This window comes from Leptinotarsa decemlineata, unplaced genomic scaffold (assembly GCF_025532065.1).
Source record: "Leptinotarsa decemlineata unplaced genomic scaffold, Ldec_3_MD MMD2_tig00005002_RagTag_RagTag, whole genome shotgun sequence".
Classification (NCBI taxonomy): domain Eukaryota; kingdom Metazoa; phylum Arthropoda; class Insecta; order Coleoptera; family Chrysomelidae; genus Leptinotarsa; species Leptinotarsa decemlineata.
The window spans coordinates 1,208,301-1,280,389 of NW_027412614.1; the positions used below are offsets into that span (position 1 = coordinate 1,208,301).

General features: G+C 36.2%; 2 protein-coding genes across 5 annotated transcripts; one reads left to right on the plus strand and one right to left on the minus strand.

The window, feature by feature from the left end:
- Positions 1–35,610: 35,610 nt before the first annotated feature.
- LOC141484173 (uncharacterized) lies at positions 35,611–37,655 on the minus strand. Its single transcript, XM_074179269.1, has 3 exons — positions 36,592–37,655; positions 36,244–36,405; positions 35,611–36,122 (listed from the first exon to the last, which is right to left on the minus strand). The coding sequence occupies exons 1-3, from the start codon at positions 36,596–36,598 to the stop codon at positions 35,611–35,613; spliced, it is 681 nt and encodes a 226-aa protein (XP_074035370.1). The 5' UTR covers positions 36,599–37,655.
- Positions 37,656–45,350: 7,695 nt separating this feature from the next.
- LOC141484214 (uncharacterized) lies at positions 45,351–59,333 on the plus strand. Of its 4 annotated transcripts, none has more exons than XR_012466530.1 (4): positions 45,351–45,950; positions 51,035–53,207; positions 53,652–53,789; positions 54,003–59,333. XR_012466530.1 is itself a non-coding variant. In XM_074179297.1 (4 exons), the coding sequence occupies exons 2-4, from the start codon at positions 52,091–52,093 to the stop codon at positions 54,230–54,232; spliced, it is 1,485 nt and encodes a 494-aa protein (XP_074035398.1). In that variant the 5' UTR covers positions 45,357–45,950; positions 51,035–52,090; the 3' UTR covers positions 54,233–59,333. The 4 variants fall into 4 exon arrangements, 3 of the variants coding, with proteins under 3 accessions (XP_074035399.1, XP_074035398.1, XP_074035397.1); XM_074179297.1 differs by having other exon boundaries at positions 45,357–45,950; XM_074179296.1 differs by lacking the exon at positions 45,351–45,950 and having other exon boundaries at positions 50,851–53,207.
- Positions 59,334–72,089: the final 12,756 nt, after the last annotated feature.

Genomic DNA, 72,089 nt, shown 5'->3' on the forward strand with positions numbered 1-72,089 from the left:
AATTTAGCCGAAAGTGTTGGAGCTGATTGCTTTGGCAAAAAGTTAGTTTTTAAATCTTTTAATAAATTTGCGGCGGTGGTATAATTGTTTTTCATTCGGATTTTATCTCTGTGAGATATGCAAGCTTTAAGAACATAATTTATTAAAGATTGTTTGCCTAACGTGTCTAACGTAGGTTCATATAATTCAATTCCCTCTATTAACTGATACACGCCTTCAGTTGTGCCATTTAATTTTGGCAGTAAGTTAGCTGCTGTTTTGAAATCAAATTTGTCTCCACTCATGATTATCTCTGTAATCAAACTTGTATCTATATTAGTGCTAATATCTATTTTCCTAACTGAACTGATCCTATCATCCAAAATATTTTTTACTCTAGTAGATACTTTCTCTAATCTATGTAAATATAATTCTACTTGAGCAATTTCATCCTTAGTTGGCCCGCTATTATTAAACTTATGAACTAATTCATTAATAAGTGAATTAATATTTTCTAACCTCTGATACCGTCTCTGCGTAGCTGCTTCACTTTTCGTAAGAATCTTTGCGAAGATTTTCTTCAAATTTCATCAATTGTTCTTCAGCTCCTGTGAACTCCTTCAGAATATCCCTGCTGCTCATGAGCCCTGGATACTAGCGTATTCTAATATTCTCTTTTTCAGTTGGAATTAATACCTTCTCGAGACCTTCGAAGTTCGCTTAACGCGATTTGTCGTTCCATTGATTTTTTCATACCATCTCGCATTTTCCCCATATAAAATAAATAATAACAATTGCGATGAATATTAAAATTGGAATTATCATTCCGTCGGTGTGTGTAAATTCGGTGGAACTGGATTGATTTGCATTATTTGATCCCGTGCCAGTAGCTTGTATCTGCAGTCTTTCTTCGTTTGTAACTTTTGATCCACACATTTTTAACTATTTGGTTTTTTCTCTTCACACTGGTTGGACTGGACTGGCAGGATCGCCATGAAATGTTGGGTTTTCCAGGTAGTTTAATTGAAGCCAGTCATTACCAAGAGTTTCGTTTTTATTCGTATCAAAGTTAACATCTTACATCGAAGACTATATGCACACTAATCAATCATCAGAATCGGGGTTATACAGAATTGGTTGCTCATCACTTATTATCTAATTGTTATATATTTGAACTCCAAACAGTTCAATGTACTGAAATGTTGCAGTAATACATAATTAGGTCGAGGTGAGTTTAATGAACCTGCAACGTTTCTATACGTAGAATTGTGGAAAAGACAATTGAATATAATACGAATTTGGTAAACTATTTGAAATGTAAAATATGTGACTTAAATCTTTATCACACATTACCATTGTAGTGGTAGGTATATTGATTTTGTGTTGTGAATATACTACAATGAAATCGCTATATTATACTGTTTGTGTACATACACAGCGGTTTCAAATATAAATAGAATGGTAAATTCAAAACGCTGAAGGTTTTGAAGTGGTATTTACACAATGTTCTATTAAAAATACCTGAGGTAGCGTATGATGCGCTTTTGTGCAATAACCAAGTCAGATGATGAACTGGATAATCGTCAAAACTGCACTCCGTATCGCAGTCTTCAGTATATCTGAGGGTAATATAATTTCATCAGTTGATCATTACTAAGGATTGATATCGGATTCCTGATCAGATAAGAGAAATAATTGAGTTTAGATATCAGCAGTTGGCATGTTTATATGATATAAGAGCTTGTCGCGAGTTTTTTTTATATATTTTTCTAGAATAACTCATGTCAAAATCAAGTTACATATTGTATTCCCATTTATACATATGTAATGGGATGTGTATGATGTAATAAATTGATGGGTTTTATTCAATTTAAAGTTCACGTTTTTCTTTTTAGAGCTGTTGAATGAAAACGTGTAATTTTTTATTTTGGTGTGTAATTTGGTATGTTCATTCATTTAACTCATGGTCGGTCCCTACAAACATTTTTTCGAACTTCTCTATACTATCCCTCCCTTATCCCGAATTATTAATTCTTAAAATTGGTTTTGTGGCCATCTCGTATTCCGCTTTTCTTAATTTTCTCCTTAAACTATTTATTTGATATCAATATCACGAGGGTGCATAAAAAATCTAGTCTTGGGTGATACGGTCGGTGGTCCATGTTAGATGTATCTCAGATAGATGCAAACTGAACGTATCTGCAAAATTTCAAGTCAATCGGTTGAGGAAGTGTTTCAAAAATTCAGTTACAAGATATTGCATTCCATGTTATGTGTGAAACTGTCAAATAAACGTTAAAATCAATTATCAATTCATTGTAGAGTTCCTGATGAAGAGCCAATAAAGACTCGAAAGCTAGAACAGAAACAAGTGTTCACTTATTTTACCATCCCCATATATATATATATATATATATATATATATATATATATATATATATATATATTACAGTTACACCTCTCGAAGCGAAGCAGTAACTCGTCTTGATAATGCCATCTGAGATGATGGCGAAACGTCGACTATCGAATAGTACAGAACGGATGAACACCCGGAAGAACAACACATATATATATATATATATATATATATATATATATATATATATATATATATATATATTATATATTATATATATCTGCGGGTCTTACCTGCTTTTATAGGTAATTCCCGCTGGAAGTCCTTTGTGTTCTATTTCTAGGCTGGTAAACAGGAAATGCTGAGTCTTTGCTGATTTCAAGGTTCTTCTATAACTGTTTCATATAACAGCTCCCCTTTTTATGAAAAAGTTGATGCTATACCTTGCAGCAACTTTTCAGGCATAATTATTCTTGTTAGAATTTGAGTTGAGTTCGATTTCTTCTTCGACGGGTTCTCCGATATGATAGCTAGGTCTTCTTCTATGGAAGAATCTGGTTATAGCTCTGAATTTACTTCGCGTACTTGGTGCTGGAGGTGGTGGTCCATCATTTCTTGATGTTATAATACCAATTCTTATATTTCTATTATTTTTACATTTACAAAAACAATATAACATAATCAAAGAGCAATTGTTACATAGGTAAACCATGAAATATGTTTTGAGACGAAAGGTTCAGTAATCAATTTATCTAATTGATCAGAATATTCATTTAATTTGAATTGAGCTGTATTTAAATCATCAGCATTTATTTTATTTAACTTCAGAGGTTTCACTTTTGGAAAATTTTGTTTTTCAGGTAGTCCTGAACAACATTGATATGGAATTTTTATTTCATTCATTTTATATGTAATATTTTTACTTGAATAGAATAGCTTTTTGGCATTTACTCTTGTGCTGCCAATGAATGCATTACAATTTTCATTCATTTTCAAAATTGAATTTATTTCTATAATATTCTTTTTTGATTCTTTGTTACACGTTACAGTAATTGGTAATGGGTCTGAAATTAGAATTATCCATCTATTAAATTCTATTTCATAGGCATTATATTCTTTTACAAAAAGAAGTCTCATTTTACAAACTTTTGGTAGTTGTAACAAATGTCTGAATATTTGAGCTTCACAAATAGCAGTGTTATCAATAGGATAAGGCAAAAGTCTTTTCACAAATTTTTCCTCTATAAAATAAGGGTTTACAATTTTCAAAATTGGGTATGATCACGTATGATAATGATTCATCATCTTTTCCTATGTACTTTATATTAGTAGGTAGGATATGATGTAATCCGGTTCTATTATCCAATATAGGAATTAGGTAAAGTCGGTACACTCTGTATATTTCAGGTTCAACAAGGGGTATTTTCAAAACATATACAATTTTTGATTCTGTTTGAAAAGCTACAAGTTGTATTATTTCAAGGTATTTAGCTACTGAACTTATTTTTGGTTGTAGGGGTAAATAATTATTTTGTAATAGCATTGAGATTTCTTGAAGAGAATCTACTAAATCTTTTGGTTTTATAATCGATGGATGTATAATACGTAATTTAGCAAAAGTGATTGATTCTAAGATTTCGTTTAGATAATCTTCTATGAAAAGATAACTTTCTAAGAGTGATTCACATATTTCAATTGTTTTGTGCTTTGCTGTAATTAGTTGTAATTTATCAGACAACTCGTATATAGATTTTTCTATCTTTTTGATATCTTCATTAAAAGTAGCTTCATCAACTTGTAATTTTTGAATAGTCTCATTAAAGTTTCTTATCACTGAGGTTGTAACTGAAATTTGGTTTTTTAATAAATTCTCGATTTGATGTTCATCTTTGTATAATTGGTTTATTGAGTTTGTAAAATATTCTCCGTCTGAGGAATCAAGGTTTCCAGATATAGCTTTCCAAATGCTTCCCACACCGTTTATTAGTCCACGTTTTCGTCTCTGTTTTTCAGGCGAAAAATCTTCTGTATCCATTTTTATTTGGAAATATTTAGATTCAAGCGAATTTGAAATTTGGTTGAGTACGGTAGTATGCGCTTTAATATCAGTATAAAAAGAAATCATCATTTGATTGTTGGTTTCAAATACTATCATTATCATTTCATTTAAAATATTTTGATTATGATCTAGAGCTTTTCTTACGAGGCTTAAATCTTTGTATACCAGTAGTGTCCAATGGTCATTTGATATTTTTGAATGTCCTTCATCATGATAATACACTCCAATAGTGTTATTTATTGCTTGTAGTATATATTGTGATGCACACAGGGGTAGAATGATGAGTAGTAGTAGTTGTGATTGCATCTGTAAGAAATTAATCGTGATAGGGTTTCAAAATTTATTTTACTTTCTTGATTCGTTTCAAGGTTTTTGAGAAGGGCTGAGTTTTTATATAATCCAAGGATTTCAAAAGGACCATTAAATTTGTTTTGTAATTTTGTACCTATTTAACTCTCTTTGACATATACTTTCTCTCCTATTTTGAATTCATAGTGAGTTTGACAGTAGTTGTTTACAGCTGATTCTCGGCCTCCCCCCACCACTATGACGTATTAATTGCTTTTTTATTGGTTGTTGTTTGGTGAAGTCAAGGTGATGTGACCTTGAAGGGTGTAGTGCATGGATCGTTCAGAATTTTTTTTCCGGTTCTAATCCTCCCCCCACCAATATGACGTGTTATTTGCTTTTTTGTTGTGCAGTGAAGTCAAGGCGTTGTGACCTTGAAGTGTCTGGTGCATGGATCGTTCAGATTTTTTTTTCATATGAGATTTTGTGTGTGTATGTGTGTGTGTAGGAGAATGCACGGTACAGGGTTTCATCATGTGCTTGTTTGTCTATGTACAAACATACGTCTGCATACTTCGAAGATCCTCCAAGTAATAAATGCTCCATCGGTGTGAGGGCACCAAGTTAGTAGTGGAGTGACGTCACAGCAATAACCGTTCAACGGCTAGAGAGCGTATTGTTCACTCCACGAAGTGTGGCAGAGTAATGCGTATTCATCGGTCTGTCATCACCTCTCCCGAAGCGATGAAGGTTGTGACGTAACGCATCGCTCTAGCCCCGCTATCGATGGTGACACCACGGCAGCCGAGGACCGTCTGCCTAACGTCTACCCTCTCCGAGACCGCAACGACCACTGCTTGCTCGTACCGGCAACTGTTATCGCATCAAGTTGGGTGTGCTTGGCTGTGACGTCAGGCATCTCCAGTGGATAGCAACTAGCAATGTGAACCTTTCACGGTTTCATGGTGGGGGTGAATCGCACTGTTTGATAAAAAAGAAATGCCTGGCACACTATGGAATCAGTTGACGAATATATCTGCAGCAGTTAGCAATTGGTAGAGTGTTATTCAGTTCGTAATAGAAGGAAGACGGTGAGTGTATTTGTCTGTTGGAAATTGTTTATATTTTCATATATATTTTCATCATGTCCGTTTCAAAAGTAGACTTAAATAAAATTAATAATTTGATTGTACAGGAGGTTGAAATACTAGAGCAAAAGGCCTTATCATCATTGCCAATTGATGAAGTGTACATAATTAAAAATATGTCAACTTATTCTACACGATTTGGTAAATCAATTTTATTAACTTTGCAAGATGTGAGCAATGATAAATTATTTAAAACATGGCTACCAAAACGTATTTCGTTGCAATTCAGTGATGACGATATATCTTGTATCAACTCATCAGGTGGTAAATATACGATGATGTATTTAGGACAGAGCCAACAAAGTTTTGCTGGCATGAAAACGCGATCTCTAGTCAAATTCAATATAATTGAATAATAATAGTAATAATTTATAGTGAATTTCTTTAGGTCATAGCTTACAAAGTTTTTTGGTGTGAAAACGCTAACTCTAGTCAAATTCAATATGATTGAATAATAATAGTAATTATAATGAATTTCTTATTGTTTTATAATATTCATATATTAGATGATAATAATTATATGGAAATATAAACATTACTAACTTAGTTGAATACACTCACTTTGTAACTACAAGTAAAATGGGAATGTGAGTATTATATCACTGAAAAATTGGAGGTTGCTTATTGTTTTTTTTTATTCGATTTCAGTTCCACCATTTAAAGATGTGGATGCAGTACGCAAGTCAAGATTGGGTCGATGTTGTAGATCTCAAATCATTGGTTCAACATTTGTCGTCTAAATTGAAGGTGTTGGGTGATGGAGCCGAACATGCAAGCAATTATGATATGAGTGTATGCTTTGATGAAAAACAAATCGAATTATGCCTTCGTGATGCTGAGAACTATTGGAGTGGTGCAGAAGTTTGTAACAAATTTTTGGATAATGAATTGGAATTGTGGCAACTTTGTGAGGTTATGATTGAACTGAACCTAAGAAGATTCCTGTATAGCCTCCAACCATACTTGCCAGAATGGATTATTCATCACTTTGGATTGAATGATGAAAATCGAGAGGAAATTGAAGATGGTCGCGAAAATGATGATTATGAGGAAGAAGTTATTTTAGATAGTCTGTATGTTCCTGTAAATCATAAATAATGTCAAATAAAAAACTTTGTATTATTTTCATGTTTTATTTATTCAAATCTCATGAAATGCAATAGAAAATGATTACAAAACAATAAATATGATATAAAATACAATACATGATATAAGTCAGTTACAAATAAAAAAAAGATCATAAAACAGTACATGATAGAGTGAAAAAAAAAGTGTCAATATCTGCTATGAACTGAACCATCCAATGCATTGTATGTTAAAACTGTATCATGCAAAATTAATGCATATACTTTAGTGTTGTCTGGAAACTTGGTCTTCCTCGTCTCAAACTCAATCTTTATATCAATAGTTGATGATTTTGTTGCATTCGGTTGATGAGAACAATCGATGACGAATAGTGGATTCTCTCTAAATTGTCCAATGTCCATCAGAGGTTCACTCATATCTTTATCATAATAACTTCGCTGAAAACTCTCAAAAGCATAATAAGCAGGAGCATCAAGTTTTTTATCGAAATTCAAATTCCAACGCTCATATGGATAAACTTCTGAATTCAAGTATACTCGAATACTATTGATATCAGCAGTTGTGAATTTTGTAATATCCTGTGTTCTATCTTCAGATGTGGTAGTACTTTGGAATGCGATGATGACAAAACGAGGAGTTTTCAATGCGTTAGTTGTTTTGATGGCCCATATGTCTGAAGAAGTCCCACGTAATGATGGTAGTTCATAGAGGTCCCACATACGATACGCCAACTTGATTTTGGCATTCAGACCGCTTTTGTTTATTCTACTCAAAAGTTTGAGCTTGTGTTTATCATCTGGTACAATATGTCTTATTTTCCATTCGATTTTATTTATTTCCAAATCAGCATCAACCTCACCTATATATGAGTTTTTGAATGATGATAATCAAAATCAATTCCTGTTTGGCATTCAAGATACTTTTGTTGTAATCTTCAGCAAAACCCATCAAATATTTCAGTGGTAGTTTTCCACTAAAAACATGACTGTTTGTATCCAAGATATTTTGCTTCAATTGTAAAAGTCCCCAACCAGATGTCAATAATATGTTAGCATGAGATTGTCCAAATGATATCATGGTTTTCATTGTAGATGTTATCCCAGGTTTTCTAACAACAGCCACTTGTTCACCACCCATTTCATAACGAATTTCGTCGAAGAGAAATGCAATTGCATTATTCGAGAGATAGCATGTTTTCGCTACATCTTTGGGGGTGAATTTACCTTCTATGTAAATGAAGCTCTCGGCAATATCTAGTATAACATCTTGATTATTGATTGCAATTCTGATTTCATCCGAATTCCTGAATAGCGGTGATCCATAGGGCTTATATGTGTGCTCATGTAAACTTATGAGAGAATGATCGAGCACTGGTTCATTGAATATATTCAACTTTTCATTGTTTGTTTCGAGCACCATTGTTATTTTCTCACTTTCAATCCAATCGATTTCAAAAATTTAAGATCACTCACAGACAGAGCGTTATGTGCTAACTGTTTAGCATACACTTGTGGAATGAGCTTCTTTTTATGCACACCTTTCTTTTTGATAGTGCAACTCGTTTGGGATTGTTCAATGCGATTTTGTCTATTATAAATGAAACCCATAACAACAGTTATTCGATTTTCTTCAATTCCAAAATAATAAAAATCTCTTCTTCACTTCCAAAATCGATAAGGTTATTTTTTTCATGCAAAACACGCACTGTAATGTTGTGAATCAATTGACGACCTTCTGGACTGACAGGCATATATATAATACTGTGTGGTTCTTTAGTAAGATTGTAGCCAGGTTCAACATCAATATCGAATGAGAAAAGAATGTGGGATTCTTCACCATTTATATATGAACCAGATATTATATTGCAATCTAAGCGGATAAGTCTCACAGTTGTAATGTTTATTGGTAATGATGATTCATGTATCTGATTTGGTGGAAATATTCCATGAGCGAACCCCATCATTTCTGCTATAGAATTTGGATGTGTCAGATCAATTTCATATTTGGATCACATTTCACATTTGAATGTATTATTATTGGCGTGTAGATAGAAAATATCATCTGCAACGACATCATTTGGTTTTTTATCATGAAACAATCTGAACATGATATGTTTGTGTATGATAGCATTGATCTCTTCTATTTCGTAAGCACCACATGGAATTTCAATTGTCAACTTTTGGGGTATCGATGAGTTGTCATTACTGATTCTAAAACTAAGTTATTAGCTTCTGTTATATTATTGATTGTATTGCATCCATAGAATCCCAAAAGTCCTAATCCATAACGACTGTTCCTATCCAATTCAATTGGTGGAAAAAAATCCGCACTCAAGACACTTGTCCCAACAGCTTGTAGCTCGAACTTTCGTGACATGACTGATGAATATTTTGAAATACATTTCAATTTATTATTGTACACAGCAACAGCACATTTGAGACAATTTACACTTTTTGGAATGTGTTCTATTGTAATAAGTATCATTTTTATTGATGCCAATATTCACATCCTCTATATTACAAATACAACACATAGATTTTCGAGGTATAGGACCATCATTAACATCCGAATCTGAATTTTGATCGTGGTGGTGCTCATAACAATATCTATGTTTCATTATATCGATGTCATCTTGCAGATGCTTAGGCAACTTTTCCCAAACATATGCAATCTCATGTACAACACATGCAAGTATCACTTCCTTAGGCATATTTGCAAGCATCACTCTATCCATTTTTTTCAAGGTACCATATTTTGAAAACATTCTAAGTGAAAACCCCATTCCCTTGATAGCATCCCGATCCAGTTTTGGTGTTGTATCCATTTTTATTTGGAAAATTATTTAGAGAGAAACTGCAAGCACAAGTGACCACAGAGAACTGTATTAAATTTCTGTTGTCGATCATAGTTATATTTGATTTTTACATTCGAACATTTTCGAAAGAATCGAGTCAATTCCAATGGTGGGGGTAGATCTCCAAAACTATCGAAATATGCGACTTCTTTCCCACATTTTTTATATGCCACCCAATGTGTTCCTGGTCCATTTATTCCATCTAAATCAACAATAACTGTCTCGTTTTGTTTTGGACCTGATGATGGTAATCTATCACGCATAAAAACACCACGAAAATGTGGAATTTTCATTTTTTGTGCATAATAACTGAGATCGAGATCAGTAAGAGGCCTCTGAGGTAGGGATTCAATTAGTTTTTTGTTTTGTTTGTGGCTTTGTATGGTTTTAAATATAGTCCTAAACCTTTACGGTATGGTTTTAGATATATTCCACTTCCGCGTTTGCCTAATGCTACAGCCTCCATGGTTTTATTGTGACGATTGGCTTCCATTAAAGCCGCTCTGCTGGCTTTTGCCGAATTCACGGCCTTGGTAATACCAGCAGCGGCTCCCGCCAAACTTCCTAGTGCGGATAGTCCAGCAAAAATTGGTATCAATGGTAAAAGTCCACCGATCTTGGGAACAGGAATTATGCGTGGTGTGCGGATTTTCTTCTTTCCACCGGCAGCTTTGAGGTATTTACGTGCTGCCTGCAATGCCACAGTGATCGCTTTTTTGCTATTATTCGTCACAAATTGATTCCCACCAGCTTTCTTCAATACATTTCGCAATTTATGGACTATCCCAGCACCAAATGCAACTTTTCTAATTTTATTTTTCTTCGTTTGTTTCCTCTTACATTTTTTCTTATTGGTACTACAACCCATGCCCATATGTCTTTTCGATTTCATAATGTTGGTGACAAGTAATGCAGCTGCTCTTTCCCCAATACTCGCGTCCTTCAATTTAACCCTATCCCAAGCGCTGTATTCAAGTTCTTTGTCGGCTAAATGTCTTGCTGCAAGATCGGATGGATGCTTAGAATATTGAATATCGTGTTTTTTGCATTTAATATCTAATTTATTGATTCCAGGATCGTTACGAGCTAAACGTTGTTTCAATTTTGTACCCGGTCCACAGTATTGATAACCTCCGGGTAGATGTAATTCGAAAGGAAGTTTGTTTATTAAATCATTAACAAAACCACAACCTCTTTTAATTTTACGATCACTTTCAATACGTCCGTATCGTTTGATGGTACACATATAAATGAATAAGCTAATAACATTTATATAGTCTCCAACCACGGCACGATGCGCATTGTAAAACAGAAAGAAAAGTTTGCTGTAGATAATCTAGATGAGAAATTTGGGTGTGGATTGAATGGACAAAGGGTATTCAGACATGGTCCACTACTTCCATCTTCAGTTCGAGGACTCATTATAGGACCTTCAAATTGTGGAAAGACGAATGCAATGATATCACTATTAACACATCCACAAGGACTGAGATTTAGAAATGTGTATCTCTATTCGAAATCATCATCATCAATCAACCTAATTATCAGTACTTGCGAAGTGTTTTGGAACCTATAAGAGGATTAGGTTTTTATACATTCAGCAATAATGCAGAAATAGTGGAACCCTCCGACGCTAAGCCTAATTCTGTTTTCATTTTCGATGATGTGATATGTGAAAAGCAAGATATTATTAGATCATATTTCTGTATGGGACGTCATAAGGATGTTGATTGTTTTTATCTAGCACAGACATATTCACAGGTACCCAAACAGTTAGTGCGTGACAATACCAATTTCATTATAATGTTCAAACAAGATGAGACGAATTTACATCACATTTATTCAGATCATGTTTCACCCGATGTAACATTCAAACAATTCCAATTGATGTGTGTAAAATGCTGGGAGGACCAATATGGATTTCTAGTCATTGATAAGGATAGAAAAATAGATGAAGGTAGATATCGCAAAGGATTCGATAGTTTTATATACCCATGATCTTGTTTTTTACACTTATTCGATCACTGAATATTGTAGAGGTCACTTCATCAGCGAATTAGGCTATAATTTAAAAAAGGGCATTATGAATACAAAAAAAGATTCTGAAAATAAAAACAATGAAATGAATTTGAAACGTCAACTAGTAGAGACAACAGAAGCTACTTCAAATTATCCCATGAGTACTCCAATAGGAAGAAAACAATCTTTTGCTAGTGTATCATCTGTGAATAGTGACACGAGCACACTTCAAGACGATATGAGAACAACTCTATTCGAAACACCATCATCGTCCCACATCGATTCCTCGGATCCTGACACCTCACCTGATATGAATGAAAGTGGTGAAGATGTTTTGATGAAACATTTGAATAATGTAAAATCTAGAAATTCAGCATATGATGGAACATTTGGCATACGTATGGATCCTATTACACAAAAGCTGAAAATGGGAAGTCTAGTGGTGCATTTCAAAGATGGAAACATTTCATTTTGGGATGCTAATAAAGTGAAAAAATATGAATGCGCAGGTAGTCCAGAATTGTATGATATGATCTTTTTGAAGAATCCACGAGATGTTGATAATAAAGAAACTCGTCAGGTATATTCCAAAATATTGAAAATAACGAATGCTCCATATAAACAATATCATCTGAAGAATGGTTTTAAAAATACAAATTCTAAAAAATTTCGTGAAGTTATCAAACCTCTATTAGACTCACGACAATATCCAATAAGAAGTAGAAGTAAAATTGGTGGAGCACTCAAACGAGTGAAAATGGAGAAAATATATAATTCTAAACCTGTGAATTATGTGTACTGGAATTCACCGAAAGAGTTAGTTGCTCGCCTACGACTATTGGTAGCTTCAAAGTCAGCTGGTCATACAGGACATGACAATGAAATAATTTCTATAATTGAAGAATTACATATTCACATGTAATGATCACTGTCACATCATCATTCAATGCAGTAACATTATCACCTTTTCTCTTTAATCATATTGAAATAGAATGACTAATGAAATAAGTGATGTCAAACGACAAGTTGTTAATGAATTACATAAACCTGCAAGACGTAATTTTCGTAGAAGAATAACCATCATCAAAGGTTTTGCAGATCTATGGCAAATAGATTTAGCTGAACTGCAACCTTATGCAAAAAGTAATGAAGGATACCGATATATACTTGTAGTGATAGATTGTTACTCCAAATATCTGTGGACTGTACCAGTTAAAGATAAAACAGGTAGTACAGTAACTAATGCAATGAAACATGTACTGAAAGAAGCCAAATACTCCCCCAAACACATACAAAGCGGTCAAGGGGAATTTTTCAATAAAAGCTTCTCATCTCTCATGCGAGAATATAATATCAATCATTATTCAACATTTAGCACAAAGAAGGCAGCTATAGCAGAAAGAGTGATTCGTACAATAAAGGGGTGGCTCTACAAGGAATTTTCGATGAGAGGTCACCACAAATGGCTTGATATTCTTCCAACTATAACTAGTAGATATAACAATAAAGTTCATCGTACAATAGGTATGGCACCCATTAATGTTGATCCATCAACAAGATTGATATTCAAAGGTATCAATGGAGTTGGAGAAAAACAAAGTAAACCCAAATTCCGATTGAATGATATTGTACGAATAAGTAAATACAAAAATATTTTTGAAAAGTCTTACACTGCGAACTTTACCACGGAACTCTTCAAGATTGTTAAAATCAATAAAACCTTTCCCACAACCTATAATCTTGAAGATATGAATGAACAACCTATTAGAGGATGTTTTTACGAAGAAGAGTTATTGCGAACCGAAAATCCTGACGTATATCTGATCGAGAAAGTGCTGAAGAAAAGGAAAAATAAATGTAAAGTGGTTAGGACTTCCTAGTGAACAGAATTCTTGGATTGATGAATCAAATATGCTTCAAATGTAATGTTAAAGTTCATTATTGTTTTCATTTCAATTATATGTAAGTGAATTGAAAAAATATTGCAGCGGTAAACATTGCCCCAACCATTCGCAATGTTCTGTGTATACCAAACCAAATTAATTGTATACTCCATTCCCGCTTAAAATTTTTTTCCAACTCACAATATTGAGAACACAATACCATTCCCAAAACTAATCGCTGTCACTTTGAAATGCTTTCTCCAACTCTTTTCGCCAAGTATCTCTCACTGATAATGCCGTCTCATAAAGTCGAGTCGACTCCTCAAGCTCTGCCTGTGCTTGCATTCTCGAACGTTTCATGATTTTTGAACGTAGTTCATCTGCTTCTTTGCTCATGTTAGCCAATTCAATTTCCGCTAATGCAATCTTAGCATCTAATGCTTGAAGAGTGTCCTTAATGACACTAATAGCTTGCTCACTCTTTTCATGTTCAGCAATAGCCATTTGCGCCTTTACAAGACGGCATTTCGCTTGCTTTTTCATATCTCCAAACCGAAGTAATGGAGTGAAAGAAGATAGCGATTCAGTCATCAAATCACCCTTCATTTCTTTGGGTTCACATTTTGTCTTCCTCTTCGATCTGTCACTTTTCGTTGTGGGCTTTTTCTCTCGCAAACCACTTTTCGATTGTTTTTTTTCTTTCAACTCAGTGACAATCGATGAAGATGCATTATTAACCTTCCTTTTGATAGTTCTCGATTTCTTATCAACACCAAGAGGGGGGTAGATGAAGGGTGTTTGGATGATGATGATTGTGAAATGATTGGAGTTTCAACGATAATTTGTTGAATTGGTTCCGGCACATCTGCGAAGTTAACGAAGTCGCTAATATCAAAATCACTTATCGAGTCTTGAGACTGTAAATGTAATACTGGAATATTTTCAAAATTAGTGTGATCGATATCAACAAGTGGTGAACCATCTTCAGCAATCAATAGTGGCATGGAGCTCATGATAATGATTATTTAGGTTTGGAGGAATGATATGTGATAGCAATAGAATGTGGATAGGAAAGGTGATGATGTTACTGATACTTCACCTTTTATAGAAGAAAATAAACTAGCGCATGCGCTCTTTCGTCAACTAGCCCACTCTTTCATCGACTAGAGATGCCATATCCTTCTCTCCCACTTAAAACGAGTTGAGTGATAGGTGGGAGTCGTACCACTTCCGTTTCCTATTCAATCGTATAAGTCGACTTGCGATCCTGAAGTTCATTCATTCACTCTCTACAACTGTGAGCAAACAACAACAAGATGAATTCTGCAAAAATAAATGCTGCATTAAATAGAATATCTGCTGTTGATGAAAACAATTGGATAGACGAATCAGATGATGAGGATGTCAATGTTCCGCTAGAGGAAGTGATAGTTGAAGCAGAAGATGTTGGAGTCGATGAAGATGAGATAGACGAAGTTGAAAACGAGGCCAACCAAAGCGACGAAGATGATGACGTGATGGAGTTTGAGAGGGTCATGGATGAAGAAGGAGATGATGAAGGGATAGAAGCTGACACAACTGAAGGCGATGGTGCTTTGAGGATCGGTATGCGAACGCTCAATGTCAGTGAGACATTGGAAGATCCCTTGGATTTGTATTGTGCAATGGATGCATACGTATTGATCAGCACAATAGATGGAGAGAACAAAAAACTATGCTGGTGCTGCTTTCGGTTTCATTCGCATAGAAACAATAATGGAGGGTGGTATGCCCATGTCAACACCCACAACACTGTCTCAATTATGGAAATGGGACAAAATTGGTGTGAAGCTTGCGAGAGGCCACTAATAAACTTCACCCGAATATCTACATGTATTATATGTAATAATGTCCAACCTGTGGCACAATAATCGTGGACCTACTGGTCAAAAAAAAACAACAGCCCTTTTCAGGGCTACATTATTCACACAAACGGTAGTAGTAGAATTAACAGATTATGTGATAAATGACTACTTTGACTAAAAAGTCGAAGTTAGGATTTGGTTTATCATCGAATATCTGTGCATATGATGAGTACTACTTTGACTGAAAGTCGAAGTTGGTAATTTCTCAATCATTGAATATAATGATGAGTACTACAGAGTTGGATGATGATACTTTCACATAAGTTTTGACTATAGTGTTAACCTATTTCTGATTGAAAGTATAATGATAGCTCTGAAAATAGTTGTTTATTGTCTTTAATTGTAGCCCTTAAAAGGGCTGTTTTTCCTATTAATCCATACAATGATATGGACTAACGCTCTTCATCATCAGAAACAATCATGATGGTGTCATCATCTGAATCATCTGTATCTGATGATATACTGATGATGTCGTCCTCATATTCATCAGATTCATCTGAATCAGATGATATACTAATTATGTCGTCCGCATGATCATCTAGCTCGTTATCCTGTAGATCGTCTAACTCATCTACTTCCTCTTGCATACGTTCCGGGAAATCATCAGGAAGATCGTAGATGCGTTGCAGCATTTCTGCGAAGGTTGTACTGAAATGATCAAACGTAGAATCTATTTCATGTACCTGGATGGGTCCTGTACTCATCATAGAAGACTCTGGTACGCTCATCGGTTCGGTGGTGGAATCAGCAATCGACATTGTGAAAGAATGATGTAGAACTGGGATTGATACTATATTTATATTGGAAGAAATAAAACGGAGGGGGTGAAGTGTAAATGTAGAACAGTGTTTGAGATTCGAAAACATTAAAAATGACGATCTTCATGAAACTCTGAGCGATTATTATGAGAAATTCTAAGTGATTATTATGAAAAACTAATAAGAGAGAGGGAGGAAGACACTGCCCCAGCCTCGCAGTGCCTCGTGTAGGGGAGAGTAGTACACAATGAGACACAATTGAAAATAAATGCAATAAATTTCAACGTAACTTTATTAATGCACTTCAGACGATACAGAGCGTAAGTACGAACATTTATTCAACAAATTTCAAGCTTTTTAAAATAATTGGAACATAAAGACAGATTTTGAAAAAAAAAAATAAAAAGTGGTGAATGGTGTCTCGGTGTGGACCAGGTATGGTACACTATGAGACTATTCAGCGGACGTTGTACGTACGAAATGAAATAGGAAATTTCACAGTACTCGATGAAAGCCTTTTCGATTTAATATCTGTAGGCGAAGGAAGAACAAGTTCTATGTCCCTACTATTCACGGAATGCACATCTGGAACATTCGGGAATATAAAGCAACCTCCAAGTTTCTCACTTTTTCTCATGTAAGATATTTCATAGTCACCCTCATCGTCCACATCCGACAGAAGTTTTCCAACATGAAAAACGTTGTTAGGAAACTTTACCAAAGCGAAATCATTTTTTCCCCAGTCTTATTATAGTCTGGTTGCAATTCTTCTTCATCCTCTGGAAACCAGCCATCATCATCGGAAGATACATCATCGATCTCCAAGTCATCATCATCAATGCTGGAATCACTAGTGCAGTCATTTTGATTCAAATTATTCCTCTTCCTTTTATTACGTGCATCTTTGCTGGAACTTACTTTCTTCAAGCTGCTTGCCCCTAACTCTTTTTGCAATTTTTGTGTTGTTTTTCCCAATTTCTTTATTGCTGCTTCTGCTGCTTTTTGTTCAATGGCTGTTTTTTCAGGAGTATCAGTAATGATAGTACTCCGACCTTTTGTTCTAGGTTTTCTATTTGATTTCCTTGGTGCGGCTTTTGGATAACCTCTGATTAATTCGGGGGTGATTATGGGAGATTGTTCTGTTACCTGTTTTTGTAAATTTTTGTTGGTTTCTCTGCGTTTTGTTAATTCTTTCGATTCGGTAGTCGACGAAGTAGATGGTTGTTCTTCAGCCGTCGAAGGTGATGCAGATGGTTGATCGTCTTGTAGTAGTGGTCTATCAGTAACAGCAGATGTTAAAAAATCAGCCTCAGTGAAAACTGTATCATCGAACGGCCATATTCTGAAACCCGCCATAATATTAGCAGGTGTGAATGCTTTCGCATGAGCAATGCCTACACACTCTGCTATTTCATAAATAGAGACTGGTACACCAGGGTTTCGAAGAAGCCAATTATATCAATTGCCGAGTAATAATATGCTTTGAATGGCCCAAAAACAGCAAGATCTAAAGGCTGCATTTTATTACTACTATGTGGGGTAATGTCAAAATGGAAACTCCATTATTTCTGGCTAAGTTAACAACTTCCACTGAAATATGACTTTCATGATTGTCGTAAATCAATAGCGAAGGATTTTCTTTGGAACTTCCAGAGTGTTCGATAAAATGTTCTAAAACTTGCACGAACAACTCAACGGTCATCCAACCGCTAGGATTCGCCAATCCTAGTGTCCCTGGTGGAGCTCCAAGTATCATTCGTTTTTTATAATTCTTTCTAGGATAAACCATCGCAGGAGGAATATGATTTCCAGATGCCGAAATAATAGCGCACGTCGTAACAAGAACTCCTCTTTCACCGCTTGTGCAGTGACTGATTTGTTTGACTCCTTTTGCAGCCACAACTTTCTTGGGTTTCTGCACAGTCGCTGTACTAGTTTCATCAAGATTGTATATTCTTGAAGGATTTTTTAATTTTTCGTTCTTCTCTAGGATGCTTCTTAGGTTTGAATAAAATGTCTTCACGTTGAACTCATTAAAGGAAGTAAGTCGACTAAGACTGCACTGCTCTGGCTGACGAATACTCAAGTTTCCACGCCGTTTTCTGAACGATCTCAGCCACTCACAGCCAGCAATTTTATTGGCTTTCCAAGATTCCGGTATTCTGCGGTTGTTAGCTATGGCAAATTGATATGCCAATTTTTTAACTCCTTCTGTCGTGAGTCCATAGGCCATTTGGGAACAAGTTATTATATATTCTGCTAACATTCTTTCATCCTCCTCAGAAAAGACTTGTCTGTTGGCATAGTTTGGTTCCATACGGACGTTTTCACCTGGTTTATTTTTCGCTCTTTTAACGTACCTTGCCAGTGTCTGAAATTTGATCCCACAAATTTCGCCAGCCTGTCTCAAAGAATGATTTTCATCTAATATTAGTCTTACTGCTCTTTCCATAGCTTCCTTCGACGTGGCACCAATTTTTCGTTCTACTTTTCTGCGAACCATTTCTGAAAAATGATGTGTCTCAGTGTGTACCATTGGATATGTCTCACTGTATACTACTAGCAGTTATAATAATGAAACAAAACAAAAACTGAGAAGCCACAAGATATTCAAAATGAAATCATTTTGAGGTTATAGAACAATAATTTACGTATCATATGAAATAATTGAACCTCCAAAATAGTTCGAGCCTTTTAATACAGAACGTTCAAATCAGAAATACTGAAGTACACAACTCACCTCCAAATATGCACTTTTTGAATTAAACTCAATTACAATTGGAATAACTGCACCACTGCTTCAGTGTATGTTTAGTTTTAAGGCAGATTCACTTCGGCTACCACGCAGTTGGCTTAATATGGCGGCAATTTTAAATATTCTGACTGTCTCACTGTGTCCACTGTACCACTGTGTACTACCCTCCCCTACACCAACCAAAAAAGTGTGTACTCCGTGGAAGGAAAGGAAAGGAAAGGAAAGGGTGGGAGAAACAGGGAAACGATTACATATCGTCGTCGGAATTTAGGACATAATCGTCATCAATTAGGATGGGAGATGGCGGAGGACTGTCCTCGATAAGGATTGGGGATGGTGGAAGTCTGATGTCGCCAGCGTCATCGTCGTCGTCGTCATCCTCATCTGTGGTGTCTCCAGGCGGTGGGTCACCCCATTCGTCATCCCATTGGTTGGGATCCGGATAATCCCCGTCCGATAGGTCAGCTTCATCACTCCCAGTGACATGCTGAACCTGCACCCTGTAGTCATGATTCCTGAATTCGTATGGAATGTCATGAGGTGCCGTTGTGGAGTCCACGAATCCTTCCTGTATATATGCATAGTAAGGCATCTGAGGCTCCGGGATACTAAAGGGCTCAGTAGTTGAATCAGGTTCCATGTTGGAGGTGGCTGATCAACCGAATATTCCAACAGATAATTCCTACTTTTATACTTTTGAAAGGGAGTGGGGAGGAGTGGGGATGAAAGAACTTGGAATTGAAATTGAAAAAAAGAAAAATAATGAAAAGACGAAGTGAAGAAAAATGCTCCAACCATCGCATTGTTCAATGTGTACCAAACCAAAACAATGTACACCCTTTATTTCACTTCTTTTTTCATTTGTTTTTTTTTGTTTTTTATTCCTAAAATTATAATTACAAACCTAAAACTACCATGCTACCTAATTATCCTAAAACTATCCTAGTTGACCTAAAAACTATTTCCCTTTATTTAAAAATTTCTTGATAAATATTTTTAGTTCAATATTGAGCTCTATCGAAGAGGTCTCTGCCTTCCGCCTTTCCTTCAGAGCTGCAGTCCTTCGATCTAGCTCGGCCATCCTCATTAATAACTCGCGCCGTTGGCTAGCAATTTCATTCTCCTCCCGGGAAATGCTAGCCAACGCGGCCTCACTATTTCGTGAAGCGAGTGCAACATCCCTACACCTCTGTAGGAAAGTTTTCATCTCCTGGGGGTTAACCTCTCCGATAGGCTCCGGCAGTGGTGGCACTTGTGGCGCGATCTCCCCGACAGGCTTCGACACTGGTGGCACGACCTCCATGGCAGGCTCAGGCACCGGTGTAAGTTCCATGGGTGTCATTATCGTTAATGGTGCAAATTGGGTGAGGATTTCACCTGGAGATGGCACCCTCGGCACCGGCTTATATGCCCTCCGTCTTTCCACTGTCAAAGCGAGCGGTGTGGGACGTCTCGGAGGATTCCTTTTGGCGGTCGAGCAACTACCTGCATAAGGGTTAGTCCTATTGCATTTACTCCTATACCTTTGAATAGGACCAACCTTTGCTGCAGATTGCCGCTTGGCTTTGTTAACAACCCTGTCTTCCTGGAATGAGACAGGGCTGCGTGGCCGCTGCACACCACCCGAAGTTGAAGCCTTCACCTCTTGGACCATCACCACCTCGTCTCCCTCGAACATGTCAGGGCTGCCTGGTCGCTCCACCTCAACATCCACAGGTATGATCGATGCCACAGCGTTGTCGATTTCCTACGTGTAGTTTTCCATTCTGATAATGTAAAATAATACAAAGTTAGTTGTTATGAAAAAGTAACATTGATAACTTACTCAAAATTCGCTAGTTGTAGACTGTAGAAGACTGCTGTAGTAAGTAGACTGGTGTTGTAGTAGACTGCTGTAGCTGGACTGCACTCGATGAGAAGACTTGTCGTACTGAATGCCGGGAAGTGTGCTCCTCAGGGTGTAGGCAGAAGTGGGAGTGGTGGGAGTGAGGTGGGGGCGCGCATGCGCAATTGTGGGGTGAGGCGAGCAATGGTGGGAAGGGGGCGGGGCTAAAAGTGGAGGAAAGTGGGCGGGGACTACAGTGTATTGTTGAAATTTTTTTTTTAATGAAACATAAAATTAAAAATTTTTAGTCATAGAACCGGCATTGGTCATCCTCAGTCATAGAACCGGCATTGGTCATCTACTTGAATTGTGACTGGAGAAAAAAATCTTTATTTTTTGTAAATCTATAATATTAAAATCAATAATGGGGGTATTTAATAATCAGTGTGTATGTAGAATCGATATTTTTTGAGAAATGAGTGGTGGAATCTCATTATGTAATATTGAATTTATTATACTTATTTTCAATTTTACACGAAAAATAGTAATGACAAAAGTTGTAGAGAATTTGATTTCCAACAAATTTGGTCTCTATTAATTTTTTCGCAGGATTGATATTTTTCGAGAAAAGAACGGGTTGTAATCTCATTATGTAATATTGAATTTATTACGCTTATTTTCAATTTCACACGAAAAATAGTAATGACAAAAGTTGTAGAGAATTCAATTTCCAACAAATTTGGTGTCCATTAATTTTTTCTCAGGATTGATATTTTTCGAGAAAAGAACGGGTTGTAATCTCATTATGTAATATTGAATTTATTACACTTATTTTCAATTTTACACGAAAAATAGTAATGACAAAAGATGTAGAGAATTTAATTTCTAACAAATTTGGTCTCTATTAATTTTTTCGCAGGATTGATATTTTTCGAGAAAAGAACGGGTTGTAATCTCATTATGTAATATTGAATTTATTACACTTATTTTCAATTTTACACGAAAAATAGTAATGACAAAAGTTGTAGAGAATTTAATTTCCAACAAATTTGGTCTCTATTAATTTTTTCGCAGGATTGATATTTTTCGAGAAAAGAACGGGTTGTAATCTCATTATGTAATATTGAATTTATTACACTTATTTCCAATTTTACACGAAAAATAGTAATGACAAAAGTTGTAGAGAATTTAATTTCCAACAAATTTGGTCTCTATTAATTTTTTCGCAGGATTGATATTTTTCGAGAAAAGAACGGGTTGTAATCTCATTATGTAATATTGAATTTATTACACTTATTTTCAATTTTACACGAAAAATAGTAATGACAAAAGTTGTAGAGAATTCAATTTCCAACAAATTTGGTCTCCAATAATTTTTTCGCAGGATCGATATTTTTCGAGAAAAGAACGGGTTGTAATCTTGAGAAAGATTCCGAATCTTGACGATCAAAATTTTTTTTTAATTATAAACCTTTAATAATTCATAAAAAAAGTAAAATATTGATATTAGTGGTTCAAATCCCGGTTTTTTTCGCAGGATCGATATTTTTCGAGAAAAGAACGGGTTGTAATCTTGAGAAAGATTCCGAATCTTGACGATCAAAATTTTTTTTTAATTATAAACCTTTAATAATTCATAAAAAAAGTAAAATATTGATATTAGTGGTTCAAATCCCGGTTTTTTCGCAGGATCGATATTTTTCGAGAAAAGAACGGGTTGTAATCTTGAGAAAGATTCCGAATCTTGACGATCAAAATTTTTTTTTTTAATTATAAACCTTTAATAATTCATAAAAAAAGTAAAATATTGATATTAGTGGTTCAAATCCCGGTTTTTTCGCAGGATCGATATTTTTCGAGAAAAGAACGGGTTGTAATCTTGAGAAAGATTCCGAATCTTGACGATCAAATTTTTTTTTTTATAAACCTTTATTAATTCATAAAAAAAGTAAAATATTGATATTAGTGGATCAAATCCCGGATTACCCATAAAAAAAATCAATAATTTTCATATAAATGAAGCTTTCATATCTTATATAGAATAATAAATGTTATTAACACCAATATGTAAGCCTGTGGCGTAATGGTTAAGACCCTAGCCTATGCAGACGTATGACATGAGTTCAAATCCCCGTGTGACCAAAAATTTTTTTCTTTATTTCTCACCATTATTCCTTGTGATTTAAATAGAATTTAAACTGTTAGTATAAGTGGGCCTGTGGCAGCGTAGATGTTAGGGTATCATCCTACCGCACAGACTATCCAAGTTCGAAACTTGGCAATGGCAAAACTAGAAAAAAACTAGAAAAAATAATAAGAAGGAGGCGGAGGGGGGGCAAGAGGGTATAGTTTTTTGAAAATGAAATATTTTTTTAATTTTAAAATTTATTTTCAAATTTCAATTTTTTTTTTCATATTTGCAGTTTTTTTTTTCAAATTTATTTTTTTTTTTCAAATTTTAGCAGTTGGGAACATTTCAAGTCAGAATTCGAGTAGATCACTAATGCCACTTCAGGGACATTGAAATATATATAATAATAGTTGTTGATAACTTTCATTATTAATTTTTCAAATACACATTTTTTTTTCCTAACCTAACTTAATCAGGCCCTGCCCAGGCAGACTATTCCACTTCACTATTCACCATGTTGGTTCAATTAATACGTCATCTGTTGGTTTTGGTTTTGGTTCTATTATTCTAATATTTGAATCAATGTTCAGTCCTGGATATCCCAGTCCACCTGATGGCCTGACTTTATGGCTTTTTTCCAAAACTTCAACTCTCTCTTCCAGTACATCATACTTTTTCATTGTAGTCGCTGTTATGTTTGACATAGCATCAAATTTTTTATTTGTAGACGCTGTTATGTCAGACATTTTTATGTCTACATCATTTGTAAGTTTGTCAAATTTACGAGTGAAAGTTATCCAAGCCTCTGCAATTTTATCGTCAAATGCTTGACGGGCATCGCGAGCAATATTGCCTATTGTGGATTGTATTGCAGCTTGTAGGGCTAGAAGTATAACCTCCTTTGTTCCGTTAATTTTCCCCTCAAGGTATGATACAGTTACACAATCACTCTTGTCAATTGGTTCGCTTGTATTTTTCAATATTTTTCTTTGCATGTCATAATGACCATCTTTTGTTAATTTAAATCCATTGCCGGGTTGACCTCGGATGACATTACCACCCCATTTTCTTTTTCTGCCAAATTTATCGATTGTTTTAGACATTGTGCACCCACGATGATTCTTTTCAAACTGATATTCCTTTCATTTACATTATACTATATATTGCAGTAATTGATTAGAGAAATAGAAATAATACAAATAAAATTTTTATCATTTTATATTCATTACAGTAATACATATACATACATACATAATACATTAATATCACATTACTTCTGTCATATTGAATTTTCCGGTTTTGAAGATATTGAATGATATTTCAATCATTGATCTCGGCGGATAATAAATTAATCAATTGATCCAATGGAGTCTCCTGAGATTGTGATTGTTGAATAATATTACTTATCCAACGAATGTTCTCATTTGGATCGTTTTCATAGAATTCAATATCATTATGACCCCAAGGAAGAGTGTGGGTAGTATTCGGAATGATAAATCGTTTATCGTCGTGGTATGATAATGCAACTTTATTTTTCAATTCAGTATACATATCATGCAACACGCTTGTAAATGAATTCATCTTTCTGAATATCATACCACCTTGTTCGACGATTTTTTGATAATCATCGCATGTCAATTCATTCTTTATTACCGATCGTTTAACCCCTTTGGCTTTCTTAAATTCACCATCAACAGATTTCACATAATATGCTTTAGCACCTGTACCATAAAAACTCATGATTGGATCATTTGGAAATTCATCTTTGAAGTTAGCCAAGACTGAACTTGTTACTGGAATATTGAATTGGTTAACTATACTGTAATTGGATGTATTAAATCTACTTATGTTAGTTTTTATGAATTCATAAAAATTTTCTGCGTTTACTTTAAGAATGAGCGAGTCGGTATCTGTGTAAAGTAAAGAGACATTTTCATCAAAGTGTTGTTTGATGCATCCATAGAAAAAGTCGTACATGACTGTTTTAGATAATTCCAATATGGAAAATCCCAAATATAATGGTTTATCGTAATGAACCTTCACTCTACCCAATTGAATGGCAACGAAATTATCAGTGAAAATTGAACAATTTTTGAAATTTGGTTTGGCTATGAGAGTGCTGGCACCTATATTTTTCTTTATATTTTCCCAATGTGTAACGAGTCTAACATCAATTCGATTATCTACATTCTCCATTGTCTTTCCATATACCGCATTATTCATTAGTTTATAGAAATCTTTAACAGATTTATTGTTAGACCTATTACGCATTTCAGTATTAAGATCTATATAGGGTTTCATCCAGCATGATTGTTTGAATTTCAATACTCTATGTGTATTCATTACAATCAATCCATTTTTGACAGCTTGCTGTAGATTCCTATAATGAACAATATATTTTCTTTTATCATTCAAATTTGGAATTGATTTGGGAATTTTCGATTGTGTACGAGGTGGTATTATTTTTTCGACTTAAAATGGAAGGTCAGAATGTTTATCATGCAACTCTTGTGGATAATGAATGTCCACTTCAAATACATACCCATACGGACTATCAGTACTCACATCCATCACATCAAGATTAAGAATTTCATTTGGTGTCAACCATGTAAATTCACTTGTTGGTAGAGGTTGTGACATACTGTGACCGTATAGATTTGTTGCATCTAAATATATAATGAATGTGGAAGGTTCATTGGGATTATAATTCGGTAAAAATCTATTATTTGCTATATGTTTCCTCTCGCTACATTGACTAATTCCACCTCGTATACCTTTTTGAAAAAATTGAATCATATCAATGTCAGTTAGTAATTCCAATTCAACATTAGTGAACTTCAACATGGCATCCCATGATAATCCAGGTGCAGTGTAATATTGTGCCGGATCTAAGTTATATATCTCTAAACTTGTGGTGCGGAAGTTTTCAAAAATATCACATAGTAGCAATACATCCGACTTCAAATACAAATCAGAGTATTCCCCCAAATTCTGACACTCGAATAAATTCCAAACATTTCTAGCCCTATCATAATCAGTTCCCGATATATGTTCACAATTGAGTGTCATAAAACTGATTTTTTGTCGGAAGTAATGGATAATTCAATTTGTCGATGTCATCAACAAAACTATATGGAAATACACCTTTCTGTCTCATCAAATTGAATATCTCAATTTGTGGGAAATGTTTGTGCATCTCCAAACATTGATCGGAGGTCAAGTTTGCACCCAACTTCTCCAACGAATTAGTCATGAATTTATAACTTCTCCCTAACCACACCATCTTTATCGGTATAGCTGTGTGTAAAGAGATGCTTCGTGAAAGATATATATTTCTCTTTAGTTTGCGGGATAACAATACAATTCTTTTATGAATAAATGACAATCATAACCACTTAAATTATGAAAAATGATAGGTATGAAGTTTGGTATTTTGAAATTTAAATTACATTTCGAGTGAGCGGCATGTGATCTTTTCTTTCCTGTGACATGACAATGATCTCTTACTTTGACTCCACCATCAGTAAATGCTTTATTACATATACCACAAGTTCTGGCTGCAGCAAACTGTTCTTCTTCTTCGACAGTTTGTGTATCCATTGGTTTAGGGTTTCTGAGATGATTTTCATGTATCTCTTTCAAATCATCTTCAATGCTACTCACAAATTTCTGAGCTGCATCTACACCCCTATATGTAACAAATTTTGACAAATCATCATTATATGAACACTTTATCAAATAAGCAAATGAATATGGGGCATGTTTGAATGTTTTAATCGTGTATGAACTTTCAGGATTTGGCTCATTCACATGAATCGGTTTAAGCACTGATTCAAAATCAGCATACACTACAAATGGCACCCTCATTTGTCTCTCAAAGTTTTCAAACATTAGTTTATTTTCCGCAACCATTCTACCATATTTATTGATCTTTAAATTAGTAGTTGGTGTTGTGGTACTAATGTGATTACAATCATACATATTATGACGTAAAAGCAATCTCTCATCAGAAAAATATATCAAACATCCGTCACAAAATTATTTTTTCTGTCTATGAGCTGATAGTTGATTAGAAACTAATCTTGAAAGATCTTTGATCCAACAATAGTGACCATTACCGGAGTCATCAGTTATAAACAACAAATTGACATGTCTCCGGAGTCTTCTCTGTGAGTATCGCAATGGACCAATCACTTCATACTTCATTTTACCCTTCTCAAATGCACTCTCTAAACCGTAAACATTAATTGAAATATCATTCCTATCTTCGAATCTTTCAATACTCTTATTATTAACTTTAACCGGAAAATCCATTCCTGTGACATCTAAAACAGTGGAAAAATGTGGATATGACGTAAGTTCGGACACTCGACTATCTGCAGGATATAATGCTGATGTTATAGCCCAAGCAAAACAATATTGATCTTCATTACGAACATTCACAACAGCTTTCTTCCATTGAATACATTGAGGCAGCTTCACATATGAACGTCCTTCCAGTGGACTGTATTTATTAATGTTGACCTCGAGAAACAATATTTTTTCACAAGTCCAACCTGAATTATAAAAAAAATATATTACTATTCAATCTTATTGAAATTTTTAAAAAATAAATACCTGAGTCACGTTCCTGGAATTCAGTCGTTTGAGCCACAATTACATCACGGAATCCATCAAAAACAGCATTCAAATCTGAAGATTGGTCCACTATTTTATTTTGGGAATTAAATGACTTCGTGTCCGTCGAATCTTCAGTCTGAAGAATATAATTCCCAAAAACTTCCATATTCACCTTGGTGCTTTTATGGATCCTGATGGCCGATTCCAGTAATTCAATGACCTGCCTAATCTCATTGAAAAATGACATGTAGTCACTGGTTACAATCGAACTCTCCACCCTGTATGTAGCAATGCGGCAATTGAATGCATTCGTTATAATTTGAACACCGTCAGACAATTGAACACATGCATTATTTTTATGACTCATGGTTCTTCGGTGAGAATTCACTTGGGTCATAGGAATTGTCACATTACAACAATTGCACGTATACATAGGTGTTGCATTATCCACTCTCACCCGTTTCACTGCAGGCCCTCCTTGGCAACTCTGGAGCTGATGCCGACGAAGATTATCACTACGAGTGAAAGATTTACCACAGTCACAGGAATACATTTTATATAATAGTTCTCACTAACTCACTTGATGTAAACTGACATAGCCAACACTCGTACGCTTCTTAAATACACTCTGATAGGACCCGTCAAGACGTCATAGCCAACCCCACTTCTCAACTACATGCGCCAAGATTACCTCCCAACTGAATGCGATATCAGATGTCGATATACGAGCAAGCAGTGGTCGTTGCGGTCTCGGAGAGGGTAGACGTTAGGCAGACGGTTATTGCTGTGACGTCATTCCACTACTAACTTGGTGCCCTCACACCGATGGAGCATTTATTACTTGGAGGATCTTCGAAGTATACAGACGTATGTTTGTACATATACAAACAAGCACATGATGAAACCCTGTACCGTGCATTCTCCTACACACACACACACACATACACACACAAAATCTCATATGAAAAAAAAAATCTGAACGATCCATGCACCAGACACTTCAAGGTCACAACGCCTTGACTTCACTGCACAACAAAAAAAGCAAATAACACGTCATATTGGTGGGGGGAGGATTAGAACCGGGAAAAAAATTCTGAACGATCCATACACTACACTCTTCAAGGTCACATCACCTTGACTTCACCAAACAACAACCAATAAAAAAGCAATTAATACGTCATAGTGGTGGGGGGAGGCCGAGAATCAGCTGTAAACAACTACTTTTGACTTATTTGTTCATCAAAACGTTGTTTTGCTTTTTCTTTACTTCTGTGAATTCTTTCTCTTGCTAGTTTATAAAAATATGATATTCGATCATTTGAATCGCGTATATATTTACTAATTAATTGTTCTTGGTTATATGTTTGCTCAGGGGGTCGTCCTGACGTATGTCCGAAGACGAGTTCATATGGTGTAAAACCATGTGTTTTATTGGTCGAGTTATTATAGCATATGATTGCATATGGCAATATAGCTCGGGGATGTCCATCAGGGGTTTCTGCGAGATAGGCTCTGATCATTTCCGTCAGAGTTGCGTGAAATCTTTCTAAAGATCCGTTTGATTGAGGGTGGTCAATACTTGAGAATGTTAATTTCATGTTATAAAGTTGACATAAATCTTCCATCATGATATTGTTGAATTCTTTCTCTGAATCACAATGGATTCTAAGAGGGGTTCCATAGTGTTGGAAATATATCATAAGCGTATGGACTACTGATTTGGCTGATTTATTTTCGAGAGGATAAACTTGTGTAAACTTAGTAAGTTCATCTCGAATTGTGAGGACGTATGTATTGGTTGGAATTTGTAAAATATCCATATTTATTCTATCGAAAGGTGTTTTTAGTGTTTCAGTTATTACAAAAGGGTTATTTAGATTTTTTCTACAAATTTTAGATTTTTGACGAATTTCACATTTTTTAATATACGTTTCTACGTCCTTGGTTATTACTTGCCATTCATATTCTTGTTTTATTCTTCTCAGAGTTTCATTTATTCCTCTATGAAGATTCGCTTTTTCATTATGATATTGATCTAAAATAATAGGTATTTGGTCTTTGTCGGGTGTTATTAGATTTTCACAAAATATAAATTTTATGTTTTCATCGTCAGCTAATATGTAAGATAAAATTTCTTGTAAAGGTAAATCAGGATTATTTTCAACATAATAAATTTCATTGGGTTTGAATAGGTGTTGGTCAATATACAGGGATATGAACATGGGAGATAATGCATCATTTGGATCGAAAGGTGTTGCAATGATATGGTACTTGCGATTTTTCACAGTATTACTTGATAAAATGTTTATTTTCCTATATCCGAAGTCATAATTTTCTTCGAATAAGTCTTCTATAATTTTTTCATGTATTTCTTTAAGTTTGTTCTGTTGAAAAACAATTAATATATTTTTATGGTTCCGGTCTAGTAATTGGGAATTAGAAAATTGTATTTTCGAATAGTCAATTACCGATTTGATTTGACATAGTGCATAAAAGTTTTTGAATTCTTCGGTGAGAGTTTCAGGAGAAATTTCAGTTTTTACTGAAGTTTCAGATTCGTTATCGCTGTTGCTTGTAAATAATTTTCTATGAAATTCAGAAGCGTTTTTAAAATAATAATAATAATAATAATGTTTATTTCATAAGATTGAATACATTTACATATAAACAAAAAAAATGCAGAAATAAACATGGCAAGCCACTGAAGCTCATAGAGCTTGTGTATGACAAAAAAATGAAGAAATTAAAATGAAACAATAAATCAAGTTGACACGTTTTGTGTGTGATGTCAATTGAAAGGGAAAAATAAATAAAGATATCATGAACATGAATCAGTGAACAAACATTACAAACTAAACTATCGGTCATAACATTCATCATTCATACACCATATACGTATAGCAAATGAAAGTCATATATCTTATATTTCATTCACTGTTCTGTTCACTTTAATACGGGACAAAGCGTCTGCGTTTTCATTATGTTTTCCAGGTTTGTAAATTATTTCGTAGTCATATTCTTCGAGTTTTAGTGTCCATCTGGCGAGTCTACTACCAGGGTCTTTTATACTGAAGATCCGTGTTAAGGGTCTATGGTCACAAAATAGTTTAAATTTTCTTCTGTATAAATATGGTCTAAAATGTTTCACGACCCACACTATCGCGAGTAATTCACGTTCGATAGTGGAATATTTAGTTTCTGCAGGACATAATGTTCGCGATGCATAAGCAATGGGTAAATCATGACTTATGCGTCCTTGTGATAAAATCGCACCGAGGGCGAATGCACTTGCATCAGTTGTTAAAATAAATGGTTTAGTAAAATTGGGATAAATTAGTATCGGTGATTGGGATAGAATGTGTTTTAATTGGTCGAATGCCTTTTTACCCCAGTAGCACAACAATATCGGTAAAATATGGGGCAAATATTTCATTTTTATTGGCAATATATATAATAATTTGATTTTGGCCCAATTTCAAATGTGAACATTTGGCGATAATGGTTCAATATTGTAAGGCAATGTTGGTAGGATATAGTGATTGCATATTAAATAAATGTTTGATTCTCAATATTCGATACATATCTATTTTCCATTATTCGCCAATTTTCCAAATGAATATTGGGCAAACATTTGAAATATGTGATTGGCCCAATTTCAAATGTGAACATTTGGCGATAATGGTTCAATATTGTAAGGCAATGTTGGTAGGATATAGTGATTGCATATTAAATAAATGTTTGATTCTCAATATTCGATACATATCTATTTTCCATTATTCGCCAATTTTCCAAATGAATATTGGGCAAACATTTGAAATATGTGATTGGCCCAATTTCAAATGTGAACATTTGGCGATAATGGTTCAATATTGTTAGACAATGTTGGTAGGATATAGTGAATGCATATTAAATAAATGTTTGATTCTCAATATTGGATACATATTTATTTTCCATTATTCTCCAATTTTCCAAATGAATATAGGACAAATATTTGAAATATGTCATTGGCCCAATTTCAGATGTGAACATTTGGCGATAATAGTTCAAAATATATATATATATATATATATATATATATATATATATATATATATATATATATATATATATATATATATATATATATATATATATATATATATATATATATATATGAAATCTGAAGTTTTCACGGATAGGAATATGCTAAACTGGTTTTCCGGGTATTTGAACACGTATTAGCACACCTAGATAATGACAAATGAGATTTTGTCGAAACGTCGGTGAAATTAGAGATAATATCACATACACGGATCAAATACCCGGAAAACCAGTTTAGCATATATATATATATATATATATATATATATATATATATATATATATATATATATATATATATATATATATATATATATATATATATATATATATATATATATATATATATATATATATGGCTGCCTCCGTGGTGATTTTGATAATTTTCTTGTAAACACAAGATCTATCAACTGAAACCACAAATGTGCGGTTAGTTCCTGCTGGTGGCTCCGTGCATTTGTATTTCTATATTTTGGTAACCAAGTGTTGCCCATCCTTACACTTGGCTGCACCATACTGATGATGGGCCAAAAGCCCGAAACACGTGTCTATGGTTTGCCACTTTCTTGAGTGAAACTTCTGTTTCTGTATATATATATATATATATATATATATATATATATATATATATATATATATATATATATATATATATAACTAAAATGTGATGATCAATAAAATGAAATGATAATTTGTTAGCAAATATAAAGTGCACTTATTGATTAACAAAACAAACAGGGTAATCCAAATCAGAAATTATTTCTAAGGGAAGGGCGAAAATACAACCTGAACTAACAAAATTATTTTTGTGCAGTTTAGGACGGCATAGTTCCCTTACCCCCTTAGCCCGTCATTTATTTATTTTTATTATATTTGTTACAAATATATACTTTAATGAAGTGTCACTTTCTGTCCTGAAAAACTCCAGGGTGCTGTTGCATCAAAGATAGGACTTCATCTTTTCTAGGTGCTCTACATTTCCTCAGATGATCATTGAAAAAATTTTCAGTGAGTTTCTTTTCCTGTTCAGACCATTGTTTCCTTGAAATTTTTGGCTTTCTCGGACAAGAGACAGTCTCCATTTGTAGTTGTTCATTGGTCGATGTTGTAGCAACGGATGTAGTGGGCCAGTTCTGGGGCCTGCCATCCTCAACTACATTTTCTTCATTCCAATTCTAGAATGCTATCATCAACATCCAGCTGAGAAAGGCTTTTGCCTTTATATTGTTGAATTGATGTCTTTTGAGACATCAGAAGAATTTTAGAGACTTTTGCAGTCTGGTATATGTCAGATGGCAGTCTATACCACTCTTGATGGGTTTTAGTGGTATGGCCCATAAAACTTGCTAATTGCTCTAAATCTTCTTGATCCATCCTCAGTATCTGCGAAATCGTGGCCAAGTGCTTCCGCAACTTTGTTGAAGTTAAGGAAGCAACTTTTTTTGGATCTCCCAATACTTTCGTTACATGTTTTCGAAAAACATGATAGCCACTTATAGGTCCATCTGTACCACATATACTGAATAAATATGGATTATTGGCTAGACAGAAATTGCTTCTAAATCCGACAGCGATATCCAAGGCCTCTTTAATGTTTTTCTCAAAGAGCACTGGTACACATCTGCCTCGTTTTCCACGTACAACAATACGTTTTAATTTTTTGATGCAGATCTTCTCTGCTGGTGATAGCAGCATATCAAAGTCGCCCGATTCTATCTCTTCGTTAATGTATCGTTCATAAATATCCAGTGGAATCCTCTGAAGCTCTCCTACTCTTCTTTTATTGAACAGTAATAGACTACAGTATGCTGCTTCTATAATAGCCCTAAATGCATTTTCGTTTTTGTCATTTTGTATGAGATGCTCCTTGGCCGCGGATAATATGCTCTCCAGATACACTTTGAGCTTCTGAAACAGAAAAAAATATGTAGTAGCAATAGTGAGGCATGCAAAAATTTCATATTGGTGTTTCTGGTCAAATAAAACAACAGCTTTTGCTTGTAATTGGTTTTGGGGAGGTTTCGACCACAAACTGTGCTACGAGTTTATGGAACATTGGTTCCAGGATTTTATGAGCTAGATATTTTCAAAAGTTCACATAAAGTAACCTTTGGGCTCTTTAATGAAAATAAAGAAGAATGTATCGACACTGACTAAGCATTATCATTCTGAGAGAACAAGATAGAAATATGCAAGTGTTGTTCAGGAAAAAGTTATAAAAGCTTTAAATACCTCTAATATTTCTAGAAGTGATTGAATATCGATCAGGAAATCTTGTAAGAGTTTACAAGTTTTATGGGCCGAATTACAACTTATTAAAAGTGATGCTTATGCAAAGTTCAGTAAATTTTCACCTGAAAACAGGTGATAGTACACAAAACAAATTGTTGTGCCACTGATTGAAATATTGTCGAACAGTCAGTGGTTCATTGAAGGGGAAATAATTTGAAAGCTCATTTCGGAATTCAAATCGAGTATAATGAGTCTGTTAAAAGGTACTAAACTCTAAGATTTCTTGAAAAAGAAACTGATACAAAAAGCATTATATTCAGAAAAAGGACACAAGATTCAATTTTGAAACACTTATTTACCACATTAATCAATTGATAAAGAGACAAACTTACTGCCAAATCTTCAGCAATTGGTACTATCGTTGGTTTGTAAAAGCGCTTTACATTGACGTTTTTATTTATTTATTTATTTATTCTAAATTCGGGACACATACAGGTAAAAGAACCCAAACAAGTATCCACTAAAATACAGATTGTGTTAACTAAACTGGCGTTCAACAGGTACATGATCTAAATGCTTAATCTAAAACATAAATGATTAAAAATTGAATATTTTCCTTATGTTACTTTTATACATTTGTAAGGACATGGAGAAAACGTCCAAATTGGAACAGTATCTGTTGAATGAGTCTGTAATTCTATTTATTGGAGAGTTTTTCCCCACATTGGTGTTATATGTGGAAGTAGCTAATAAATATTTATTCCTTGTGTTTCTCTGGGGTACATGAAAGGACATCATTGCTATCAACTCAGGTGAGTCAGGTGAGTTTTGTGCAGCTTCAGTCGATATTTCGATGGCCCATTCTTCTTCTATCAGTTTCTTCATGACATTCAATTCATCCAGATTATCCGAGTTCATATTTTCTTGTACCTCTAAAGAGTAATATGCTGCAATAGCTTTTTTCATCAAGGTCCCCATTTGGAGGGCAAAAGAAGGAGAACCAAATCCCTTTTGTCCAGCATCGTAATTTGTAATACTTTTAACAGCTATAACTATATATTTAAATTTCTTAGGGTGTAACAGAGAAGCGAGAGTAAGCGACTTGTCCTCCAGTATTTTTCTAACTTCTATCACTATTCTTGCCAGCCTTCTCATATAACGTTTCGCTACGGAGATTAAATGTCTTTCTTTATGACACTTGACGTACCTTCGCCCAACTTCGCATATTATTTTGTCTCTTTTTGCGACCAAAGACACGATGTCAGCTTTTAATGACTGCAAAACCCCGGATATTCGCAAAGGATCATTTGGTCCGAAATATCCAGCTAGTAGGGTCTGGCTGTCTGACTGATGTCGATGGCGCCTATTATTGTTCTTTTTTTCTGCATTCAGGGAACAACGAGCAACGTGTCGTCTCGATGTATTCTTCATATAGTATCCTGAAATGAAACAAATGAAATTGAAAAATACAACAATTAATTTCAATTTCAAATATTTAATTAATATAATATTAATTGAATGCTGAGTTATTTTTCAGAGCTGTAACCACACAGATACATATTTTGTTTTCAAAATGAAGTGGCTTTATAAATTAACTCTTCAAATCGACAAAAGTAGTGTTAATCGTATTGACTCAGTACGCATTTATGAAAACCCTTGCTTGAGAAGTAAAAGGTAGAGATCTCACATCTTCTTGTCCAAACTTACCTTTACAGTGAATACAAGGGAGTAGCGTATCACTGGATGCTCCTTTGTTATTATCAAATTTCCGTTTTTGAACAGGTATGCAATTGCCAGAGATAAAGTCCCCTTCTTTTCTTATTTTTTTGATAATCCTTTTTCGATTTGGATCTTTTTTATCCAGCGCGAGAAAGCGTCCCACTTCTAGTCCATCACCATGTTGCCTCTCTAGGTGTCTTGCAAGATTGTTCACCTGCACATCACAATAGGGACAGTGATGTTTTCTCCTCCTTTTATAGACCACACTATTCTCTTTATCTTGGTAGGTAGTTGGCGTACTTGTACAGGCAGAGGAAGTATTATCATAATTGTCGTTTGCAATCATATTACTTGGATATTCTATAGACTTTAATGCGGTGAAAATACCACTCTCAGACGTCATCATGGCAACTTCGCCACTGCATTCTGAAATTAATTAAATTATGCTATTTGAGTTGTATGAATTATAGTATCAGGTAAGAGTGCTCTGTATTTCCCATTCTGCTGAAATGCATTCGTAAAAATTATATTCGATTGAATTTCTTACCCAATTTCTCTCTATCTCGGTTAATAGTAGGCGTACTTGTAATGACATTAGAATTACTATCATAATTGTTGTTTGCAATTGTTTTGTCTGCATATTCTACTGGCATTAATGTGGTGAAATTATCACTTTCGGACACTATTATGTCAATTTCGTCACTGCATCCTGGAATGAATTAAATAGGTTATTTAGCTTCTTTGTTTCATATTACATAGTTCAGATGCTGCGTTTATCTTACATTACATTTGGTATAAATATGACCAGGAAACGGTAAAATTAAAAATGTTAATAAGCTCATGATTTTTACTTTTGTAAAATTCCTTATCAGTATTTCGGAAAGTAACAGCTTACCTCCCATGCTAGCAGCCGAAATCGTCTGTAATTGAGCACTTCTTAAAATAGTTGGATTCACTTCGAGGTATCCAGCCACAGTTTCTTTTGATCTATCGGCTGATGTATCACAATAAGAACTACTCGTAGTAGAACTGAAAACATATTCGCTTCCGTCGCTTTCCGTTGTCGCCGAGACGGTTCCCGGAGCGGTCCCGAAAGGGTACCCGGCTGGGCGTGAGTTTGCAAGAGACCTCTTGCTCCTAGGTCGCTCGTCGCAGGCAGACCAGAGCCGGCGGGTGCTAGGCCACCGGAGGATCTATTTCTGTATGTGTCGTCGTCCTCGGAGTTTAACTCCCAGTCCTGAACGCCTCGCGTCCCCTGCATGGTCGTAGATTTCCGGGGCAAGACCTTCTTTTCTTTACACGACAAAGTCTCGAATTTATTATTAGTATACCCTATAATTTCTAGCTGTCTAACAGGCGCCGCGGGGGTACAGCTGGCCACCACGATGGCACTAGGCCGGACCAGAGGGTTCCCTACGATCCCTAACCACCTAGCCGACACACTATCGCGATTTGACCTACCTAACTCCCTAAGCCCGAAGGAAAGAGACCGCCTCCGGAGGCGCACGGTCGCTTTAAAGCCCCCAGATATCAGTGCAATGGGACAGCCCACGTAGACTGTCCCTTAGATATACTGGGTAGGCGTACCTCCCGATGTATTCAAGCCTGGGTAGGCCAAATACGTCCAAGGAGGCCGGCTAGTGGGTCCCTCGGTGCGGCGTGGTGCCGAAGACGAAGAAATACGAATTCTTTGTGTAAGCCCTGAGAAGGGCAGTATTAGAACTGAAAAGTTCCGTTTGCAGTGATTGGCCTTAAGAAAGACCTTTTTTTTGATATATCCTGGATTCCTGATTTCTGGGTCGTCGTTATAGCTCGGCCTTGATAAAGGCCAGAAAAATTTGTTCCACAGTGTGGTCGTAACGAATTCAGATTGGGAAGTAAATTTGGTTTTTACTTCCCAAATCTCTGCCAGTAGAAACTGTAGCCGAAGACTCCTTGTACAACCTTTCAAATTCGAATTTAGACAAAACCAATGTTCAATCTTTCAGATTTCCATTAACAATTATATTGTCTAGTTATTATCTATTATCCAGCAAAATCTCCTCTGAGATTTAAGACTTCGAAATTTTTAGTAATTCGAGCGCAGACTACGAAGTGGACTTGACTAGCAGAAGTCGAACTCTGACTTCTCCGACCGCGGCGCGCGGTATTTATTCGTTCGCGGCGAGCGCGCGCAGGCTCCGCCTACCTTGTTCGCTGCCGTCTCTCGATGATCATTCGTTCTCGCGGTTCATATACTCTAATCGCTTTGTTAAAGATCTGGACATTGGTAACACCCCCCCGCCTAAAGGAGTCGCATACAGTTTCTAGCTAGCTGAGACTGGGAAGTGCTCTTTATTGAAAATCTTTTCAAAATAAACAACATTACACAATTCTGGTTACAAAATTTCCTTACATACTAATATATACAATATTTTCCCCTCTTAACTAAACTTAACTATTTACAATGATTGCTTGCACACTTCCTCGCCTGTCCCCTTGCAGGCTCCGTTGTGCAGCTCAAGTCTACATAGGAGATCTTAACTACCTTATTTCTAATTACTATTCTATAAGTCCGCATGGCGTGGGTCTAGATGATCTTGCCCTTCACACGGAGGAGGTGTGGGTCGCAGATCATCCACGTGGATGACCCGATCTACACCCCCTTTATTTACCACGTACGTACTTGGACCGAGTTGTCTTACTACGCGGCAGGGCATCGTCCAGGTTGGACCAAAATTCTTTTTAGTGTTCTTATCCCGGTTTCTACATAGCACCCACTGGCCTGGGGTAAGTGTCAAGGCCGGCACTTTGTCTCGATCCGGATAACGTTTCGCCCGATATGCTCTAGACTTTTCCTGGGCTGCCTCTACGCGCTGGGCACGATCCTCATTTCGAGGTTTTCGCCTCTTTTGCAAAGGAGTGTCCCAGTCGCCTGGCCGAGGCAATTCATAGCCCAGTAAAAGCTGACACGGTGTCATACCAGTCGTGGCGTTTACTCTCGTTCTCAAGTTAAAAATCGCCTCTGGCAAGAGACGTTCCCACTGTGACTCTGGCTCCTGAACTCGCCGCTCGACTGGATTAGCTTGTTGATGATAACCCGGACTAGTCCTGATCTGAATCTCATTTCTTTCACAGAACGTTTCCCAGTTCCGTCCGAGGAACATAGCAGGACTATCGCTAATGATTATTTCTGGGAATCCCCACCGATAACCAACTTCCTGTGCCACAAACTCGATTGCGGTATTTGCTTGAGCAAATTCTACTGTGCGGCACTCTACCCACTTACTAAAGCAATCGGTGGCTAATAAAATGTATCGGTTTCCCTTTTCACTAGGGCTGTAGGGTCCCAGAACATCGATAGATACCATCTGCCACGGTCGTTCCGGTTCGTTAGGACGCAAAGGGGCAGCCTCCTGCGGGGGACTTCTCTTAGTGGTCGCGCAAGTCAAGCAAGTATTTACATATGCTGCGATTTGTTTACGCATATTGGACCAATAAAAATGCCTGCTGACTTGATTCTGAGTCTCCTCGATTCCCGGATGTCCGGCGCCATCATGGTATCGTTTGATCAACGTGTCCCAACAGCGCCTCGGGACTAGCAACCTTTTCACGTCTTGATTTGGTCCGATGTAATAGAGTAGATTATCTTCCATGACAAAGTCATGCAAAATACGTTGTTCGTATTCAGACGGTTCCGGGTTAGTCCGAGTCCTCTCAATCCGGATCCGGAACCGCCTAACGCTGTCACTGGCTTTTTGCAACTCAGCGATCTCTTCAAACCAAGTTCGCAACTGGTTCAATGTCTCGAAATCGCCGGTTGTCGCACAGACCATGTCGCAGACGTTGAGCATTTCGCTCAATTCGTCCATCAACTGGCACAGCATCTCGTCTTCATTTTCTTCGTCGCCGTCGGACTTTTTATGAGGGAAAAACATCCTCTCTACCTCCTTGTCTATGTCGACATTAGTTTCATTTCCCGTGGGGTTTCGTGAAACAAAATCCGGGAGTTGATTTCTCTTCCCCGGAATATGTTCTATCGTGAAATCGTACTCCTGCAGGAGTAGAGACCAACGAGTTAATTTAGCTTTCTCATCCTTCATACGATCCAGCTACGTTAGGGCCGAGTTGTCCGTAAACAGCGTGAAGTGACCGTCTTGAAGGTAGTGTCTATATTTTTTAATCCCCCATACGACGGCGAGGCATTCAATTTCATTTATATGATATTTGCGCTCAGTTGCGTTTAATTTTGCGCTGCCGTATGCAATTATCTTTCGTTCCTTGGTATGCGGTTCTAGTTGAAATAACACCGCACCGATGCCGATGTGGCTGGCGTCTGTTTGCAAGCCGTAAGGGAGATCATGGTCAGGTCGTGCGAGTTCCAAGGGTTGTGACACTGCATTCTTAATAGCCTGGAAGCTCCTTTGAGCTTCCTGACTCCATTGGAACTTCTTCTTTTTGTCTATAAGGTCTGTGAGGGGTGCGGCCACTTCGGCAAACTTCGGGATATATTCCCGAAGCCATCCGGCAGTGCCTAGGAAAGCTCGCACTTGTTTGATATTCGATGGGGTAGGAAATTCTTGAACATTCAAAACATGCTGTTCTTGGGGCTTGTTACCGTCTTTGGAGACGACTCTACCTAAGTAGTTTAGGGTGGTAGATCCGAATTTGCATTTTGATGGCGAAAGCCACAGCCCATGTAGTCGAAGCCGCTCCAGGATTAACTGTAAATGGTTGCAGTGTTCATCCAAGCTGTGCGAGTAAACGATTATATCGTCGAGGTAGACTTTGCAGAATTTATCTACAAAGCCTACCAGAACCTCTGACATAAGCTTTTGGAACACTGCAGGTCCATTTTTTAATCCAAAACTCAGAACTTTAAATTCGTATACTGCTCCGTCTGGACCTCCAAAAGCCGTATACTTTCAGGACTCCTTGTCCAGGGGAGCTTGCCAAAATCCATTTCGGAGATCTAACGTGGTGAATAGGGATGCTTTGCCCATTTCACGCACAGTCTCCTGTATTGGTGGTAAGTATGGTGCCTCAGTAATAATCAATTTATTGATTTGCAGGTAGTCGACACAAAACCGCAACTTTCCTTCCTTCTTGGGAACAAGAACTACCGGTGAGCAGTACGGCGAGGTACTTCTGGCAATTACTCCTGCTTCTAGTAACTTAGAAATTTCTTCGTGGACAATTGCCTTCCGTGCCTCTGACATTTTGCCGTATCTGGACTGCCTAAATGGTCGTTCTTCGCGAACGCGGATTTTGTGGACTACCGCCTTAGTTTGAGGTTGGCGAATCGTTTCCTCGAACACGTCGGGAAACTGATTTATTACTGCCAATATCTTATCTTTTGTTTCTCCGGAGAATTGGGAATCCTCCAGTTGTACAGGACTAATAGTCCTCAGGGATCTCTGTTTTGCATTATCAGCCTCGAAGTATAGGCATAAGCGCGGAGCTTGGCCAAAATAAATCGACCCTCGGCCTACGTCGATCGTGGCCTGGGTTTTTCGGAGGAAAGGAAGGCCAAATATGACCTTCTCCTGTAGTTTGGATAACACGGTGAATTTTATTTCGAACCTTCTTTCTTCAATCTCCACCGGTAGCGTAATCTGGCCCAGACTTTGACTTACATTGCTCTCGCACCCCATAAATACCGTGGCCGGGTTCGGGAGCCTGGTCAGGTCCATATTGGCTAGAACGCCGGATTGGATGAAGTTACTGGAGGCTCCGGTGTCCACTAAAGCTAAGAGGTTCAAGGAATTTATTACACAGGGGATTCTCGGAAAGTTTCTTCCGAGAAGGGGGCGTTCTTCAGCGAGAGACATATAGCACTCGAGATCTGAAGGGATTACTTTCGTACAAGGGCTTATATTATTGCAGTGGTTTAAATTCATTGGGGCCTTTAGCTCTCCACTGCTGTCCACTCCGGCCCCATCTAGTTTTCCGCCTCTCCGTTTTGGGGAGTGGGAGCTGTCTCTACCACATTATTGTGGCTCCCACGAGAAGCGTTGGGGCTCGGCCTAGACGAGGGTGGTCCTTGTTGCTGGATTGCTCGATGTGGTGGTCGATACACTTCTGTTGAATTGCTCGCCCTATTGTTACTCCAATTCCCTTGGCTACGCGGAGCATTGTTAGCCTGGGAATTTGTTGAGTTCGGGCTGGTTTGAGTATTGAAGCTTCTAGGGGCTGATTTAGACAGCCGTTAGTCTTCTTCGATACCAGCCGCGTCCTGTATAAGTATTTCTATATCCGAGTAACTTTTCCCCCTAAAGAAACATCTCAGTTCAGGCAACAGCAGCTGGGTTATAATGGGCAGAACTTCTCGCCCTCGCATATACGGAAACAATCTCTTTGCGAGTCCAAGCTTCCTTATGATGAAAACGTCGGCCTTCGTATTACGATCCTGGCTCTCACCATAAAACTTGGAAGTGAGCTTTGCCAGCAATTCTGGGCTGGCATACTTTTGAGTTAGGCGTGACACCATCATTGGCCACGATATCTGAGTTTGTGCGTAGATCGAGGCCCATTTCGTGGCCTCCCCCGTTAACTGGGCGAACAGGATATGGATCCAATCTTCTTCCGGTACTCCACTCCTTTCTAGTTCCACAGTTAACTTTGATATGAAGACCTTAGGGTCCTCATTTTCACTTCCTGAAAAAGTGGGTAGCCGAAATCGTTCAAACCGGCTATTGTTTGGCCTCTGTGCCTGGCCTATTGCATTACACAGTGCTACTGCCAAACAATTCATTTGGTCGTCCTGTGATACAGGATTCTCCCTTTTTACTGGTTCCTTCGTGGCCTCCACTTGGGGCTGGAAAGAAACCTGTTTCTGTGGGCGCTACTGGCTTGTTTTTATTTGGCCCGAAGCCAGAGAGGGCCATTCTTGGGAAGGACCAACTTGTCCTGTGGTTATCCTTGGGAGAGTCAAGGTGGTTGGAAGGGATGAAGGAGATTCTTCTTCACTTATCACGTGGAAGGATCCCCCTTCTGCATCCCTGAAGGTGCTACTAGGGCTTTCGAAACCCAGTGCATCAGATCCTTCATCAAAACTTGACTTGAGCACACTGAAAGGGTTAGTTTGCCTTTCCTCTATCCCAAATCTAGCTTCTTCGTCAAAAGAAGCAGCTTCTGGCGTTGATGCCTCCTTCGGGAGACTCATTTGGGCCCCACGTTGGGCGCCATGTCGCCGAGACGGTTCCCGGAGCGGTCCCGAAAGGGTACCCGGCTGGGCGTGAGTTTGCAAGAGACCTCTTGCTCCTAGGTCGCTCGTCGCAGGCAGACCAGAGCCGGCGGGTGCTAGGCCACCGGAGGATCTATTTCTGTATGTGTCGTCGTCCTCGGAGTTTAACTCCCAGTCCTGAACGCCTCGCGTCCCCTGCATGGTCGTAGATTTCCGGGGCAAGACCTTCTTTTCTTTACACGACAAAGTCTCGAATTTATTATTAGTATACCCTATAATTTCTAGCTGTCTAACAGGCGCCGCGGGGGTACAGCTGGCCACCACGATGGCACTAGGCCGGACCAGAGGGTTCCCTACGATCCCTAACCACCTAGCCGACACACTATCGCGATTTGACCTACCTAACTCCCTAAGCCCGAAGGAAAGAGACCGCCTCCGGAGGCGCACGGTCGCTTTAAAGCCCCCAGATATCAGTGCAATGGGACAGCCCACGTAGACTGTCCCTTAGATATACTGGGTAGGCGTACCTCCCGATGTATTCAAGCCTGGGTAGGCCAAATACGTCCAAGGAGGCCGGCTAGTGGGTCCCTCGGTGCGGCGTGGTGCCGAAGACGAAGAAATACGAATTCTTTGTGTAAGCCCTGAGAAGGGCAGTATTAGAACTGAAAAGTTCCGTTTGCAGTGATTGGCCTTAAGAAAGACATTTTTTTTGATATATCCTGGATTCCTGATTTCTGGGTCGTCGTTATAGCTCGGCCTTGATAAAGGCCAGAAAAATTTGTTCCACAGTGTGGTCGTAACGAATTCAGATTGGGAAGTAAATTTGGTTTTTACTTCCCAAATCTCTGCCAGTAGAAACTGTAGCCGAAGACTCCTTGTACAACCTTTCAAATTCGAATTTAGACATAACCAATGTTCAATCTTTCAGATTTCCATTAACAATTATATTGTCTAGTTATTATCTATTATCCAGCAAAATCTCCTCTGAGATTTAAGACTTCGAAATTTTTAGTAATTCGAGCGCAGACTACGAAGTGGACTTGACTAGCAGAAGTCGAACTCTGACTTCTCCGACCGCGGCGCGCGGTATTTATTCGTTCGCGGCGAGCGCGCGCAGGCTCCGCCTACCTTGTTCGCTGCCGTCTCTCGATGATCATTCGTTCTCGCGGTTCATATACTCTAATCGCTTTGTTAAAGATCTGGAAATTGATAACAGTTATATGTAATCGTTGTACCCCTTCCCAAATATCGAACCAATTCCATTGGAGGTTTGAGATTACCAAAACTATCAAAATATTGTACGGCATTGCCGTTTTTAATGTAAGCTACCCAATGAGTGCCTGCATTCAATTGAGAATCCAAGTTCAAAACAGCGCATTATCGCAGGCGTGGACCACAAGTTGGCAACGTATCACGCATAGAGACTTCACGAAAATGTGGTATTTTCAATTGAAGGGCACATTTTTTGATTTCCGAATCATATAATGCTTTATGGGGTAGCTTCACAAGCAGTTTTTTTCTGCTTTTTCAAATAAAGACCTCGTCCTTTGCGATGATGTTGTTTTTTAGGAACAGACCATATCCTCGAGGTGTTTTGCGTAGGTACAAACCGGAGCCCAAATGTTCTATAGCTTTATTGTGACGTTGATCTTCTTCGAGTTTCTTTTTGGCATTTTTTGCATCAATCACAGTTTTTGCGATAGCGCTCGCTCCCCCTACCAATGAACCCAAAGCTGAAAGACCTGCAAATATGGGTATGAGTGGTAAAATTCCTCCGGATTTTGCTTCGAATGGAATAACTCTCGGTATACGTATCTTCTTACGTCAGTAGATGCATACAGCCGAATTCCGGCCTCCCCCACCACTATGACGTATTAATTGCTTTTTTTATTGTTGTTTAGTAACATCAAGGCGATGCGACCTTGAAGGGTTTGATGCATGGATCGTTTAGAATTTTTTCATATGAGATTTTGTGTGTGTGTGTGACGTAATGATGTAATTACATTTTGTGTGTGTGTGTGTGTGTGTGTGTGTGTGTGTGTGTGTGTGTGTGTGTGTGTGTGTGTGTGTGTGTGTGTGTGTGTGTGTGTGTGTGTGTGTGTGTGTGTGTGTGTGTGTGTGTGTGTGTGTGTGTGTGTGTGTGTGTGTGTGTGTGTGTGTGTGTGTGTGTGTGTGTGTGTGTGTGTGTGTGTGTGTGTGTGTGTGTGTGTGTGTGTGTGTGTGTGTGTGTGTGTGTGTGTGTGTGTGTGTGTGTGTGTGTGTGTGTGTGTGTGTGTGTGTGTGTGTGTGTGTGTGTGTGTGTGTGTGTGTGTGTGTGTGTGTGTGTGTGTGTGTGTGTGTGTGTGTGTGTGTGTGTGTGTGTGTGTGTGTGTGTGTGTGTGTGTGTGTGTGTGTGTGTGTGTGTGTGTGTGTGTGTGTGTGTGTGTGTGTGTGTGTGTGTGTGTGTGTGTGTGTGTGTGTGTGTGTGTGTGTGTGTGTGTGTGTGTGTGTGTGTGTGTGTGTGTGTGTGTGTTTCGTCATATTTGTGGCAACTTGTGTGTGTACTATCCTTAATTATAACACCTCCAAAAATTGTGGCATCTTACATGCGTAGCCACAATTTCTGTGAGCGTTTTCCATGCTCATTTTATGAAGTATTCATATTTTCTTTCAATTTTGAGCAACTTATACATTGTAATTACAAAATTATGAACAAATTCAACTGAATTCTGAGTATTGTGAAATTTTAATGAATTTAACTATAAATGTGTGTGAGTTACCACTGATGATGATGTAGCATGTTGCGTACACAGCCCCAATTATGGCATCTTGGGCGTGGCAGTACTCTAGCGCCCTCTATAATGAGAAATGCAGTGTTGCCGAAAAACCGACAATATATTTACCTAATACATGTTTGGTGTTTGATTAGTTCATGAGTTGCCATAGTAAAGTGTGCATTATGAACACGCGATCTCGAAGACTGATAGCTTTAGCTAAAATAAATAATGAAATTGAAGTTGATACTTGGACGGAGAACAATTTGATTTTTCTTCCTAAACATGAATCAACACAAGGCACTACCAGAGAACAACAAATTGCTGCAATTCAAGGTAAGTGAGACTGAGAAAAAATAATTTAAAATATACTAGATATTTTCTTTTACGTTATATTTACATACTTCGTATTGAATAGGTTTTATTCTTTCAACGTGGGGTTTCATGTAAGAGATTACATTTTGCCAAAATTTTGTGTTGAAAACATCAGTTTGTGACAATAGTTTGTGATCAATTTCGTTTTCCAAAGTATAAGTTTTTTGTCAATTTCAAATTGGCATAGATTTGGGGATTTTACTGTTCAAAAAATTATTACGTTCCTATAATTATTAAAAAGACTAAGTAGGTTGCTAGGTATAAAATAGAAGTGAGAAAGTTGAAATATTGAACTCTGAATGGCCATAATGGAAAATTAGTGGCTTTCTTTCAGATTTCTCGTTTATTAAAAATTTTTATATTGTTAGATACTTATAGGATTCATTTACTATAAGCACGCTGACTAGTGAATGTCAATTCATTGAAAATTATGATCATGATGTCATTCGACGTTTAATGTCACCTAGAAACTTTTTGAGGGAATTACAAATAATTTACTGAAAAAATAGTTTCGTTTTTGGTGAATATTTGAGAATCTATTATACAGGCCGTTTCTTTTTTTATGTGGTAACATTGCTATATTCTGAATAGTAACAGATACCAGACGAAAAAATGGGAAAAAAGGTAACTGTCATCGGAAACAATACAATGGTCGAAGAAAATTTACTGGGACTCTCGCCCTTCTCGAGTTATATGGAGAAAACCGAAAATGCTTTTTTTCGCTTTTTTCGAATGGAATTGTTATTTCGGAGAATATCAAAAAAATTATAAGAAGAATGTTATTGTATTGGAAGTGTACCATGACGATCTAATAATAAATATTCGATAAAACGTTTCGTGTCAATGTGGCCGCCATCAACTTTTTTCTTCAAATACGGACCGGTCTTTTTCATTACAGATATTGATAAAGCGATGAATGTACTTTCCAAAGGTATACCACATTTGATATTTTTATAGCATTTCATGTGAAATAACCACTATCATCAGTGACAACAATCAAACAGAAAAACAATTCATTTTATCATGAACTTTACAGAAAAATGAAACCAATACGGAAAATCAAAGGTTCATGGTAATTTCTGACAATTTCTCTGGCAATTTTCTAGCAGAATAGAATACTAATACATGCATCTTTTATTTTTTGTTTGTGATGGTCGATATCTGTACTTGGTGTTGAAAAAACTTTATCCTTCATGTATCCCCAGACGAAAAACTCTAAAGGATTAAAATCCGGATATCGAGCTGGCCAGTTAATTGGTCTGTTGTTTCCAATCCATTTTTTTAGGAATATTGCATCTAAATGCTTCCTTACTATTGCTGCATCATGAAAATATGCTGTTGAAAATATTGTATTTCATGGCGAATATTCAGTGGCAATTCATCTAAGAAGCCATCGAATTCATTGAATAGAAAATGAAGATACATTTCACTATTCAAATGATCATCCTAATAGAAAGGGCCAAAGATGTTTGTTCATACAATTCCCAACCAAACATTTATTTCGAATTTTTCTTGGAAATTGGTTTCCCAATTTCCAACGTTCATTTGTATTATTCCATCTATAATGGATATTTCTGTTGAACCAACCATTGTTGGTAAATTTTGACTCGTCCGTCCATATTAGTTTTTTACAAATATTTCCAACTTCCCTATTTCTACGTATTAACCACTTCGCAAATCGTACTCTCCTTCCGTAATCCATTTCATTGAAGTGATGAATTTTGCTTATCTTGTAGCATTCATATTTGTCCTTTTTCAAAATAGTTATGGTGAATTTTACAGAAATCTCCATTTCGAGGGCAATTTCTTGTAAAAAACGTTCTGGATCAAAATAATTTCTGGCCAATCCTACATTAAAAAAAAAATGTTCACTGTGTAAATTTTTATGTGGTAATATTTGCTCATCCCTAATATTCATTTAATTCCTTAAACTTCCAGTAACCACACATTTTCTTGTTTTATTTTTGTCAAATGCAACATAGTACCTTAAATTTCTTTCTAATCGTCTAAACATTTGAATGTTCGGAATACGACGATACGGGTATAGCTCAACAAATATATTCTTTGTCAAAAAGGATTTCTATTTAATTTTGCATAACTGAATAGCATATCAGTCCATTCATCATTTCAATACATTTTTGATATGTTCAGTTTGACAGTTCTCAACAAATTTCAACAACACATTCAATTTTCTGCCATAGAAACCAATCAAAGCCTACGCGTGGTGAATGAATTGAGATGCCATTTGATCATATCAAAATATACAACAATTGAATTTTGACCAAAAACTGATATTTTCGTTACTTCCAGGATTGAGAATTATAAAAATATTACGAATTATAATTGATTAGGGAAAAATAAGCCTTGAAAGAAGAATAACGGCAATACAAAAATTTTCAAAACGAAAAAGTACGAATTTCCATTGTGTTAGGGTACCTACCTGTCGAATTCATTGGGTCGTTTGAGTTATATTTTGATAAAATCGAAACAATTCACGAAAAAAATAACGACAGGAACGTAATTTAAAATTGTTGTCGCTGATGATGGTAGTTATTTCAAATGAAATGCTATAAAAATTTCAAATGTGATACATTAGATTGTGAATTTATTGCTTTATTAATATCTGTAATAAAAAAGACAGGTCCGTATTAAAAAAAAGAGTTGATGGTGGCCATGTTGGCACGAAACGTTTTATCGAAAATTTATTATTACATCGTCATGGTACATTTCGAATACAAAAACATTTTTGTTTTACGTTTTATGATATTCTCCGAAATAACAATTCCATTCGAAAAAATCGAAAAACAGCATTTTTGTTTTTCCCCGTATATCTCGAGGAAGGTGAGAGTCCCCGTAAATTTTCTTCGACCATTGTATTGTTCCCGTTGACAGTTACATTTTTCCCATTTAATCGTCTTCTTATCTGTTACGGTTTAGAATATAGCAATGTTACCACATGATAAAAACAACGGCCTGTAGATATGGCAACTAGAAGTAATCTGAAAAAGCAGGAAAGGCCCCTGCAAAATCTTTATGGAATTTGCGGGTCGATGGATTTTTTTTGAATTGTGGATATGATGTAGTCCATGTAATTCTCAACCAATCTTATCATTTCGCCAACCCCAAAAAAATGAACAGTTTTGCCTCTAGGGTCCATTAAAATCACCCCTTTCTCAGAATAGAATATTGATTTTCGAAACCAGGAACGACATTTTCACCTATTTCATTGTAAATGATGTTGCATATGATTATGCTCTTTGATAAAAAATATTCTTCACCCCCTTCTTTCCCCACCACCTATTATGAAATGCAGAAAAATGATATCTGGATTACTTTGGAATGCATAGTCGGATATGCTTGAATTAGGGAAATAGCACTTTTCATATGATTATTCCCCCTTTTTCCGAGAGTTACCTACAAAACAAAAAAATCGGTGGATTTTTCAGAATTTTCAATATGATGCAGTTCATGTTATTGTGAATAGAAATTGATTGGGTGATGAACCCCGAACATGAACAGTTTTGTAGATTGGGGGCGTTAAAATCACCCCTTGCTCAGAATAGATGATTAATTTTCGAAAACAGGAATAACTTTTTCATCCGTTTCATTGTAGTTAATGTTGCATTCCACCCCCCCCCCCTTCCTTCACTTGTTATGAAACGCAAAAAAAATATATCTGGATTATTCTGAAATGCATCGTCGGATATTTGAATATGCTCCAATTAGGGAAACAGCATTTTTTCATGATTTCTTCTGCTCCCCCGAGAAAAACAAAACAAAAAAAATCGCTGATTTTTTTTGAATTTTTAATATGGTGCAGTTCATGTTATTGTGAATATAAATTAACTTGGTGATAAACCCCAAAAATAGATAGTTTTGATGCTAGAGGGCGTTGAAGTCATATCTTGCTCAGAATAGACTATTTACTATAGGCGAGAACGATATTTGTACTCATTTTGTTGCCCTCAGAAACAAGCATATTCAAATATCCAACGATGCTTCACAGAATAATCCGGATATCATTATTTGTATTCCATAATAGGTGGTAGGGGAAGAGGGGGGGTTTAATATATTTTTATAAAAGAGCACAATCTTATACAGCATTGTCTACAATGATACAGGTGAAAATGTTTCCGGTGTAATTTTTCTAAAGAGATTCTTGTTCATTCATGGTTCTAGATAATAGTTATCCATGTTTTAGTCCATATCCATATTTTAGAGGCGAAAAAGCCCTGTACGGCTAAATGTAAGGCATCGTCAGGTGTAGTTGACGTGCAAAAACCCTCATATGGGAAGGTTGTCGTGGGTATCAAGGTGGGAATCTTGCAACTTGACTATCCGACTACCTCATCAACAGAGCATATACTTTGTGCCTGCCCCGCTGAGGACCGAATCAGGTCTTTAGAGTTCGGCAGAGCCGTACTCTTACCATCTGACCTAAAAGACCACTCACAATACAAACTAATCGGCTTCGTTAGGAAGCTGGGTTTTCTTGGCCGAGTGTGAATAGGTGTGAGCCACAATAAACCCTTGCGGGTTGCGGTGGAGGGTCGAATAGACCTACTCACTTTGAACCTAACCTAACCTAACCTATCCATATTTTGGGTTTCTTGATATTTATATTCAGCCAGTTGAAATGATTTAACTTCATTCTTATTTCATTTTGATTTTACTGAAGTGTCTGATTCGATCAATGAGAGCAGATAATACTTTTTTAGGAACAATTAAAATTATAAATTTTGTTTGGATAATTTAGAGTGGTATAATTTTTTATTTAGACAATTCTTGCTATTTCAACATATTGTTTTGGCTATCTACTTCATAAAAAAATAAGTGATGGAACTTAAAAGAATAAGAAATAGAAAAATATTAATACTATATATTAATACCAATAATTCTTTCATGATAATTAAGGATATCATAAAAACATTTATTTAAATATATTGTTTTTATTGAGACTATTCAACTCACAAACTTATTTTTTCAAAACTGTTGTTACTTTATGTTTATTAATAATACTTATTTATTTTTAAATTTATTCTCAGGGTTTGAGTTGGTGAATAGTTACTACTCTGAAGCAAAAACTTCTGGCAGTGAGTATATTCCAGACTCTGATGATAATTCAAGCAGCGATAAGGAAAAACTTAATAAAAACGAGAGATTCGCTAGTAATTTACCTGCAAAAAACATTAAAATTTTGCAAGACGTTACAATACGCATGGAAAACGAGCATATACTAACAAACTATGTTATAGATGATAATAAAACTGATAAAAGTTATGTCATGCGTAAATATTTTGAAACGAAAGAAAATGAATTGATGAATCCCCTAAACTTGGATGAAGGAATTGATGTTCCTGATTGTTCTCATACAGATGACAAAAATACAACTGATACAAAACGAAAAGTGACCAATGAAACTTCGAAAATAAGTAATAGTTCATCAGAAAATGTATATAGAAAAAGTAATATACTAAATGAAGTTAAAATAAACCCAGCGGGTAAAAATAACGGCAAGAGAATAAGGAACAAAACTCATGTTTGTTACTTTTGTGAAAAAATTCTCATTAATATGGCAAGACACTTTGAATTAGTCCACTCAAAAGAGACAGAAGTAAGCAAATACTTGATTTACCCTAAAAAATCCAAAGAGCGACGCGATGGTTTCAAGGAGATTATTCGAGTTGGTGACTTCTACCATAATTGTAATGTTTTAGCTACAAATAAAGGCGAACTAATTTTAATCCGTCGTCCAACAGAAAATGAAATAAACTTTATTGAAGTGAAAGATTATGGTCCTTGCCCTAACTGTTTGGGATTTTTATTGAAAAAACACATATGGCATCATCTTAAATTTATTTGTAAAGAAAAATTACCATTAGTAGATTCCAATTCCAAGCACGTTATTGCGGAAAGCAATGCCATAATGGCTGATATTTATGGTTTTGGATTTACAAAAGATTTTACTGATGCCATTCTATCAACGTTCAAATCAGATGATGTTGGTAGCATCTGTCAATCTGATATACTTATTATGAAATTTGGTGCAATGCAGTTCGAAAAATTTGGTAAAACACAAAAATGAATTAATTCGTCAAACAATGCGGCAGTTGGCGCGATTAACAATAGCTTTGCGAGAAATATCAAAAAACTCCTCTCTATCATTGAGCGACTTTTTAGTACCAGAGAAATTTGATTTCATTATTCAGGCCACAAAAAGTATCAGTATGAGTCCATATAGTGATGAAACATGTCGACCAGACTTCCATACACCAAGTTTAGCTTTGAAATTGGGATATGCACTGAAAAAGTGTATTTCAATAGAAAGAGGAACTGCACTCAGGTCTGGGAACATGAAAAGAAATCGATCGTTGCTCTCTTTCCTTCATTTAATGAATATGGAATGGACAATACGTATTTCCTCCAATGCATTATCAACTCTTCATCGCAGAAAAATCAATGCTACAGAATTGTTACCATTAACAAATGACTTGGTAAAAGTAAGCAAATATATCGATGAAAGTATTTTAGCTACCAAGCTTGAACTTGAAGGAAATCGATCTAATGCCACATGGACAAAATTAGCTACATTGGTTTTGGCAAGAATCATTCTTTTTAATAAACGAAGATCTGGCGAAGCGGCTCGAATGAAAATGAGTGACTATATTTCTAGACCATCGTGGAAAGAACAAAATACTGAAGAAATTAAATTGTCATTAACGCCTATAGAACAAAAGTTAGCAGAACATTTGGTTATAGTCGAAATAGAAGGAAAACGAGGGCGAAAAGTACCTGTTATTCTTTCTTCTATCTTGAAAGAATGTATAGATATTTTAATTAGACACAGAGTTGAATGTAAAATATCTTTTCATAATAAATATGTTTTCGCTCGATCAAATGATTCAGTAAATTATCTTCGAGGACATGATTGTTTGAAAAAAATGTGTGATGAAGTAGACTTAGAAAATCCATCCATTATAACAGGTACAAAACTAAGAAAGTATATAGCAACTGTTTGTCAATTATTCAATATGACCGAAAATGAATACGATTGGTTAGCACGACATTTGGGGCATGATATTAAAGTACACCGAAATTTTTATAGAATGCAGGAAAGTGCCATAGAGTTAACTAAAGTCAGCCGCCTATTACTGGCCGTAGACAATGGCGAAGTAAATAGATTCGTTGGTAAAAATATTGGCGAAATCGACATAAAAGGTATGCAAAATTCTTATATTTTTATCATCCAAACTTTATTCTGACAGTTCACTATAGTAGGTTTTACAAAAATCACAACAAGTGTTCCGCTATAAAATAGTTTTCTCAAGCATTATTCATGCTTGAGAAAGCGAAATACGTGTCGCAGTTTTTGTAAAACCGTTCATAGTGAAAATCGTAAAATAAACTGTTTTAGTAGGGTATCTAATTAAAATATCGCAACTTTAATATGCTATAAAAATGCTTTTTCGAGAAATTTTATAAATTTTCTTAACAAATTTAAACAGGATCAATAGCAATATCTTTCTTTCCTTAGAATAGGTTAATTGATGAAGTTTTATAATGAACATATGTTACATTTGATACAAGATACTGTCGAAATGCAGAAAAACTAAATCAGGTAATATAAAAATATGTTCCAGTACAAAATATTATTTATTTCAGATCTTCCAGGGTTACAAGATGATGAAAAAGAAACTGATGATAACGAAGTGAAAGAAAATGAATTTGATAGACAGATAGTAAAAGAACCAGATGATGGAATTCAAGAAAAAAAAGATTATGTTTTCAAAAAAACAAAAGGTATTTCAACCTCATCAAAAGTGTTCTCAAAATTAATATTTTATACATTTTCTAAAAGATCTTACAGAAAATCATTAAATTTAACGTATATTAGGGTTCAAACTACCTTGGTATAAGTTCATAGGCCAAAAAATATTGAATGGAATACTCAGTATTTAGGTGTCATTTAGCTGCAGACTTGAATTTTGACTTCAACTTATACATTATCATTAGTTTCAGCAAAGAAGAAAGCTCATGTTGCTCATAAAGTTTGGAGTCAAGAAGAAAAAGAAGCTGTTGTAGAATTTTTTCGAATGAATATTAAAAAATCTATCGTACCAGGAAAATCACAGTGTGTAAAATGTATAGAGGAGCATCCTGTGCTGAAATCCCGAGATTGGAAGAAAATTAAATATCTTATCAAAAACCAAATACAAAAAAATAAATGTTCAAAGGGAAGTTAATAAAAAAAAATTAAGATTATTTGAAAATAATTTTTCTACTTTGATTCCTGTTCATAACCTTTGACATCATTTGAATTCTCTAAAAATATGGAACGGATTATAAAACATTTTTACAAACTGAAATATAAAATGTAACAAGTCTCAACCTTTGCATATTTATTGACCTGTTAAGAAACATCTAAATCGTTTTCAATCGTATTGATAAAGGATGGTAATTTAATGTGTTTTACTACTGAAAAACACCTTAATGTGAGATTTTCACGAAACAGCTTCAAAAACCGCAACACATGTCTCACTATACGTTATCTGTTTCAGGCATGTATTATATGGTAGTAAACTACACCTAGTAATATCAATAGCAGTCGTACACTCTGGTCTCAACTATTTTTTAGGTTATGTTATTATCTTAAAGTTTTTCGCAGAATTTCTACATATCAGTTACACTACAACGTTCTATGTTACATTGCATCATATGTAACTGTGACATTTATGTTATTTTGATGTTATAGCAAAATATCAGGGTAGGATACGTAACAATTTTACATGACACAAAATGTTAAAATGGTTCAATGTATCTGTGATTCTATATATTGAATAATATTGTTGATCCGATAGATTACTGAAACATGTACCACAGCTATGCTTTTTTTAAGTACATAATTTTAGCACTTGAAGGGCCAATTTTTGAAATTGTGAGAATGTATTCTAGAGAAAGTGACATCATTTTCAAACATAATTCAAACCTGCCAATTATTATCATTTCACCTAGAAAAAAAATGTGTCAAATTTTTCTACTCAGTGCAGAAATTATTATTTGACTACAATTATAAAAAAAAAATTATGATAGTTTCAAACTGATTATTATATAGCAATAATTGAAAATTTCAAAATTATCAAAAAATGTATACTTTACGTGTGAAAGTATTTCAACAATAACATACCACTTTTTAAAGAAATGATAATACTAACTTTTACATGAAGAGCTTCTAGTCTTGTAGGTGATTATTTTGAATTCGAACAGTCATTGAACTCAGCATTAAGGAGCCCTTTTGCGTTATTGAAGACGAATTTCCTATTTTTTCTCATGAAAATCTCTATTATTCGTACTTAATGAAAAGATGTCAGTGATTCAACATTGTTCAGAACTGATTTTCTTTTCATACCAAGATATCATATCAGGATATAACTGTTAATAACAAACATAATTATGTCACTTCCCATATCTTTTTTTTCCGTAGAAGAGCGATATGTGAAAGGAAAAAAATTAATAACGAATGGAAGAATCATGAAACAAAAATGAGCTTGCTGATTACATAACTTACCATAACAACGTACCTATTAGTGAATAAAAAATGTTACCCCAGGACATCCAATTATGGTTGTTTTTACTCCCTTGCAAGATTAAAATATTTCACTTTAGTCTAAATTAAAATATTAGTAACAGTATAAGAGTTGACACCTTTGAAAGCCTATGGATCAAGTTATTTATCATTGAGCCTGTGGCAGGTTGTTGATTATTCAGCAATATAACGGTGGTTCAGCCAACTAGAGTTTTTGTTTGATAAAAGTAATAATTATGTTCGTCAATAATTTTCAAATATTCTTTGAAATATTTTGGTATTGATTTTTTCCTTGCTTCACGATATGTGGTATATGTGAGCAATAAATATTTCTAGTATTTTGAAATAACTAAATAAGTTTGAATGTTGGACTTCCATTGTCTAATATGTTGTTAACAGATTCGAAATCTGTCTACAAAAAATTATGAAAATTAGTAATTACAATAGCAAATTACAATAGCTCAAATAATAATTACATATAGCAATAAAACGTGATATGGAAATTCAATAAAAACAAAACGTTACAATAATAATAATAGCTGAAAATTAAAAGATTTCAAATCGAGTTACTTCACGACGTTTCGATTGTTAGTATGCACAATTGTCTTCGAGTGATGACTGAACTATTCCTTCAAGAGATGATTATTTATACGTCATTCGAGCGCCTTTCACTTTCACCGCTCATGGGTTTAGTGGGGAGTTGGACGTTTAGTGGAAGTTGATTGTTCCACTTCATTAGAAGTTTCCATACGTTGTGTATCTCGACGCAAGCTTGGCTGAATGTATCGTTTGACAACATATATGCAGCTTCTTTTAACTTTCTCCTGTACCAATGTTTTTTACTGTGAATGACTACGGCTTCGGACCACTTGATGTTGTGTTGATGAGTCCAAACATGCTCTGATATTTCCGGTTTGCTGGTTTCTCTTCATTGTGTGTTTCTCTTGTGTTCGGCAAAGCGTACTTTCAATGACCTCTTGATTTCACCGATATAGCGATATAGGATTTGCCGCACTCACAGGATTTCCGATAGGTGCAATTCTTGGAGTCACAATCTGCGTTTGGTGGCCTAGTTTTTGTGAGGTTGCTATGGATGGTGTTTCCGGATGTGAAGTTGTTCTTGGACCCAATTCTCCTTATCCTTTCCGACAATACTCTGATGTAGGGAATGGCAAGCACTGGTTGTGACGGCTTCTCTTACTTGTGAACCTCTTGCTGCCACCTAGCCAACGTCTGTTTCATCATTTTCATCATCACTCTGGAGTAACCATTCCGTTCTAAATCTTTTTTGATGATGTCTAGTTCTTTCTCGAGACCATCATTTGCATTGCAGAGTCCGAAAACACGATTCATTAGAGTCCTTATGATTCCTCTCTTGGTAGATTGATGGTGGTTGGATTTGTGATTCACATACTGTAACCATGTGGGTGGGTTTCCGATATACAGATGTTTCCTACTTGTCGGTCCCCTTTACTAATACGTCCAAGGATGGCAATTCGTTATGGAGTTCTTTTTCCATCGTGAAGGCGATGGAAGGTTTCACGCTGTTGATATGCTTCAGAAAGATGTTTAGTTCTGTATTTCCATGGTTCCATACTATGAAGGTGTCGTCAATTCGAGTCCTTAACCACTCCATATATATGTTGGCTATGACTGGTGAAAGTGACTATACCATTGGCATGCCTCATCTTGGATAGATAATTTGTTCCACAGTTAAGAATAGCAGTTCCGTACACAGCATCCCAGCAGTTTCATGATTACTTCTAAAGGCAAGGGAACCTTCCAGGTTCCCATCTTCGGATAGCTTCCTCTGTATAAGTTTGTTTATAATACGAAATACGTCATCTTATATCCACAGAATTCAAAAACTCAGTAAATAGGAAAAGCAAATATTAAATTAATACTTTATGAATAAAAGATTCACCTAGATGGGGATGATTAGTTGAAAATTCCACCTATAACAAACACTTCCACAAGATAATTCACATTGATTACGAGTAAGACATCACTGAAATTCCCGACTTGAATCGCTTGAAACAAGTTTGTAGAATTGACACGGAAGATGTCTTCAGATTTCAAAAAAAGTTGGGGGAACCTTGAAATATTTACTGGTCATATAGTTTTTCAATTTTCAAAATACAGCATGGAAGTTAACAGAAATGGCAACATCGCTATTAACACACTTACAAGATAATAATATTTATGGTAACTCAAGTACACACTATTCAGGTGTAGCAATAATAGTGGCAACAATGAAACACTTTTCTATTCACATAATATTTGTGGCGACAGATGCCATAAGTATATAATCGTCATATCTTCATATATAGTGGGTGTAAATGAGTATTTCTTATAGGCACACATTTAGCTCGGCAGACGGCATAAATATAGGAAAATAATTAAGATATGCCACAATTGGGGATATTGCATGCGTTGCCATTAATATTGCGGCACGTGTGTGTGTGTGTGTGTGTGTGTGTGTGTGTGTGTGTGTGTGTGTGTGTGTGTGTGTGTATATGTGTGTGCGTGCGTGCGTGCGTGCGCGCGCGTGCGCGTGTGTGTGTGTGTGTGCACACACACTGCATATCTGCATATTTCGAAGTTCCTCCAAGTAATGAATGTTCCATCGATGCGACCCCACCAAGTTAGTCGTGTTGTGACGTCACAGCAATAACTGTTCAACGGCTAGAGAGCGACATGTTCACTCCACGACGTGTGGCAGAGTAATGGGTATTCATCGGTCTGCCCTCACCTCTCCCGAAGCGATGAAGGTTGTGACGTAACGCATCGCTCTAGCCCCGCTATCGATGGTGACACCACGGCAGCCGAGGACCGTCTGCCTAACGTCTACCCTCTCCGAGAGCGCAACGAGCACTGCTTGCTCGTACCGGCAACTGTTATCGCATCAATTTGGGAGATGGGCTTGGCTGTGACGTCAGGCATCTCTAGTGGATAGCAACTAGCAATGTGAACCTTTCACGGTTTCATGGTGGGGGTGACTCGCACTGTTTAATATAAAAGAAATGCCTGGCACACTATGAAATCAGTAGACGAATATATCTTCAGCAGTTAGCAATTGATAGAGTGTTATTCAGTTCGTAATAGAAGGAAGACGGTGAGTGTATTTGTCTGTTGGAAATTGTTTATATTTTCATATATATTTTCATCATGTCCGTTTCAAAAGTAGACTTGAATAAAATTAATAATTTGATTGTACAGGAGGTTGAAATACTAGAGCAAAAAGCCTTATCATCATTGCCAATTGATGAAGTGTACATAATTAAAAATATGTCAACTTATTCTACACGATTTGGTAAATCAATTTTATTAACTTTGCAAGATGTGAGCAATGATAAATTATTTAAAACATGGCTACCAAAACGTATTTCGTTGCAATTCAGTGATGACGATATATCTTGTATCAACTCATCAGGTGGTAAATATACGATGATGTATTTAGGACAGAGCCAACAAAGTTTTGCTGGCATGAAAACGCGATCCCTAGTCAAATTCAATATGATTGAATAATAATAGTAATATTTTATAGTGAATTTCTTTAGGTCATAGCTTACAAAGTTTTTTGGTGTGAAAACGCTAACTCTAGTCAAATTCAATATGATTGAATAATAATAGTAATTATAATGAATTTCTTATTGTTTTATTAATATTCATATATTAGATGATAATTATATGGAAATATAAACATTACTAACTCAATTGAATACACTCACTTTGTAACTACAAGTAAAATGGGAATGTGAGTATTATATCACTGAAAAATTGAAGGTTGCTTATTGTTTTTTTTTATTCGATTTCAGTTCCATCATATAAAGATGATGATTATGAGGAAGAAGTTATTTTAGATAGTCTGTATGTTCCTGTAAATCATAAATAATGTCAAATAAAAATCTTTGTATTATTTTCATGTTTTATTTATTTAAACCCCATTAAATACAATAGAAAATGATTACAAAACAATAAATATGATATATATATATATATATATATATATATATATATAGAAACAGAAGTTAATATTGGACATAGCACTCATGAAAGTGGCAAACCATAGACACGTGTTTCGGGCTTTTGGCCCATCATCAGTATGGTGCAGCCAAGTGTAAGGATGGGCAACACTTGGTTACCAAAAGATAGAAATACAAATGCACGGAGCCACCAACAGGAGCCAACCGCACATTTGTGGTTTCAGTTGATAGATCTCGTGTTCACAAGAAAACTATCAAAATCACCACGGAGGCAGCTATAGCTACCTGCGTGACATCCGGGTCCAGGAAATTATACAAATATGAAAGTTATTGAGTGTCTTGATATAGAAACAGAAGTTAATATTGGACATAGCACTCATGAAAGTGGCAAACCATAGACACGTGTTGTGAACACGAGATCTATCAACTGAAACCACAAATGTGCGGTTGGCTCCTGTTGGTGGCTCCGTGCATTTGTATTTCTATCTTTTGGTAACCAAGTGTTGCCCATCCTTACACTTGGCTGCACCATACTGATGATGGGCCAAAAGCCCGAAACACGTGTCTATGGTTTGCCACTTTCATGAGTGCTATGTCCAATATTAACTTCTGTTTCTATATCAAGACACTCAATAACTTTCATATTTGTATATATATATATATATATATATATATATATATATATATATATATATATATATATATATATATATATATATGAATTATGAAAAAAAAATACAATACATGATATAAGTCAGTTACAAATAAAAAAAAGTGTCAATGTCTGCTATGAACTGAACCATCCAATGCATTGTATGTTAAAACTGTATCATGCAAAATTAATGCATATACTTTAGTGTTGTCTGGAAACTTGGTCTTCCTCGTCTCAAACTCAATCTTTATATCAATAGTTGATGATTTTGTTGCATTCGGTTGATGGGAACAATCGATGACGAATAGTGGATTCTCTCTAAATTGTCCAATATCCATCAGAGGTTCACTCATATCTTTATCATAATAACTTCGCTGGAAACTCTCAAAAGCATAATAAGCAGGAGCATCAAGTTTTTTTATCGAAATACAAATTCCAACGCTCATATGGATAAACTTCAGAATTCAAGTATACTCGAATACTATTGATATCAGCAGTTGTGAATTTTGTAATATCCTGTGTTCTATTTTCAGATGTGGTAGTACTTTGGAATGCGATGATGACAAAACGAGGAGTTTCCAATGCATTAGTTGTTTTGATGGCCCATATGTCTGAAGAAGTCCCACGTAATGATGGTAGTTCATAGAGGTCCCACATACGATACGCCAACTTGATTTTGGCATTCAGACCGCTTTTGTAAATTCTACTCAAAAGTTTGAGCTTGTGTTTATCATCTGGTAAAATATGTCTTATTTTCCATTCGATTTTATTTATTTCCAAATCAGCATCAACCTCACCTATATATGAGTGTTTGAATGATCGAGCGATAATCAAAATCATTTCCTGTTTGGCATTCAAGATATTTTTGTTGCAATCTTCAGCAAAACCCATCAAATATTTCAGTGGTAGTTTTCCACTAAAAACATGACTGTTTGTATCCAAGATATCTTGCTTCAATTGTGAAAGTCCCCAACCAGATGTCACTAATGTGTTAGCATGAGATTGTCCAAATGATATCATGGTTTTCATTGTAGATGTTATCCCAGGTTTTCTAACAACAGCCACTTGTTCACCACCCATTTCATAACGAATTTCGTCAAAGAGAAATGCAATTGCATTATTCGAGAGATAACATGTTTTCGCTACATCTTTGGGGGTGAATTTACCTTCTATGTAAATGAAGCTGTCGGCAATATCTAGTATAACATCTTGATTATTGATTGCAATTCTGATTTCATCCGAATTCCAGAATAGCGGTGATCCATAGGGCCTTATATGTGTGCTCATGTAAACTTATGAGAGAATGATCGAGCACTGGTTCATTGAATATATTCAACTTTTCACTGTTTGTTTCGAGCACCATTGTTATTTTCTCACTTTCAATCCAATCGATTCCAAAAATTTAAGACCACTCACAGACAGAGCGTTTTGTGCTAACTGTTTAGCATACACTTGTGGAATGAGCTTCTTTTTATGCACACTTTTCTTTTTATGCACACCTTTCTTTTTGATAGTGCAACTCGTTTGGGATTGTTCAATGCGATTTTGTCTATTATAAATGAAACCCATAACAACAGTTAATCGATTTTCTTCAATTCCAAAATAATGAAAATCTCTTCTTCACTTCCAAAATCGATAAGGTTATTTTTTTCATCCAAAATACGCACTGTAATGTTGTGAATCAATTGACGACCTTCTGGACTGACAGGCATATATATAATACTGTGTGGTTCTTTAGTAAGATTGTAGCCAGGTTCAACATCAATATCGAATGAGAAAAGAATGTGAGATTCTTCACCATTTATATATGAACCAGATATTATATTGCAATCTAAGCGGATAAGTCTCACAGTTGTAATGTTTATTGGTAATGATGATTCATGTATCTGATTTGGTGGAAATATTCCATGAGCGAATCCCATCATTTCTGCTATAGAATTTGGATGTGTCAGATCAATTTCATATTTGGATCGCATTTCTCATTTGAATGTACTATTATTGGCGTGTAGATAGAAAATATCTTCTGCAACGGCATCATTTGGTTTTTTATCATGAATCAATCTGAACATGATACGTTTCTGTATGACGGCATTGATCTCTTCTATTTCGTAAGCACCACATGGAATTTCAATTGTCAACTTTTGGGGTATCGATGAGTTGTCATTACTGATTCTAAAACTAACTAAATTATTAGCTTCAGTTATATTATTGATTGTATTGCATTCATAGAATCCCAAAAGTCCTAATCCATAACGACTGTTCCTATCCAATTCAATTGGTGGAAAAAAATCTGCACTCAAGACACTTGTCCCGACAGCTTTTAGCTCGAACTTTCGTGACATGACTGATGAATATTTTGAAACACATTTCAATTTATTATTGTACACAGCAACAGCACATTTGAGACAATTTACACTTTTTGGAAGGTGTTGTATTGCAATAAGTATCATTTTTATTGATATTAATATTCACATCCTCTATATTACAAATACAACACATAGATTTTCGAGGTATGGGACCATCATTAACATCCGAATCTGAATTTTGATCGGGGTGGTGCTCATAACAATATCTATGTTTCATTATATCGATGTCATCTTGTAGATGCTTAGGTAACTTTTCCCAAACATATGCAATCTCATGTGCAACACATGCAAGTATCACTTCCTTGGGCATATTTGCAAGCATCACTTTATCCATTTTTTTCAAGGTACCATATTTTGAAAACATTCTAAGTGAAAACCCCATTCCCTTGATAGCCTCCCGATCCAGTTTTGGTGTTGAATCCATTTTTATTTGGAAAATTATTCAGAGAGAAACTGTAAGCACAAGTGACCACAGAGAACTGTATTAAATTTCTGTTGACGATCATAGTTATATTTGATTTTTACATTCGAACATTTTCGAAAGAATCGAGTCAATTCCAATGGTGGGGGTAGATCTCCAAAACTATCGAAATATGTGACTTCTTTTCCACATTTTTTATATGCCACCCAATGTGTTCCTGGTCCATTTATTCCATCTAAATTAACAATAGCTGTCTCGTTTTGTTTTGGACCTGAAGATGGTAATCTGTCACGCATAAAAACACCACGAAAATGTGGAATTTTCATTTTTTGTGCATAATAACTGAGATCGAGATCAGTAAGAGGCCTCTGAGGTAGGGGTTCAATTAGTTTTTTGTTTTGTTTGTGGCTTTGTATGGTTTTAAATATAGTCCTAAACCTTTACAGTATGGTTTGAGATATATTCCACTTCCGCGTTTGCCTAATGCTACAGCCTCCATGGTTTTATTGTGACGAGTGGCTTCCATTAAAGCCGCTCTGCTGGCTTTTGCCGAATTTACGGCCTTGGAAATACCAGCAGCGGCTCCTGCCAAACTTCCTAGTGCGGATAATCCAGCAAAAATTGGTATCAATGGTAAAAGTCCACCGATCTTGGGAACAGTAATTATGCTTGGTGTGCGGATTTTCTTCTTTCCACCGGCAGCTTTGAGGTATTTACGTGCTGCCTGCAATGCCACAGTGATCGCTTTTTTGCTATTATTCGTCACAAATTGATTCCCACCAGCTTTCTTCAATACATTTCGCACTTTATGGACTATCCCAGCACCAAATGCAACTTTTCTAATTTTATTTTTCTTCGTTTGTTTCCTCTTACATTTTTTCTTATTGGTACTACAACCCATGCCCATATGTCTTTTTGCTTTCATAATGTTGGTGACAAGTAATGCAGCTGCTCTTTCCCCAATACTCGCGTCCTTCGATTTAACCCTATCCCAAGCGTTGTATTCAAGTTCTTTGTCGGCTAAATGTCTTGCTGCAAGATCGAATGGATGCTTAGAATATTGAATATCGTGTTTTTTGCATTCAATATCTAATTTATTGATTCCAGGATCGTTGCTAGCTAAACGTTGTTTCAATTTTGTACCCGGTCCACAGTATTGATAACCTCCGGGTAGATGTAATTCGAAAGGAAGTTTGTTTATTAAATCATTAACAAAACCACAACCTCTTTTAATTTTACGATCACTTTCAATACGTCCGTATCGTTTGATGGTACACATTGAAATGAATAAGCTAATAACATTTATATAGTCTCCAACCACGGCACGATGCGCATTGTAAAACAGAAAGAAAAGTTTGCTGTAGATAATCTAGATGAGAAATTTGGGTGTGTGGAAAGACGAATGTAATGATATCTCTATTAACACATCCACAAGGATTGAGATTTAGAAATGTGTATCTCTATTCGAAATCACTCAATCAACCTAAATATCAGTACTTGCGAAGTGTTTTGGAACCTATAAAAGGATTAGGTTTTTATACATTCAGCAATAATGCAGAAATAGTGGAACCCTCCGACGCTAAGCCTAATTCTGTTTTCATTTTCGATGATGTGATATGTGAAAAGCAAGATATTATTAGATCATATTTCTGTATGGGACGTCATAAGGATGTTGATTGGTTTTATCTAGCACAGACATATTCACGGGTACCCAAACAGTTAGTGCGTGACAATACCAATTTCATTATAATGTTCAAACAAGATGAGACGAATTCACATCACATTTATTCAGATCATGTTTCACCCGATGTAACATTCAAACAATTCCAATTGATGTGTGTTAAATGCTGGGAGGATCAATATGGATTTCTAGTAATTGATAAGGATAGAAAAATAGATGAAGGTAGATATCGCAAAGGATTCGATAGTTTTATATACCCATGATCTTGTTTTTGAAACTTATTCGATCACTGAATATAAAAACAATGAAATGAATTTGAAACGTCAACTAGTAGAGATAACAGAAGCTGTCAGACAGAAATTCAACTCTATCAAGAATGATAATATTGAAAATCGTACGACACTTGAAAGATTGTATGAGCCCATAATGAAACCATTGAATGTTTTATCTTCTTCTAAATCAGCAGTGTTATCACCAAATCGTGGAACTGTTCAATCTACTTCAAATTATCCCATGAGTACTCCAATAGGAAGAAAACAATCTTTTGATGGTGTATCATCTGTGAATAGTGACACGAGCACACTTCAAGACGATATGAGAACAACTCTATTCGAAACACCATCATCGTCCCACATCGATTCCTCAGATCCTGACATCTCACCTGTTATGAATGAAAGTGGTGAAGATGTTTTGATGAAACATTTGAATAATGTAAAATCTAGAAATCCAGCATATGATGGAACATTTGGCGTACGTATGGATCCAATTACACAAAAGCTGAAAATGGGAAGTCTAGTGGTACATTTCAAAGATGGAAACATTTCATTTTGGGATGCTAATAAAGTGAAAAAATAGAATTGTATGATATGATCTTTCTGAAGAATCCACAACATGTTGATAATGAAGAAACTCGTCAAGTATATTCCAAAATATTGAAAATAACGAATGCTCCATATAAACAATATCATCTGAAGAATGGTTTTAAAAATATAAATTCTAAAAATTTTCGTGAAGTTATCAAACCACTATTAGACTCACGACAATATCCAATAAGGAGTAGAAGTAAAATTGGTGAAGCACTCAAACGAGTGAAAATGGAGAAAACATATAATTCTAAACCTGCGAATTATGTGTACTGGAATTCACCGAAAGAGTTAGTTGCTCGCCTACGACTATTGGTAGCTTCAAAGTCAGCTGGACATACCGGACATGATAATGAAATAATTTCAAGAATTACGTGAAGAAGGAATAATATATTAATATATATCCACAAGTAATGATCACTGTCACATCATCATTCAATGCAGTAATATTATCACTTTTTTGTCTTTAAACATATTGAAATAGAATGACTAATGAAGTAAGTGATATCAAACGACAAGTTGTTAATGAATTACATAGACCTGCAAGACGTAATTTTCGTTGAAAAATAACTACCATCAAAGGTTTTGCAGATCTATGGCAAATAGATCTAGCTGAACTACAACCTTATGCAAAAAGTAATAAAGGATACCGATATATACTTGTAGTAATTGATTGTTACTCAAAATATCTATGGACTGTGCCAGTTAAAGATAAAACAGGTAGTACAATAACTAATGCAATGAAATATGTACTGAAGGAAGCCAAATTTTCCCCTAAACATATACAAAGCGATTAAGGGAAAGAATTTTTTAATAGAAGCTTCTCATCTCTCATGCGAGAATATAATATCAATCATTATTCAACATTCAGCACAAAGAAGGCAGCTATAGCAGAAAGAGTGATTCGTACAATAAAGGCATGGCTCTACAAGGAATTTTCGATGAGAGGTCACCACAAATGGCTTGATATTCTTCCAATTATAACTAGTAGATATAATAATAAAGTTCATCGTACAATAGGTATGGCACCCATCAATGTTGATTCAACAACAAAATTGAAATTCAAGGGTATCAATGGAATTGGAGGAAGACAAAGTAAACCCAAATTCCAATTGAATGATATTGTACGTATAAGTAAATACAAAAATATTTTTGAAAAGTCTTACACTGCGAATTTCACCACGGAGCTATTCAAGATTGTTAAAATTAATAAAACCATCCCAACGCCTTATAATCTTGAATATATGAATGAACAGCCGATTAGAGGATGTTTTTACGAAGAAGAGTTATTACGAACCGAGAATCCTATCGTATATCTGATTGAGAAGGTGTTGAAGAGAAGAAAAAATAAAGTATATGTAAAGTGGTTAGGCCTTCCTAGCGAACAAAATTCTTGGATTGATGAATCAAATATGGTTTAAATGTATCTAATAGTGACTTTCATGAATAAAGTAATATTGAAGTTTATTATTGTTTTCATTTCAATTATAAGTATGTGAATTGAAAAATATTGCAGCGGTAAACATTGCCCCAGCCATTCGCAATGTTCTGTGTATACCAAACCAAATTAATTGTATACTCCATTCCCGCTTATATTTTTCAACTCACGATATTGAAAACACATTATCATTCCCAAAACTAATCGCCGTCACTCTGAAATGCAGTATCCAACTCTTTTTGCCAATTATCTCTCACTGATAATGCCGTCTCATAAAGCTTAGTCGACTCCTTTAGCTCAGCCTGAGCTTGTATTCTCGAACGTTGATGGAATTGCTTATCTTTACCAATTTTTGAACGGAGTTCATCAGCATCTTTAGACATTCTAGCCAATTCAACCTTCGCTAATGCAATCTTGGCATCTAATGCTTCAAGAGTTTCATTATTAGTATTAATAGCTCGCTCACATTTTGCTTTCCTTTTCATTTCCCCAAACCGATGGAGGGGACTGAAAGAAGATAGCGGTTCAGCTTTCAAATCACTCTTCATTTCTTTAGGAGTACCCTTTGGCTTCCTCTTCGATCTGTCACTTTTCGTTGCGGGTTTTTTCTGTCGCACAACACTTTTGGATTCTTTCTTTTCTTTAAAGTCAGTGACAATCGATGAAGATGCCTTAGTAACCTTCCTCTTGATTGTTCTAGATTTCTTATCAACACCAAGAGGAAGGGTAGATGAAGAGTGTTTGAGTGATGATAATTGTGAAACGATCGGATTTTCAATAATAATTTGCTCCTTTGGTTCTGGCACATCTGCAAAGTTAACGAAGTCGTTAATATCAAAATCATTTATCGAATCTTGACTCGATAAATGTAATACTGGAATATTTTCAAAATCAGTCTGATCGATATCAACAAGTGGTGAACCATCTTCAACAATCAATAGCGGCATAGAGCTCATGATTATTAAGGTCTGAGGAATGATATGTGATAGCAATAGAATGTGGATAGGGAAGGTGATGATGTTACTGAGACCTCACCATTTATAGAAGAAAATAAACTAGCGCATGCGCTCTTTCATCAACTGGCACATGCGCTCTCTCACTAAACTCTTCACGCATGTAACAATCTTTGTCATTTAAGAGGAAAACTTTGTGTTGCATGCATGTATTTTTAAATGTTAGAAAATAATACAAATAAATTCAAAATATATATATATATATATATATATATATATATATATATATATATATATATATATATATATATATATATTTATTAATAATAGAGGACAATAACGATAAAACGATCGAAACGATTGATGGCAGCATAAAAAAGTTATGTTGGTGCTGTTTCCGATTTTATTCAATAAGGAACAATAACGGTGGCTGGTATCAACACGTTAATATCCACGATACGGTCTCTATGATGGAGATGGGTCAATATTGGTGTGAGGCATGTGAAAGACCGCTTACGAATTTCACGAGAGTATCAGCTTGCGTAATATGCAATAATGTGAAACCTGTGGCAGAATAACCCTGGACCTATTGGTCAAAAAAAACAACAGCCCTTTTCAGTGCTACATTATTCACACAAACAGTAGTTAGTTGTATTAGTATTCATAGATTATATGACAAATGAATACTTTGACTAATAAAAAGTCTAAGTTGGAAATTTGTTAGTCTTTGAATATCTATACATTATATGACAAATAAATTATTACTTTGACTGAAAAGTCGAAATTTGGAATTTAATAGTCATTGAATATCTATGCAATGATGAGTACTACTTTAAATGAAAGTTGAAGTTGGCATTTTGTCAATCATTGTATGCATATAATGATGAATACTTTCACATACATATATTTCGTTTGAGATTATAATGTTAACATAATGTTAACAATGGTATGAATCTGTTTCTGTTTGAAAGTATAATGATAGCTCTGAAAAGAGCTATTTTTTTATTGTTTCAGTCTTTAATTGTAGCCCTGAAAAGGGCTGTTATTTTTTTATTAATCCATGCAATGATATAGACTAACGCTCCTCATCATCAGAAACAATAATTATGGTATCGTCATCTGAATCAGATGATATACTAATGATATCATCCTCATAGTCATCTGAATCAGATGATATACTCATGATGTCGTCGTCGTCATAATCATCTGAATCAGATGATATACTAATCACATCATCCGCATTGTTATCGTCAACAGCATCTATGTCGTCCTGAATACCTTGTTCCACTCGTTCTGCGAAATCATCAGGAAGATCATAGATTCGCTGCAGAAATTGAGCGAAGGTTGTACTTAAATGATCAGACGTTGAATCTATTTCATATACTTGGATGGGTCCTGTACTCGACATTGTGGAAGAATGATATAGAACTGGGATTGTTGCTATATTTATATTGGAAGAAATGAAACGAAGGGGGTGAAGTGTAAATGTAGAACAGTGTTTGAGATTCGAAAACATCAAGAATGAAACTTTGAGCGATTATTAGGAGAAATTCTTAGTGATTATTATGAAAAAAAAAACTAATAAGAGGGAGAGGAAGGGAGGAAGACACTGCCCCAGCCTCGCAGTGCCTCGTGTACACCAACCAAAAAGTGTGTACTCCGTGGATGGAAAGGAAAGGAAATGATGGAAGAAACGAGTAGATGATTATATGTCATCATCGGAATTGAGGACATCATCATCGATCAGGATTGGGGATGGCGGAGGACTATCCTCGATGAGGATAGGGGATGGTGGAGGACGTCTAACGTCAAGCTCGTCATCAGCATCGTCGCCAGAGTCGTCGTCGTCATCATCATCTGTGGTGTCTCCAGGCGGTGGGTCACCCCATTCGTCATCCCATTGGTAGGGATCCGGATAATCCCCGTCCGATAGGTCAGCTTCATCACTCCCAGTGACATGCTGAACCTGCACCCTGTAGTCATTATTCATGAATTCGAAGGGAATGTCATGAGGTGCCGTTGTGGAGTCCACGAATCCTTCCTGTATAGATGCATAGTAAGGCATCTGAGGCACCGGGACACTATAGGGCTCAGTAGTTGAATCAGGTTCCATCTCGATGCTAGCTGATCAACTGAATGTTTCATCAGATGATTCCTACTTTTATACTTTTGAGAGGGAGTGGGAGAGGAGTGGGACATTGAGTAGGGGTAAAATGCAAAGTGACATAAGACATATTCAATGAGTAGGGGTAAATTGCAAAGTGACATAAGACATATTCAATGAAAGAGATACTTGAATGGATAAAATACAAATGAAATATACTTGTCGATTTCATTATGAAACATGTCTATTTTTTTATTTTTTAAATTTTCTTCACATGAAATTATTTACAAGTGATTAGAGAACACAAAAATTGATGTGAGGTATTTGTCTAGAAGAACTTGGAATTGAAATAAAAAAATAATAATAATAATAAGAGGAAGTGAAGAAAAATGCTCCAACCATCGCATTGTTCAATGTGTACCAAACCAAAAAAAAAACAATGTACACCCTTTATTTCACTTCCTTTTCCTTTATTTAATATAAACTTAACAAATATAAACTTAAAACTACCATAATTAAATTTTCCTAACTAACCTAAAACTAATCTTATATTTACACTTAATCTATTGAAAAGCGTCCATAAAAGTCACTAACTTTTTATAAGTCTCTATCGAAGAGGTCTCCGCTTCACACCTTTCCTCCAGAGATGCAATATCACGATCAAGTTCAGCCATTTCTTTTTCCAATTCTCTACGTCGCTTAACCTTGTCACCCTTTATGCGGTTCATGTTAGCCAACGCGGCCTCACTTAATCGGGCAGCGTGTTCTGCTTCCATACATCTCTGCAGAAAATCACTCAACTTTTCACTAACCTCTCCGATAGGCTGTCGCACTATTGTGGCACCAACACCTCAGGATCCGCCGGTGTCGCTGGCAGCGGTGGTAGTCGCGTCACCAACGGAGACAATATCACCAACTCCGGAGAAGGAATCCTCGGAGTTTCCACTGCTGCTGCTGCTGGTGGTGGTGTGGAGGCCCTCTTACGAGAGGTCGACCAACTACCTGCATAAGGATCAGTCCTATTGCAAGTAGCTCGGTACTTAGAAATAGGACCAACCCTCGCTGCAGGTCGTTGGCAAACCTTCTTCACAGCCCTGACTTCCTCCTCCTCCTCGAATAAGTCAGGGCTAGGAGATCTGCACCTAACTCGCGAACGCGAAGTGGTTGCCTGGTCACCCGGCACCACTCCCGAAGTGGTTGCCTGGTCACTAGTTACAGGCCCCGAAGATGCTGCCTCCTCCTGGTCAGCGGACACCGGCAGAATAGACGCCACAGCATTGTTTACCTCCTGTGTATTGGTTGCCATTCTGAAAAAGAAAAAATAATACAAAGTTAGTTGATAAAAAATAACATTCTTAATTTACTTACTCAAATGTCAAGTTGGTCCTTGGAAGCTACTGCGTCGTAGTGGAGTGGACTGCTCTCGATGAGATGACTTGTCGAACTGAATGTTGTGGAGTGCTCTCCGGAGGGTATCGACTTGGATGCGTGAGTGGTGGGAAAATGGTGGGAGCGCATGCGCGTTGAGGGTAGGGGTGTACATGCGCAAATGTTGGGGGCGGGGCTTCGGGGAGGGGAGGGGCGGGGCTTCGGGAAGGGGGCGGGGTCTCTGAAAAGTGGGCGACGGGGGTTAAACCTTTTGGGCCACGCCCACCGCCTGAGCTCCACCCAGGTAGGCGGGGCCTCTGGCCCCTGGTAGGCGGGACCTCTGCCTCCTAGTAAACGCGCGCTTCGCGGGCGCGAAATGCTTCCACCATTCGTTCCTAACATAATATCTAACCGAACACCTGACCTAACGTATGTATGAACCTACCTTAGTCTAACCTAACACCTAACCTAACGTATGTATGAACCTAGCCTAACCTAATCTTGTAAGCTAACCTACCGTAAGTAATAATCTAACCTAACACCTAACCTAACCTAACATATGTATGATCCTAACCTAACCTATAGTAAGTATTAACCTAACTTAACACCTAACCTAACGTAAGTATGCAGCTAACCTAACGTAACTATTAACCTAACCTAACGAGGAAATACATTCACCATGTTG

Excerpts from the sequence above, each read along its gene's own strand:
- LOC141484173 (XM_074179269.1), bottom strand. Across the intron at positions 36,123-36,243 it reads CCGAGATAGAGAGAAATTGG|AATGCAGTGGCGAAGTTGCC; the intron begins GTAAGAAATTCA and ends AATTAATTTCAG.
- LOC141484214 (XM_074179297.1), top strand. The coding sequence starts at position 52,091 with ATGCGGCAGTTGGCGCGATTAACAATAGCTTTGCGAGAAATATCAAAA. Across the intron at positions 53,208-53,651 it reads TGGCGAAATCGACATAAAAG|ATCTTCCAGGGTTACAAGAT; the intron begins GTATGCAAAATT and ends TATTTATTTCAG. Across the intron at positions 53,790-54,002 it reads TGTTTTCAAAAAAACAAAAG|TTTCAGCAAAGAAGAAAGCT; the intron begins GTATTTCAACCT and ends CATTATCATTAG.